Source organism: Dasypus novemcinctus, chromosome 24, assembly GCF_030445035.2.
Source record: "Dasypus novemcinctus isolate mDasNov1 chromosome 24, mDasNov1.1.hap2, whole genome shotgun sequence".
NCBI classification, from domain to species: domain Eukaryota; kingdom Metazoa; phylum Chordata; class Mammalia; order Cingulata; family Dasypodidae; genus Dasypus; species Dasypus novemcinctus.
Window position 1 is genome coordinate 29,629,657 of NC_080696.1, and position 71,771 is coordinate 29,701,427.

The window sequence follows — 71,771 nt, forward strand, 5'->3', positions numbered from 1 at the left end:
TAAGCTAAATAAGTAAGAAAATATGTAGTATGTTAATTGGCAATAACTGCTAAGGAGAAAAATAAAACAGGGGTGCATGGAAAGGTTGCATTTTTAAACAGGATGGCCAGGGAAGTCCTCACTGACAAAATGTGTTATTTGACCTTAAGGCTTGAAGGAAGTTTGGGCGTGAGCCTGCACATACTTGGGGACGAGCATTCCAGGCAGAGGCAACAGCAAATGCAAAGGCAGGCGACCGTCAAGAAAGTTCACAGAAAAGCAGAGAGTGTGGCTGAAGAAGGAAGAGCCCGGGAGAGTCTCTTATATAGAAAGACTGGGAAGGCAGTTCGTACACGGAATTATACTAGGGACGTGTCATAGGCTCTCCAAGAGGTTCAAATCTTAACAGCTCCCAAACTCCGCCCCAGCACGCAGCTCACAGCGCCCTCCCTTAGCCGGAACTCAACCCTCGGGCACTGGGACCGGAAGTAGCTTTCTACCGACCGTATTTTACTGACGGCTGCATTTCCGGTAGCGACGGCGGGAGTAGGATCGCGGTTCGGCGTCTAGGCCTGTGCAGTCTAATCCAGCGGGAATCGGAGCCATCGGAACCGCCACCATGGTAAGGGGGCGCGGGCCGGCGGCGCGGGAGTCTCCGAGTCTGTTTTGGAGTGGGGACCGTGGCTGCTCCGGGAGAGGAAATAGTGGGTTGTGGCCGCTAATGGCGGTGAAGGCCGGAGCCGCGGCCGCTGGGACAGGGTACGGGAGACCTGGACCTCGCTGTTCGGTGTGGTGGCGAAGGAGAAGCTGAAACCCTGGAATGGAGGTTGGGGGAGAAGGTGCAACCATGTCTCCCGACACCGCTATGGCAACAGTGCCTGGGACTCGGTAGGCACTAAGTAAACTTTGCCGAATAAATGTGTGCCCGGAGTTTCGATACAGGCGCTAGGAGCCGGAGGAAAGCCAGGGAGAACCTCGAAAAAGGCTCAGGCTTGTTGAAGAGGGCGAAGGGCTGAGGTGGAGATGCAGAGGGGCACCTGGAGGAGGTTTGTGGCTCCAAACTGGAGTCTTCCCGCGAGTAGTGGATGAGAAGGAGGGAATGGGAGGGTGAATGAGATTGTTGGAGGAAGAATTCCAGTCTCATTTGTTCAGTATATATGTATTGAGTATGTCCGACTTTTCGGGTCCTGGGGTTACAGATTGAAATATTTCTTCACGTTTACTTAGGGGTACGGATAATAATCATAACGAAATGTAACTCAGCTTTAGGTAAAGTAACAGTCTAGGATAAGGGGAGGAGGGGCGGGATTAAGAATCTTTTTAGAGTGGATGATTCCTGTGCAGAGTCCTAAAAGATTTGTCAGGAATTTTTCCAACAGAAGGTGGGAGGGAATAGTATAGATTCAGAACTGCAAGAGCAAAGGCACGATGGAAAGTTACTGGAGGAACAACGGGAGGAAGACATAGACATGAGACTGGAGAAATTGGCAGCAGCCTGGTTACTAAATGCCTTCCATGATTTTCTTGTTGGTGGTAAACCATTGGAAGAATTTATGAGCAAAAGACCTGACCTTGCATTTAGAAAGATCACTCTAGCAGTTATGTACTGAGTGGGACAGGAAGCAGGGAAACTTGATGGGATCCTTTTTGGCGAATTGGTTAAATGAATAGTACTGAATTCAGGCTGACTGGGTTCCAACACAACTTCCCAGTTGTGAGCCAAGGCAAGTGACTTAATCTTTTCCAGCCTTGGTGGCTTTACCTGTAAAATAGAAATAATAGTGGGGACAGTTTTGAGGATTAAATGAGACATCAGAGGTACAGTCCTTAATCTCAGTATCTGTTTAACAGTGAACACCCAATAAGAAATAGCCATTACAAGACAAATGAATGTTGCTGTAAAAATTCAAATCCTTGTGGTTAGAACCAGATGAAAGGGAGACTGTAAACCGCATAAACAGGGGTCTGCAAGGTGGTAGACAATACCTTGTGGGGTCAAGTTTCTGAACCACACATTAGTAGTTTCAGGACTTTGTCCTTCTCTGAGCTCAAAGGGATGAACAGCAGCCACAATGTCCAGTACTTGGGACTTGCCCAGACCATTCAAGCTGATGGAAGGCTGAAACACTGATCAAATGCAGGTCATTTGTTTCTAGAGAGAAATGTAACTGCCAGGGGCACCTGACAGTTTGCACTGGGGTGTCAAGATAGTGTCTCTATTTTAACAAAGCTACATTAGAAGCCATATTAAAAGCAGAAATTTGTTGAGTTAATTTAGAAATAAATGTAGGAAGTTATATTCTTAAAAGGCCATTGTATACTCAAATAGTGCCTTGGCCACCAGAAAATTACCCTCTCCCAAAGGCAGTCTTGGGGGCACTAACAAATTCTTGATTTGGGGATTCCATGCCCCTTACCTCCCAGCTGATCAGTTTACTGGTAACATGCTTTTCTTTGATTGGATTTCGGCTGTGGTGCCAGTTCCAGCCCAGCTCTTCCTCTACTCTGCTTTAATGGGATATGGGTGCTTCAGGGCTGAAAACAAAGGATGATATGGAGAATTCAGGGGAGGGGCTGTGGGTGGCAGGCAGATCTGAGAATCTATTGAGAAAGATAGGTACATGGAGAAGAATGCCTGGCCCAAGTTTAGGAAGGACCAGGCATGAGCCTCTCCCCTCCTGATTTCTTCTTGTAGACTGTTGGCAAGAGCAGCAAGATGCTGCAGCACATTGACTACAGGATGAGGTGCATCCTGCAAGATGGCCGTATCTTCATTGGCACCTTCAAGGCTTTTGACAAGCATATGAACTTGATCCTCTGTGACTGCGATGAGTTCAGGAAGATCAAGTAAGGAGGGGGCTGTAAGGGGGGGTGGTTGAGGAAGAGGGGATTGGGTGGGTGGGCCAAGTGCCAGGTAGGGATATATTTGCTGGTTCCTCTCTGCCTACTCTGCTGTTTTTAGAGGGCAGATTTAAATGGGACATTGGACACTAAGATATCTCCTTCCTTAGCACCCAGCAAGCCTTGAGTTCTAGTTCCAGCAAAGTACAAGTTGTGAGGAGGGCTGCTAGGCTTTTTGTTTCTCTGACCTTGTGTACCCCTGTGTACTGGGGTAAAGGGCTCTCATGTTCTCCTTACAGGTGTGTAAGGGGGGAGAGCTTGATTTTCTGGCCTCATTGCCTATTTGTAAAGCTGTAGCCTAAAGGGCTCTCCCAATGCAGACTGGTCTGAAACTGCTTTAAGAAGCCTCTGACCCTCTTCAGGGTAAGTGCTCAGCTCCCCATGTGGGTTTGGGGCCAGTGATTTTTGTTGACGTTTTAGAAACAGTTGGAGATGTTTTCTCTACAGTTCCATCAGTTACTGGACTTAAGACTCAGTCACCTTAAGCTTCAGACTTATTAAAGGATTCATCCTATTTTACATGCAAGGCATCTAGAGGCCGAAAGAGATGATGTGACTCCTCTGGTCATTCAGCTTTCCTGTTGCATGCAGTGTCCAGATTATGTTGTCACTTGCCTGTGAATTCCCTTTGGAGCTGCTGTTTACTTTTGTGGCATGAGGCTAAGAAGTGCAGGACAAAAATTGATAGGGACTTTTGAAGTTTCAGGCACATGTTAGGGGGGAGCAGCAGATCTGTCTACAGCTACCCAAATAGTCTCCTGTTTTTTTCAAGTAAAATTAACTTTATTCTAATAATAGATATTTGCTAGAAAACATTTTTTAAAAATACAAGAAAGTATATGAGGAAAAACATAAATGTCCAGAAGGGCTTTTTTCCTATTAAGAAATGGCAAATACATGTTCATTAAAAATCAGGAAATATGGATAAGCCAAAGGAAAAAAATTGCACATCCAGAGAAAACAAAGGTAAATTTAATTTCTAATCATTTTTTATAATCATGGTGTTTTGTCTTGTATTATTTTTTCCTTAGTGCAGTTTTTAATCTCAGTTTACATTTATGTTCCGTGCATCCTTCTCTTTTTGTTTGGAATTTGCTGTTTTTGCTTGTGCGCTCGAGGAATAGATGTGTAATTTTTAGATAGTAAACTCTTCCTTTATGGGTTCTATTTTGATGTGAGACAGAATTATAGCCCCATGGGGTTAAATTAAATTGGTACTAAAAGTGTACCACATGGAAGTGGGTGGGGGGTGGGATTCACTTCACTTGGAATTCTTTAGGCTCCCTCCTGACATTGGTGAAGCGTTAAGCCAAAGGGAAGAAATAGGATAATAACAAAAAGGACTTCACTGAGGAAAGGTCTTCCCAGTTGCTATAGCATTTGAGCCAGGGTTGGGCTTTTTGACTCTTGTCACAAATCTTGGTGTGTGCATCCTTTCGCATGGTAGGAAACAAATAGCCACTTAGGGACTGTCTCATGGGAAAGCTTATGTGCCATTTGTTCAGAGGTGCAGTGTAGAGCAAATTTTGGAGAGCCCTAAGCACGTGAACCAGAACTTAACCCTCTCTATAATGCTTTTTTGTTTGTTTCTTCAAAACCTGTCTTTAGGCCAAAGAACTCAAAACAAGCAGAAAGGGAAGAGAAGCGTGTCCTTGGACTGGTGCTGCTGCGAGGGGAAAACCTGGTCTCAATGACAGTAGAGGGACCTCCTCCCAAAGATGTAAGTCAGTGTGGGCTGCCAGGGAAAGGCCAGGAAGCCCTGCGGGAGGAACTACCATGAACCATTCTCTGCTGGGCTCAGCATATCTTCACAGTCCCCATAGGCGCCCTCTGGTATAAAGGTTTTGCCCCCTTTTTGCAGATAAGAAATTACCTTGCAAGTAAGAATAGATACAGGAAATTAGAAATTAGGTATTGCTAACTTTAAAGCCTTCTTTATACCTGGCTTCTTCATAAGTTGATGTGCATAGTAAGTCAGAGAAGGTGCCTCACACCACCTGGGTCAGTTTTTAGCTGATGACAAAGTCTAGCTAGACCTTAAAAAAGTCAAATTCCAAACACAATGGAATTCATTTATATCTTGTTTTATACACTTATAGAATAATAGTTCATATTTATTGAGCATCAATGCAGAGCATTGCCAAGCACTTCCATTTTCTTCAATCTTTCTAACAGTTTTTTGAGATAAATTATTCCCACTATTTATAATTAAAACAAACAAGGATCTAGTAACTTGTCCAAGGTTTCACAGCTAGTAAGTGGTGAAGCTGGAATTTGATCCCAGGTACTCTTGGTTCCTAAACACCATGCTACACTGAGAAGTAGATCAGGACCTAGAGAATCTAGCCAAATTGCTCTCTTACTCACTTTAAAATATTGTTCATCTAAAAAATATTTCTTGGGAAACGGATGTGGCTCAAGTGATAGGGCCTTCACCTACCGTATGGGAGGACCCGGGTTCAATCCCTGGGGCCTCCTGGTGAAAAAGAAGAAGAGAAAACATGCCTGTCCAGCAAGCTGAGTGCCCATGCTGCAAGCCAGTGCCTGTGCAAGTGAGACACGCAGCAAGATGATGATGCAACAAAAGAGAGATGAAGGAGAGAGTCAAGGTGAAACGCAGTAGATACCAAGAACTGAGGTGGTACAGTTGACAGAACCTCTCTCCACATCAGAGGTCCCCAGGATCAAATCCCAGTGAATCCTAAAAGAAAAAGATGAGAAGACAAAAAGAGAACTAAATAAAGATGATCACACAGTGAATGGACACAGACAGCAAAAACAGCAGGGTGCAGGTTGGGGAGGGGAAGAAAAAGTAATTCTCACTAATTTTTTATTTTATTCACATATCTGCTTAATATATTCAGTGCATGTAATATATGTAATGTTTTGTTCTGCCTTTATTTAAATATTTTAAATATTTTCTAGTTGCTCTGTTACTTTTAAAAGTCATATTAATAACTTAAGGATACCTATAAAGTGACTACAGAGATGTTTATTGTAGCTATTTTATTTTCTATTACTCCTACATTGCAGCATTTTCCAGTTAACAGTGTCTGCAAGGGATGTTACCATGTTTTGGTTCCACGCACCTGTACATATTTATTTCCAGTAGTGTTGACTTCTTTCTTATAGCCCATTGAAAACCTTCATGAGCATGACCAGTTTTACCATAATAACCATCTTATTTGTGGATAAAGAAAGTAAGTCCCAGAGTCTTGAGATTACTTGCCCATGGTCACCCAGCAAGTGAGAAGCAGAGATGGGACTGGATCTTATGTCTGGTATCAGATGAAGTACCCTTACCTACTGCACCATTCTGAATGGAGCCCTGACCTTTTGCTGTAGGTTTCATTTTCATAGGAGTGCATAGAGGTGGCTGACTTGTGGCTTGTTTCTCTAGACTAAATCTTAGATTCTTCTACCCTATACATGAATGCACAACATTTTGGGTAGAAGAAGAATGGTGTTAGCTTATAAACATTACTTACCACTGTGTGCTCTTTTGAAACCTACAAATCTTAGGGCTCTCTTAGCAATGGAATTTCCAAAGGGTACTTAGATTCTTTAGGCCACTGAGCATCTTAGCATGCTTCTTTATTTTTCAGACTGGCATTGCCCGAGTGCCACTTGCTGGAGCTGCTGGAGGCCCAGGGATTGGTAGAGCAGCTGGCAGAGGTATTCCAGCTGGTGTTCCCATGCCCCAGGCTCCTGCAGGACTTGCAGGGCCAGTCCGTGGGGTTGGTGGGCCATCCCAACAGGTAAGGAGTTGAGGAAGGGCACTAGCTTCTAGTCGCTGAAATAGAGAATGACCAACTTATGATTGTTAGGCTGTCGTTGTCTTTCTCTGCTTTGTTTATGGCCCCATGATCAAGCAAAAATGGGAAAACTTGCTTTGTGAATTCTATTGATTATACAAAAGTAAAGAGATGCATAAAAAGTGCTTTAGCCATTGGTATTCGAGCAAAATGTTTCTGTAACAACCTTTGAAATACATTTTCAAAATGCCTGGTCAATCATATTTGAAAATGCAAGTGCCTTCTCTAAGTTGGATTGGGCATCCTTAACTCAGACCTAGAAGATGAAAATTGGGCATATAATCTTGGCTCTTCTCTGCCAGTGGTTTTGGATAGGAAGTTAGAAGCTGTGAAGTATAGCTTGCGAAGTTTGGTGTCTGCTCCTTTTATCAAATTGGGGAATTGGGGGAGTGGGGCGGGTCACTTTGCCGTTCTGCCTAACTCTCTGCCCTCCTGTGTCCTCTTAGGTAATGACCCCACAGGGAAGAGGCACTGTTGCAGCCGCCGCTGCTGCTGCCACAGCCAGTATTGCAGGAGCCCCAACCCAGTATCCACCTGGTCGTGGGGGTCCTCCCCCACCTATGGGCCGAGGAGCACCCCCTCCAGGTGAGCCCATAGGGAGACCAGTACTAGTTGATACAAGATGCCTAAGCTGGATTCATGATGAGATGTAACCTTGACTGAAACTGCTGATGAGTTTGTATAATTAAGCAGGATTACTCTGAGATTCAGCTGGGCTGGCTGACCATGGAACTAGCTGGACAGGAGCCAGTGGGAACCTCAGCTCTTTGGCTGTAGTCCCAGTTTGCTGGGAGGGTGGGATGGTCCATCTCTCTCCCAATTTGGTGGACAGCTTTTGTATGTTTCCTGCTTCCTTGAAAAAACGGAAGCTGAGCTACTTTTTTGGGACTTTTCTCTTGTAGGCATGATGGGCCCACCTCCTGGAATGAGGCCTCCCATGGGTCCCCCAATGGGGATTCCCCCTGGACGAGGAACTCCAATGGGCATGCCCCCTCCAGGGATGCGGCCCCCTCCCCCAGGCATGCGGGGTAAGTGACGTTTGCTTTCTTCCCTAGAGTCTTGTTGGTATGGGATTTGGGAGGTGAGATTGGATTTCAGCCGTATCTTCTGGGCTTTCCAGTCTTAAACCTAGGGAGATGACCTCTTGGAGTACAGTTCTGTCAAGAAAGGAAAGAGGGAGCAGGCATGTCTTAAATTGGTCTTAACCTGCCCTTTTACAACAGTTACAGTGACCCTGTACCCAGAGTACTTTCCAGTATATCCCATTTAGTGTCCTCAGGGCATCAGGATAGTACATTCTGAGGGTCCCCAAGAAAGGTCATAAAATTGTCTCATGGCCTTAGGTTTGATAGTGATTAAGAGTGGGCTCTGAGTATAAGTGTGTATATCTGCTTTTCTGTTTATTATATCATGTTTGAGAAATGCTGACATAGACCAACCCCTTCATTTTGTGGATGAGGAAACAGGCCCAGAGGGAGCCCATTGTCCTGACTCCCAGGCCAGTGTTCTTTCCACCAGGTCATAGTTCCTCCAAGATAACCCATGACCAAACTTGATGACCCCTGTGTGTCTAGTTTGGGGTTTATAAGCATAGGAACCCATCAGCCCCAGAGACTTCTCCATTTAGCATATACTTAATGTACATCCCTCTGATCACTTGATAACTGCAGGGTGTGGGAGGCTGGGGCAGGGCTGGGGATTCAAGTTCCAGATCAGGCACTGACTATACTTCTTACTCTTACTTCAGGCCTTCTTTGACCCTTGGCCACAGAGTTATGGAAGTAGCTCCACAGAGGCGTGGGCCCGATTCCCCAGGGCCAAGTTACCACAGACCTGTTTGTTTGTTATGCTGTTGTTCGTGGAGTCTCACCGGATTGTCTGGTTTCCCTTACAGGGCCCCCTCCCCCGGGAATGCGCCCACCAAGGCCCTAGACTCATCTTGGCCCTCCTCAGCTCCCTGCCTGTTTCCTGTAAGGCTGTACATAGTCCTTTTGTTTCCTTGTGGCCTGTGAAACTAGTTTATAATAAACTCAATATTATAAGTGCACCTAGGTGTGTCTGGTGACTTATTTTTAGAAAAATCATGGTTATGTTGAGTGCTTAGTATGATAGAAAGGATTGCCTTACAGGGGAGGAACACTGGTGTGGGGTGTTATTGATAAGGAGCACATGGTTGGAAGGGAGTTCTCCAGGGCATGTATATAGGGTACATAAAAATGTTTGGATCTTTTCAGTGTGGTTAAAAACGACAACTGAGGAAGTGCTGAGTTCCTAGCCAGGGGAGCTTTACACATTCCCCAGCAACAATCCCTCAAGTGCAATGGCAAAGACCGATAAAGACGGATGGTCCAACAATGAACCCTTGATACCGATGGCTATGATTATGAGCCTGTGTGCCTGAAATATGAACTAGGCCTAGAGCTGCAGGGTGCCTAAGAGTTACCTCCTGGGAGCCTCCATGTTGATAAAATGTGGCCACTCTCTTAAGCCAAACTCAGCATGTAAATGCATTAAGTTCCCCCCAGCATGGGACATGATTCCTAGGGATGAGCCTCCCTGGCACCAAGGGATTACTACCAAGCACCAGCTGATGATGTAACTAGAAAAAGACCTTGAATAAAAGGGTCTTTTATTCAAAAGACCAGCAAAATCTCTCAGCCTACATATAATATCAGGTGTTAAAAACTGCCTTTTGACTTTGGATAAAAGGGGGAAAATGGAAAGGACAGATGAGTTTATATGGCTATGAGTCTCCAAAAAGTCAGGAGGTCATCAGAGGGGTAACGCTTACACACACCTACCTCAGCAGGGTACCAGAGACAGCCAAAGTAGATACAAGCACAGGTACTGGTTCTGAGGGCAATAGAGACCCACAGGTTCTATGGTTATGGCAGATGACTCGAGTTCAGTCCCATGTCAGTTGGCCCTAACTTTGGGATTCATATTTCTGACTGTGATGGAGTTGGACTCAGATACGACCATTCTACACGTGCCTCTTCTGTTACTTTTACTGGACCTGTGGTTGGCATTGGGGTTGGTGTATATTCAGAGACCTGAATCTCGGGACTGTCCATGTGACAGCCAGGCCCTGAGCCTCAGCAGACTTACAACTCCTACCCTCTGGTTTATTGGACTTACCCTGGCCAGCTAACAGGAAGGTAAAGAAGATCAACCACCACATCAGGGAGCCAAGAGTGCCTCCAACTGCAAACAGGAAAATTGTGTCCATCATCCATGTGAAATCTAAGCCCCCTCTTGATACCATCCCAGGGTCCACAGGATGGAGGAATAGAGTATGGATTAGAGTGGACTTACTGTTGTTCTACTATGGAAATATTGCGATTAGTAATGGAAGAAATTGTAGCATTGATGTGGAGAAAGTGGCCATGGTAGCTGCTGAGGGTAGGGAAAGAAGAGATATGATGTGGGGGCATTTTCAGGACTTGGAGTTGTCCTGGGTGGTACTGCAGGGACAGATGCTGGACATTATATGTCCTGCCGTGGCCCACTGGGTGGACTGGGGGAGAGTGTAAACTACAATGAAAACCACTATTAATGTGGTGCAGCCGTGCTCCAAAATGTATTCACCAAATGCAATGGATGTGCCACGATGATGAAAGAGGTTGTTGATGTGGGAGGAGTGGGGTGAGAGGGTCGGGGGATACTTGGGGACCTCATATTTTTTTAATGTAACATTCTTTAAAAAATGAAAAAAAAAAAAATTACCTCCAAAAAAAAAGAGGAATGCCTTGGAACAATTAGCCCTAATCCTTTTAGCTGCTTCCTTTACAAAATATATTACCACATTTGTAGAGGTGCAATGCTGAAGTACACTGAGTTTCACCTATCAAACTGGCAAAGATGAAACAGCATGATGATACTTTGAATCAGTTGAAATAAACATACACTGTTAAGGGATGTGAAAAGAGATATCCCCTTTGGAAGGCAAGGTAATAATACCCATTAAAGTTAGCATACACATTTTGACCCAGCATTTTTACTTCAAGGAATTTATCTTAATCGTGGTCACAAAAGTAGAGGAATACTCAATGAATATGGCACATCCATACAATAACATTAGGCAGAATATTCCTTTTTTAAAAATATATTTTTAAGAAGCTTTAGATTACATAAATGTTACATCAAAAATATAGGGGGTTCCCATATACCCTATCCCCTTCCCCTCCCACACTTTCCCACATTAACATTTCTATTAGTGTGATATATTTGTTAAAATTGATGAACACATTGTACTAGCCAAGGACTATAGTTTATGTCTTGCCCTGCAAAATTATATAGGTTTTGACAATGAATAATGGCCGGTATCTGTTATTGGAATGTCATGCAGGACATGTTGCACCTATTCTTACCTCTCCCCTCTGCTAGCCACTGCCTTTATATCAATGATAAAAGTTCTTCCATTGCTAGAATAGTAAGTCTACTTTAGTCCATAGTTGCTTTCCACTCTTATGTTTGTTAATTCCCTCAATCTTGAGGATTTGGAGATGGTGATGCCCACCCTGCCTCCAATTGAGAGAAGGCTTAGATCCCATAGAGCAGATGGCTGGAACTGTACTGCTTGCAGTTGCAAATACTCTCTGCTTCCTGGGATGGACATTGTCCGTCATCCTTTTGTTTAGTTGTCCTGGGTGAGTCCAGTAAATTGGTGAGTAGGTGTTACAACTCTGCTGAGATTCAGGGCTCAACCAGCATATGAACAGACCAAAGATTTAAGTTCTGGGACATACACACACACACACATATATATATACACACACACACATATATATATATATATATATGTATATATATATATTTTGAATAGCACATTTATTTTTTAGCAATTTTTAAAAATTTTCTTTAAAAGATACATAGATCACAAAAAATGTTACAGTAAAAAATTTAAGAGGTTCCCATATATCCTCCTCCCTCCCACATCAACAGCTTCTTTCATCATTGTGCGCATTCATTGCATTTGGTGAATACATTTTGGAGCACTGCTACGTCGCATGCATTATAATTTACATTGTAGTTTACACTCTTCCCACAGTCCACTAAGTGAGTTATGGCAGGATATATAATGTCCAGCATCTGTCCCTGCAATATTCAGGACAACTCCAAGTCCCGAAAATGCCCCCATATCACACCTTCTCTCTCCCTGTCCCCAGCAACTCCTGTAGCCACTGTCTCCACATCAATGATAAATTTCTTCCATTGCTAGAGTCACAATAGTTCTATGGTAGAATACCAGTAAGTCCACTCTAATCCATATTTTATTCCTCCATTCTGCAGAGCCTGGGATGGTGATGTACACACCACTTCTAAATCGAGAGGGGGCTTAGATCTCACATGATTGATTGATGTGATTCTCCTGCTTGCATCTGTAGACACTCGGTTCCCTCGTGTGGTGGTTGACCATCCTCACCTCCCTGTTAGCTGGCCTGGGTGAGTCCAATGAACCAGAGAGTAGGTGTTGCTCTGGGACACATATTTAATAAGTATAGTGCTAATTATGGGTTCAAGTTAAAGGGGCAGAAGAGCCATGAATAGGGAAATTATATAAATGAGTCTAACTCTTACTTTGGGATGCATATATTCCAGTCAGACCCATTGACAGGGTGCTGAATTCCTGGGATTGTTTGCTCTGCCTATAGTTTCTAAATGTCTTTCGAGCCCTCAGGAGCCCCCTATTTGAGGCACTGTTTACTGTGGCAGTCAATGAAATCCTGCTGTACAGAATATTCTGCACGATTAGTGTGTGGTTTGCTGCCATTTATGTTTTTTTCCCCCATGGTTACTATACATAAATGTAGATTATGGGGTTTTTGTATGTATAAAATGTCAGCTTGAAAATAGCAATCTACAAGAGGAAAGTCACTTGTCAATTAAAATTGCTGGTTCTTTATAGAAAAACAAAAATCTCATCTAGATAGCTCCTTGAGCAGTACTGTAGATTATCACATTCATTTTTGTAGCTGATAAAGTAGGAACTGGATATTAAATTGTAATATTAATTGGTAGTGAAACCATTTTGTTAGCTCCCAGAGTCATGCATGTTCATAGAACCTAAACAAATGGGACTTCATGACTTCTTCCACCTAAAAGACTGTTCAGTTGATGAGATGGTCCATAGAGCCATGCTCTAGTGCTTAGCATTTCAGACTTCAAGGGTATAGGAGTAGGCAGAGTCACTTTAGTCTAATGAGAAGACAATCTAATTGTCTTAATGAAGGTTTAGATTAAAAGTTAGCAGTATATCACTGGAGTGTTAGGGAAGAATTTCTTAATGGAAATAGTTTACCAAGGCTAAAAAGCCTTGTGGGAAGGAAGTCCCAGCAAGGAAAAAGACTGAGGAAAGATGAAGTAGATGCCAGGCTTATTGGAGTAAGACTATCAGTGAGATGAACTTAGTGGCAGCTTTTGGCAAAAGCATCAGTGGTTGGCTCAAATAGTTTAACTACTCAGAGTAACAGAAACTGCAGAGTAAGTCTAAGCCAATCCTCTGGCTAGCCTCCCAATTACCTGACAAGTGTAACTGAAAATGGGTTTTGTACGTTAGTCTAAACTGGAAGGCAGGTACTCATTTTTATCACACAAATAAGCATTTCACAGAAAACACTAGCGCTATATTACCTAGTGTTTAGCAAAGTAAAAGCTTTGCATCATCAAAATTGTTCTTGAATATCCCTTAAAACCCTCTTGAAGGATGGTATTTATGGTTCCTTGTACAACCCACACAAAAAATTCTTAGGCACACTTATTTTTGAGAATCGCAGACTAAGAAAAAGAACAAAAGGAAGGTTGCTAACAGACATCTGGGCATTCCAGTCTTGAAGGTAGTTCTAAATCCCTCTTGAAGGGAGTTTGGGTGGAGAATCCTAATCTGCCTGTTGACTTTGTCCCATTCCAGTTTTCACATTAAGCCTTTATAACCTTAGTTCTGGTTAGTAAATTGGTTTTTGACTATGAAGACTCCATGAGATAACAGGGTAAAAGAATTGACTCACTGCAGGTTTGCTGCTGGATTTAAATCTAAATCCTGCTTTGGTCAGACCCACTTGCATGCTATTATATATTCTACTTGTTTCTCTTGAAAACATGTGATTATATGAACATGCTCATTAAAGAACTATAGAAAGAAATCTATCAGAGTCCCAAACACCCCAAACATTCAATACTAGTCTTTTGTCTATTTGTTGGATTTTGTAATCTTACTGTGATCTTACTTAATTTTCTATTTATTTTAATAGTAAAAACATACCCCTAATTTTGCAAACATCATAATGACTTACGTATGTCATTAAGTGAACATACCACCATTTATTTAACCAATCTCCAGTTGATGGACATTTAAATTAGTTATAGTTTGATTTGATGTGTTTGTGTTAGAGTGATGACCACATTTGTGTATAAAAATTATTCCATTTTAGTTAATTATAAATGGAATTTCTGAGTCAGAGGACATAAACAATTAACTTTATTACTGGAGTCAATTTATCCTGTAACAAATCAGACACAACTACACCTTTCACTCATCAAGAAGTAAAGTTTTCTAGTCTGACAGCTGAAAAATGATATATCATTGATACATCATTGTGTTCTTTGTATTTTGAAAGAGGGAAACTTTTTTAATGCTGTCTAGTTCCTCTTTGTGTATTGTCTTTTTTTTTTTTAACTTTTGTGATAAATATTTTTCAATGTTACCTAAGTCTTCATGACTACTGGATGTACAACTAGGGGGTATAATATAATGTGGACATTTCCCCTATTTTATGAATTGACAAGAATTTTCATTATTAAAAATCAGGCAGTGATGAATATTTTGTGAAGAAATATATTTTTCTTAGGATTTCTAAGTTTTCAGGAGCAACATTCATGAATCAAAGGTGGTAGGTGCTAGAAAGTACTGAGCCCAGGTGTATGCGAAATACAAGGAGGTGGGCACAATTTGATTGTGGAAAGGAATTTGATTTGAGGGACGGAAGGAAATATTTTCACTATGCCAAAAGAACCTTTTAAAAAATTGAATCATGTGAGTGTCTTTATGACTTTTAGCTGGCTTTCTACTAGTTTAAAAAATTAAGTACATTTTAAGAAATAATATGTAGTGTATGCACTTTTTAAAAAATCCACCAAGAGGCAGCATTGCTCCGTCAAGAGCTCAGGCTCACATGCATGGGTGCTGGGACTGTGAACTGCTTTTTGCTTCCTCATTTCCTATATTGTCTCAATTTTCTACAAAAATCTATGCTGAAATAAGATATACTTTAAGTAAAGAAGGAAGTGGCAAGCCCACCCCTCTTTAGCTGTGTGGCCATATCTCTGTATATGTGTATAAATCCTAAAAGTAAAGTACTGAGGAAGAGGGGACCTGCATCTAAAAATGCTGGTAGAGAGGAACAGATGTAGCTCAAGTGGTTGAGTACCTGTTTTCCATATACGAGGTCCCAGGTTCAATCCCTGGTACCTTCTTTTTTTTAAAAAAATGCTGGTTGTTTTAGTGGGTTTTGTTTTCTGTTTGTTTAATTTTTTATTCCTTTGGTTTTTTTTGGTATCTTTTGTATTAGCATTTTAATGTACCTCATTAATTGCATAACCAACACAGTGTGTGTTGTTAGATCTTGTTCAATCTTGTAGTTTTAAAAAATGCCTTGTTTTAATTTGTACATATTTAGTTATGAGGTTAATTATGTTTCATATATTTAAAAGCCACTTATATTTATCTATGAATTTGTTCCCTGCCTCTCATAAGGGCAGAGAATTTATCCATCTTGTTTCCCATGGTTCTGAGCTTTCAACACATATTGCTGAATGAACAAATGATAAAATAACTTCTGAGTCTATCTAGAAAATGTTCCCTCATCTACATAATATGGGATGTGTCTTATTGTGTCTTATAGTTACCTTATTGGGGAGTGGGAAGGGGACAGATTGACGTTTTCCCTCCTCACAAATTTATTTCAGCACTGCAGACTCCACACACAAGAGACTATGAAAAATTTATTACTGATTTAACCAGGTTTTGTTTTACTCTTCTTCTAGGTTCTTGAGGTGGGAGATTTGATAATTGATTTTTTTCTAATGTAAACATTTGATGCTATAAATTTCCCTTTCAGAACTGCTATAGCTGTGCTCACAAATTTTGCTTTTCATTTAATCCAGTTCAATGTATTGTTTGATTTCTCTTGAGAATCTTCTTTAACCCATGGATTATTTGGAAGTGTGTCATTTAATTTCCAGCTCTTGGAGATTTCCCTGTTATCTTTCTGTTATTGATTTCTGGTTTGAGTCCCATGTGGCTAGAGAGCACTTCATGTATGATTTCAGTTCCTTTAAATTTTTAAAATATTTTCTATTATTCTATTGCCAAGTTCACTAAAATTTTTCCCCTCTGTCCTTTCTATTCTGCTGTTAATCCCATTCATTGAGTTATAAAAATATCAGTCATTGTTTTTGGTATTCTAAAATTTCAATTTTTCTATATTTTCATTTGATTCAAGCATGTCTGTAATTGCTCACTGAGGTATTTTTGTGATAGTTGCTTTAAAAATCTTTGTTAAATAATTCTAACATCTTTGTCATCTCAGTGTTGGCATCTACTGATGGTCTTTTTCATTCCATTTGAAACTTTCCTTGTTCTTGGTAGGTATCATGATTTTTGACTGAAAAATTGATTTTTTAACTGTTATATCATGAGACTCTGGATCTTACTTAAAATTGTTTTAGTTGGCTTTCCAACTGTTGATGAACATGTGTGTTGTTTCTAATTTGACCTATTACAAATGGTATTGCTGTGAACAATCTTAGACATGTCTTTTGAAACCTTTCTTTAGTTTACAAATGGTTTAACATTGCTCAGTTATAGAGTTTGAGAATTTTTCATTTTGGTAAAGACAAACATTTTTCCCAAATATTTATTTGTTTGTTTGTTTGTTTACAAGGAGGTACCAGGGATTGAACCTAGGACCTTGTACACGGGAAGCAGGCACTCGACCACTGAGCTACATCTGCTCCCCTAAAGTAGTTTTATTTAGACTTCACCAGAAGTCTTTGAGCGTTCTTATTGCTCCAAATATTTGGTATTGTTTGGTCCTTTATACTTAGCTATTCTGGTGGGTTTCTTATTGTACTTTAATTTTGCATTTCATCCTTTTAAAGTACAATTCAGTGTTTTTTAGTTTATTCACAAACTTGTACAACTATCACCACTATTGAATTCCCAAACATTTTCATCATCCCCAAAAAACTGTGCCCTTTAGCAGTCACTCCCCATTTCCCCTCTCACTCTACACCTGGCAACTACTAATCTACTTTCTGTCCCTATATTTACTTATTCTGGACAGTTCCTACAAATGGAATCATACAAAATATGCTTTTTTGTGTCTGACTTCCTTCACTTGGCTTAATGTTTTTCAGGTTCTTCCTTATTGTAGCATATGAGTATTTCATCCTTTTTATGGCTGAAAATAATCCATTGTGTGGACATATAACATTTTTTTTATCTGTTCATGAACTGATGAACATGCATGTTGTTTCCACTTTTGGCTATTGTGAGTAGTACTTTTATGAACATTAATGTACAAGTTTTTCATGGCTATATGTTTTCATTCTTGAGTATATACCTAAGAGTGGAATTGCTAGGTCATACAGCAACTCTATATTTAATTTTGAGAAATTAAATTTCAAGATTATTTTCCAAAGTGAAATTACATTTCCATCAGCAATTTATGAAGGTTCCAATTTCTCCCCACCTCATTAACTTGGTATTGTTTGTTGCCATCTTGGCAGATGCGAATGGTATCTAGTTGTGGTTTTGTTTGCATTTCTCTAAGAACTAAAGATATTGACCACATTTTCATGTGCTTATTGACCATTCATATATCTTCTTTGGAGAAATGTCTTTTCAAGTCTGTTCTCCATTTTTAAATGGGGTTGTCTTCTTTTGTTGTTGAATTATAGGAGTCCTTTATATAATATAGATACTAAACTCTTATCAGATATGTGGTTTGCAACTATTTTCTACCATTCTCTCTTTTCACTTTCTTGATAATGTCCTTTGAACAAAGTTTTTGACTTTGATTAAGTCCAATTTATTTATTTTTTCTTTTATTGCTCATGCTTTTGGTGTCATATCTAGGAATTGTTTGAAGGTCCTTACTCTGTCATTTTTGGTGATGTCTTGGGAATGATGATTCCCAATCATTCCTCCTCCTTCCTGTCTCTAGGTCCCCAAGAAAGGATGCTGAAATGAGAATGCAAGTATATCACCACACCACCCCTTCATGTATCCAGATATCTCTGAGGCCATGGAAGTGCCTGGAGCTCAGTCCTTGTCTAGAACTAAAAGGCCCAAATCTCCCTGGGTCTGTACAGCTCATAAGCTTGAGTCATTTTCTGTGACACCTTGGCTGACAACTTCTCCAGAGGGAGGAGGTGTGAGGAAGGGCTGGTTTCTGGGCTAAGAGGCATCACATGATCTGGCCCTAGTATTGGCAAGGGCAGGCCAGGTCCTAGGACTTCGTCCAGTTCCTGGGACATTCAAGAATTGGAGGAGTTGTTGGGAGGATTTGTGTCCCCAATAGGTTTCACAGCTGATACCTTAAATTCCTCCATGATAGACACTTCTCTCATATGGATTAAGTATTGCCATCTCCAGGTTCATAATCTTCAAAGTCTGTTTAGCCCGGGCATGCACATACACACATAGATATGAGCTTGTTTTTGGTCATTCTAAATGCTTAGGATGTTATGCCCACCCAGCCTTAGTGACCAGGGGAACCACTCCCTTTCTCATTCCAGAGATACACTGGGGAAATGTTCCAGGCAAAGATAAAGAAAGGTACCCTTTGGTGGTTTTGCACATTGGCTCTAGAGCTATATTGCCTGAATTTACTACCTGCTCTACCATTACTAATTTATTAACCTCTGAGAAGATAGTCAAACATCTCAGAGACTTAGTTTCCTAATCCATAAATTAGGATAACAACACTATCTATCTACATGGCACATAATAAGCACTCATTGGGTACTATTATTGCTTTATCTTTACTGTTATTAGAGAATATTAACTCTCTGCCTCCCATGCCAAATTTTTATGCAAACCAACTTTACACATATCAGTAGCCAATGCTGACTTTCACTGCTTTCTAAGGTCCACTCAGTAGCTGACTTCAGTATCATGATTACCACTACCATCCCTCTGCCTTGTTTGCTTTCAATTTTCAATTTAAAAACGAGTCTTAGAAGGTCCTCTGTCTGATCAACAGTTAGGAAGTCGAGGACATTTCTGAGGTGCAGTCTTTTAGGCCTGCAGAAATTCCAAAGATGGCTTTAACTAGAAACTATTGGAATAGGTCAGGGTCAAAGGACTGGCCTCTGCATACCCCTTGCTGGCTGCTGCCTTGGGTTTGGAGGTCTGGTTCACAGAGCAATGTCAAGAGGAGGGTGGTGGGCTGAAGGACACTTCAGATACACTGGCCTTCACTCTGCTCCTGGGACACGCTAAATCCATTTCTATCTCAGAAACTTTATGAGTAAAGTTCTTGGTTGCACGCAAAAGAAACTGGTAGTCTTACCTGGCTAAAACCAAAGGAGATGGAGTGGAAATTAAGTGCAAATTATGACACCTGAGGCATAGGAAAATATAAGATCCCACCAATCTCCAGAGGGTCAAAAAGCAGATGGCAGTAAATACAGGGAGAAGTCACACTGGGTGGCTTCTAACACAGGTCATAAGGCAATATAGCTTCCATTTCTCTCTCTCCCTCTCCCCTCTCCCTTCTCCCTTGATGCTTGCCTTTGCAACCCAGCTACCCTGTTATGAAGAAGCCCAGGACATGTGAGCATAGGTTTTCCAGCTGACAGTCCTGGCTTAGGGTTTAGCCAACAGCTAGCATCAACCACCAGAAATGTGAGTGAATAAGCCTTCAGATGATTCCAGCTCCCAACCTTTGAGCTCCCCCAGCTGCCACTTAGTGAAGCAAAGATGGCCTATCCCCACCAAGCCCCGCCTAAATTAGTTTCATGAACAAAATAATTGTTGTCATTATTTTAAGCCTTAAGTTATGGGTTAGTTTGTTCTGCAAGCAGTTTTTAACCAGATCATGCAGCAACTGCATCATAGCATAAAGCACCTGGTTAGGATGCTGTCCAGGGCTCTACCACTATCATCTTTGATGTCCTCGAACATTCCTTCCATCCTAAGCCCTTGCTTAAGAGTCCAAGAAGGTTGCAGGAGAAAGCAATGTCAGAGCCAACATGCCCATCTGGGGCTGTGCCAGGGGGCAGGCAGGTTGAAGGAGGATTGGGCCTCCTTGGCTTTCATCAGAGGAGAGGGCAGTGAGAGACAGGGACAAGAATGACCCTTCCAGTAATACTACATGTGAAAAGTGATCCCCTATAAAGAAACCAAAGTGTTCTTGGAAGAGTCCCAGACACACGCTGTTTCCTCTGCCAGGAACACAGTTCCTCAGATCTTAGCTGAGTTGGCTCCTCAAGTGAAGTAAAGCACAGGGGCTAAGAGTAGAGTGTCCAAAGCTGGCTGGCCTGAGTTCAAATACCAGATCAGCCACTTACGGGTTGTGCAATTGTGAACTAGTAACCTACCCTCTCTGTGCCTAGTTACCTCATTTGGAAAAAGGAGATAATAGTGCCTATTTCATTGAGTTGCCATGAAGATAAATTAATAAATCAATTTACATAAAACAGTTGAAATAGTTGCTGGCATTTAGTAAGCACACTCATTAAATTTGTTTTTATCATTATTATTTTATTGTTGTTATTCAAAGTTCAGCTAAAATTTCACCTCCTCAAAGAGACTTTCTCTGATCTCCCCATCTAAAGTGGTGCTATTCTGTCCCCCACCAGTTGGGGAGGGACGGTAACTATTAATTTATTTTCTTTTTGGCACATCACTCAATTGAATTAGCTTATTTATTTGTGAATTTGTTTACTTGTTTAATTTTATTTCTCATTTTGCTTTTTATGCCTTTTTAAATGTTTTAATTGCACACCTTCTTTCCCAGCTGGAAGATAATCTTCATGGGGGTAGCGTATTTCTCTGTCATGTCATCGCTCTGTCTTTGGGGTTGGATGGAATACAGGGTGGTGGGCATGGAGTCACACTGCCCGACCCCCTTTCAGTGAAGGGCTTGTTGCCCCACATGCCAGGAGTGCTGCCAGCACTCTCCCTCTGCCCACTCCTGCATCCTTCCCTTCTTTTCCTCAGGTGTGGATCCTAAGGTCACTCCTTACTAAACCTCCTGCACCCTAAACTCTATCTCAGAATCAGCTTCCTGGGAAACTCAACCTGTGACGGCTGGGCTTGAGGAAGACAGGCAATTAGCATTTTCTGGAAGAACAAGGTATCTGGAGCCCCCACAAGGGAATATCCCCCTCAGTGGACAGGTAGAGCCTCCCTTCTGCAGGGAGCATTGTTTTTACTACAAGAAATAGATTGCCTCCTGTTCCAGAAACAGGTGCTTAACAGAATTTTGGCAAATGCATAAGAGGAAAGAAGTGAACCACATGATGGGGGAGAGAGGGCCCTGGTCAAACACTAGGCTTTTAGATTTCCTACTAGGGAATTGGGCCATGAATATAGATTCTCACAGCATGGCAGAGCTAGAAGGATACAGAAATTCACCATACTTCTCAAATGTTTCAGCCAAAGTACCTCAAAGGAAAAGGAAGATGAGCTCAGACCCCTGGTCCAGGAAAATGGCCCATGTTTACCCAGGGACACCAAGTACTCCAGAGGGGTGGATTAAATTTGAGAATCTCATATCTGGATAAGAATCCAAAGCCAAGACTTAGAGCCAGATCTGGCTGGTTCTGACTGAGGTCTCAGTCTAAGGCTGGCCAGGGCTTAGCCTAGGGCAGAGCTTAGTCTGGGACTAGGGTTCAGTCAGTGGTCAGATTTGGAGCTTAGTCTCGGGTCAGGATTTAGTTTGGTGTAATGCTGAGATCAAGAGTCAATTTGGGTTAAGGTCTCAGTCTGCTGTTGGGATCAGGGTTCATTGTAGCATCAGAGCTCAGTCTAGGGTTGGGGTCAAGTCAGGATTCAGCTGTGAAAGGAGCCAGGACTTGGTCTGAGACCAAGGATTAGAACTTAGTCTAGCATCAGGGTCATGACCCCATCTGGACAGCTATGGCTCTGAGTCATGGATCTGCTTGTTGTCAAGGGCTCAAGCTAGAAACTTGTTCCAGTTTCAGTCTTGGGCCTGCTTAGGGTTTGGCCTGAGCTCAGGTTCAGGCTTAATCCCAAGCGGAGGTGCAATTTGGTGTCAGAGCTCAGTCCTGAAGCAAGCAGCTGAGTCAACATGTTGTTCTACAGCAGTCAGAAAACTACAACCATTTGGCCCACTACTTGTTTTTGTAAAGAAAATTTTACTGCAACGTAGCTATGCTCATTCATTTATGTATAGCCCACAGCTGTCTTCATGCTGCAATAGCAGAGCCAAGTGGTTATGGCAGAGACTGTGGTCCACAAAGTCTACAAAATTTACTATCTGGTCCTTTACAGGAAAAAAGCTGTTCTAAAGGCTAGGAAGCCCCTCTGGTACAGGAAAGCCCAGATCCCTGACCTAGCCCAGGACTGAGAGCCTCCATTAAGGTCCAGATGGAGTTTAAGAAACCAAGGAGACTTGGAATGGAAGCAGTAGGAGGTCTGAGCCTCAAGCAAAGGGATCCTTCTGGGTTCCCCATGGCCACCTTCTCAGTCTTGGACTCCCTGGTTCTGCCCTCCCTATGTTAAGGGCACTATCATGGTGTTACCCTACCAAATGAAAAGAATCATTCCCTGCAGATTTTTTTTGGCAGTTTCTAAAATCTTACCCCCATCCCCACTCTTCTTTGGGCCTCTGAGCTGTCCTCTCTCAATTTCCCCACCTTTCCCATCCCCAACCAATGTTGTCCCTCATTGGCAATGGGGTAGCTTCTGCTTTCACCTGGTGTTGGAATAACCCATGGGGCCAGTTTTGTACCATTAAAGTGCTACGTCTGCTCAGCTGAGAAGACCTGAGGGCCAAGGAGCTGTGCTGGAAACACAGGTACCCAGCAGCTGGCCCTCATCACCTTCAGCTACATTCCTTTCCCCAAACACACATACAGAGAAGGGGTTTCTCCTGAGATTCTGCTCCCCTTACATGGAATCAGCATCAAAAAACTTAGGTTTGTAAAGGAGGTCCTGGGGCTAAGAAAGTCTAAGTTAGACCTGACCCATCAAATGCACTCCCTCATCTATCTGGACTTCCAGTTCCAACCCCATACTGTGTGGCATCATCAGAGAAACACCTTCACCAAGGCGCTGTTAAATGGAGGTCCCTCAGCCTTGGCCATGAAGGGTCATCCACTGAACACAGTCCATGTGTTTATCTTTTGCAAAGACCACTACAAAAATTATGTCCTCTTGAGTTCCTTTCCAGGAGTATCTCTGCAGATGAGCCTGCTTTGTTATTGTCGTTGAGATTGTTTAAATTAGATGGTTAAGTATAGGTCCTTTGGCTACCTAGAAAATTTCAAAGCTGAATTCCAAGTTCAGTGCAGTTACTTTAGGGTCCAATGGTTTCAGCTCTGGGCCTTGTCCCAGGGTCTCTGTCCTATTTCGACATGAAGTGTATAATTGTTCATAGTGTAAACTGCTGGAAATGTTTTGCCAAGTCCATACTGTACTTGTTTTAAACAAATACGAAGAAACAACAACTGGTGTTTCAGGGTGTAGCTGGGCTAGTCATGTGAAATCCTTGATGGCAGTACTAGATCAGATTTGGGGCTGCAGATTTAGGGAAGACAATCCAGGTTTGTCTTCTTAAGCTTCTTCCAGGCAGCAACAGTCCTTCAGACCCTGGGTCTGAGTCTTCATTGAGGGACTATCTCCCACTGCTTCAAATCTAATGATTTGTAGGATCATAACTTTGGGATAAAAGTTATGTGGTGTAAATGATATCAAACCTATCTCTAGCTTGATGTGGGAACTTGGACAAAGGTCTTCCTCTCTGTAAAATGGGAAGGATGTTTAGATTTCAGCTCCAACAATTTAGTGTAGTGTTCTCTGCCAGGGCCAGGGGGAGGTTTTTTGGATCTGGATATGCTCAGGGCATTTGAAGAGCTGAGAGAAAAGTCAGGAGACCCCAGGCATTTAGCCAGGGTGAGTGAATTGGCTGTGCAGGAGATGTCAGAGCCTGGGATGCTCTAATGCTCTGGTGTCAGTCTGCCAGCCACATGGGTGATGAGATGAGGATGGTAGGGGTACACCAGGTTGTTATATCATCCATATTTATCAGGAAGTTTTAGGGATTCCTGAGTCCAAATCCTCAGAGGGGAAGGGACTCACCGAGGTTCACAGTGAGACAGAGACTGGAGCAGAATTGGAACCCAGGCCTGCTGGCTCCCACCTGAGAGGAACAAAGAGGCAGGTAGTGGGAGGATGGGGCCATCTCTTTGCTGCTTGGTCCTTCATGGCCCATTACTTGGCCATGGCCACTGGGATGATCACAAAACCCTTGATGTGTGGGAATTGGGAGCTGATGAGGTCCACCAGCAGCTGCCGAGGACCGCTTTTGGTGGGGGTAATGTTGAACTGGACTGAGGCCCTCTCCTGGGGCTCCAGGCTGCGCATCCTGGAGGAAGGACAGGGAGAAAGGCATACCATCAGCTCTCTCTCCTTTCTGAGTGTGAAGGGCCTACTTATGGTTCCCCAGAGCCCGGGATCAAGTTCATACCTTTAGGCTTGACATTCACACCTCATCAATCTGCTTCCTGCTTAACTCCCCTTCCCCCATATCGTGATCTTCCCATCCAACCAGGCAAGTCTCCTCCTGTGCCTTAAATACACCTTAAACTTTGCCTCCTCTGAGCTTTGACTGTACCATTCCTCCCATCTATTTCAATCACACCCAAGGCCCAGGTCAAGTTTCTCTTCTTCCAGGAAATCTTTCCTGACTATCCAGCCATAAAGACCTCTGACTGGGAGTTCCTCTATCCTTCTTGATAACTGAAAACCTCCTTTAGTCAGCATTTAAGGCTCAGTTCAAATATCAGCTCCACTGAGGCTTCTCCCTGACCGCCCCCCCAATCCAAGAGCTGAATCTATTCCCCTGGACCTCAGGCATTCATTCTTCTGTTTGCACAAATCACATGGTACTTATTTGAAGGGCTGTCTGCCTCTGTGAATCCTTTTCCAGGAAGAGTCACATGTGGCATTCCCAACAATTCACAAGTGGCCCAGAGAACAGGTCAGTATGATCAAGAACCATATTAGAGGGAAGTGGATGTGGCTCAACTGATAGAGCATCCACCTGCCATATAGAGGGTCCAGGGTTTGGTACCCAGGGCTTTCTGACCCATGTGGTAAGCTGACCCACACACAGTGCTGCCTCACGCAAGGAGTGCCGTGCCACACAGGGGTGCCCCCATGTAGGGGTGCCCCACGTGCAAGGAGTGCACCCCGCAAGGAGAGCTGCCCGGCGTGAAAAAAGTGCAGCCTGCCCAGGAGTGGTGCTGCACACATGGAGAGCTGACACAGAAAGATGACACACAAAAAAGGAGACGTAGTTTCCCAGTGCCACCTGACAATGCAAGCAGATGCAGAAGAACACACAGCGAATGGATACAGAGAGCACACAACAGGGAGGGGGGGGTGCGGGAAAAGAGAGAGAAACAAATTTTTAAAATCTTAAAAAAAAAGAACCATATTAGTGAGTGTGTGAATGAATGAATGAGTGTATGAATGAAAGGACAGATATTTGAGTGAGTGAATGAATGGATACATGACTGAGCAAACAAGTGAGTGAAGGAATGGGTGAATGAACAAGTCAAAACTGACTTGAGTAGATAGATGAATTAAGTAAATGAGTAAATAAATAAATAAAAGAACGAATGAAAGAGTGTAAGAGTGAACAAGAGAATGACTGAATGAATAAATAAATGGATAAATGAGTGAAAATGTGAATGAGCTATATGTTCCTGGGGTCCAGAGTCTCTCTTGCACCACCCCCCTCCACGCCGGCAGCTTCTTTCTGGCCCGTCCCATAAGGAAGGCAGCTCTGGCCCAGGCTGGCACTTACTCAATGCTGAGCTGTCCCTGGAGAAGGCCGCTGCCCTCCACCATCAGCACACAGTTCTCCATTCTCTCCGAGAGAGGATTGACCACCATCACTTCCACCACAACTGCCACCCCCACCATGGCCTGGCCCAGCACCTGGAGGGACAACACCCATGAGCCATCTCCCCTCCTCCCTGCCCCACCCCCCAGGGAACCCCTGGTCCTGGCCCAGAGGATTAGACATTACTCACTTCTACTCCCAGTTTCCACATACCCCCTTTACTGAGCACCATCATCATAGCCATCCCCTGCCTCCACACAACTCCTCTCCACCCTCAAGAGCCAGAACTGGAGTTCAAAGTACAAAGCCTCTCCCAGTTCTAAAGGGGCTTGCCAGGAGGAAGGTGGTGGGCTGGGACAGGACTCACCTTGATGGTGATGTAGTCCTCCAGAGTAATATCCTTCTCTACCAGAAGTTTCCCTCCTTTGGTGATGAGGCACATGGCAGCCAGCAAGATCTTCTTGTCCTCTGTTAGGTCTTCCTTATACTGAGAGTAAGATATGGAGATTGGGATTTTCTTCTCTGGAAAGGAAAGCAGAGGTGGGAGTCGGGGGTTCCAATGTTCTTCAACAGTACCGGAAGGAGGAAGGGAACACCAATATGGTCTCATCTTTTCAGGTCCTTAAAACCATCATGAGACAGGCATTATTATCCTCAGGTCATAGAGGAAGAGACTTGAGGCTCAGAGAGGGTAATTTCTAGTCCAAAGTCATATAACAATTAAATCAAGGAGTCAAGATGAGGTGGAATTCAAATTCAGACCAGTCAGCAACCACAACACTGGATTGTCTCTCCAATACATCCTGGAAATTACGTTGAAATTTCCCCTAGTTATTCAAGGTGGAAACCTCTCAGTCCATCAATCGTTTATCCCGTCAGGAATTCGCTAAGTGTTTATTGAGTACCTACAATGTGCCAGGTGCAGGGAGGAGGGAGGCCAGGAGTCTGACTCAAACTTCCAATCTAGGAAGGAGGCTAACTTCCTCTCAGCTTCTCCAAATCCCTCCTCCCATTAAGACCCTCAGTCATACCACCAACTTTGGAAGGCCTTTGCTGATACCCCCGTCCAGTGATATCATGCCTTCTATCCTCTGAGCTCCCACAAACCTGACCATTTCCCTTCCACCAGCCACAAACACCCTACCTATGCATTCTCTTCTTGTGAGCCTGGGTCACCATAGGCTTTACCTGGCCCACAGTCTGAGTTAAGTTTTTTGACCACTACATTAAAAAAAAAAAAACTTGTAGGTGAAATGCATCCTTTCTGGTTTGCCCCAGGCCCCACCATTCCCTACCGTGCTACGACAACTGCTTCCTTTATTTCTGTTTTCTTCTTGCTTCTCAAGGCATTTGAGTTTGCAACCTGTGGAAAGGGTCCTTAAAAGACAAGGACTTGGCTCATACTCTCAGTTCCCCCAGCCAGCAGGCTAAGCCACATATTCGGGTTCTAATTTGTTTCATGGGTTCCTTTAGTCTGACAGGTCATTGCTAGGAGAATCCTTACTACAACAATAACAATAATTACTAATTTTAAAGTTAAGTTTCACTGAGGGCTTAAAGTGTACCAGGCATTGGAAGCACTTTCATGGATTAATTTATTTAATCCTCATGATGCCATGAGCATGTATTATTAATACTCCCCACTTATAATAATATTATAAATATATGCATTTATATTATAAATATGTATATTCTTTATAAGAATAGAAAAAATTTTGGAAGGACATACAACAACCTAATAATCATGATTGCTTGGGAGAGAGGAACTGGGTGGCAGGATGACTCCGGGGAAAATAATTACTTTTAATTAAACAAATTTTTTTACTTTAAAAATTTTGTGCCATGGGCAAAGTCTTGATTATTGGGTGGATTGTTAAAAAATAAATTATATATTTTAATCATCATAGTATTTGGCCCAGTAGTCCCACTTCTGTGACTGTATCTTAGAAAATATTCTAAAATCCAGAAGGAAAAAATGGGGAATTTTTTGCACCAAGATATTTACTTTAATGTTATTTTTAACAATAATAAACTCATTACTATCCCCAAAATATTTAAATTACAATGCATGTGAAAAGAGCAGGGCACTAATGAGTAACCACATTTTAATTAAAACCCTGTTTTAAAAGGCTTGAAAAAATATTGGAAGAAAAACATGTTAATAGTTTGTAAGTGGGTGGTACACTCATAGGTGATTTTTCTTTTTTTCCCTTGTGCTTTCTACATCTATAATGTATGTATATTTCCTTTAAAATGAAAAAAATTGCTAAGAACCAGAAGAAACTTTATGTTAATGAATATTCATAAAAAGTGTTATGTTGTGATTTAGATTTTATGAAAAATAAATGGCAAAAAAGCTAAAAATGTGTGTAACACCTCCTTCACACATTTAATGCCTTGTCAAAATACTCAGGCATCACTGATTAACCAGAAACTGGTCCAGAGGAACAACTTCTCTGTTCAATTAAATCCTAAACTTTCAGAAAGGCAGATAAGGGAGTGGATGTAGCCCAAGTTGTTGAGTGCCTGCTTCCCATGTACGACATCCCAGGTTCCATCCCCAATATCTCCTAAAAACAAGCAAGCAAACAAACCAACAAAAAAAAGCCAGCTCTCATTGGGGAGCAGATGTAGCTCAGTGGTTGAGTGCTTGCTTCCCATGTACGAGGTGCTGGGTTCACTCCTGGTACCTCCTTAAAAAAAGGGCATATGAAAGGAGAAAGAGAGAGAGAATGGGAGGTGGGGAAGAGACAGAGGGAGGGAGAGATGGAGAGAAAGAAGAGAAAGAAAAACTGAGAAGAAAGAAAGAATATCCAAATGGGTTAAATTTAGTCAGCCATATATGAAGTGTTACATGTTCAAGGTACATAAGAAAAATCTTGAAATATTAAAAGGAAAAAAAAATAATTGGAATAAGGTTGCTTAAAATGATACAAACGCTTCAAAAGGACTGAAGCCATCCCATTTAACAATAAATTTTAGGCAAGTATACCATTCCTAATGTTATGCCTAACTGGCATATACTGACCTGACCACTCAAGCCAGGGCCTGTGGTCAGGTGGCTGATTAGCTGAGTAAAGGGTCTACCATTCCTGGCTTTGAAGCCTCATCTTGGCGCCTCCCTGACATTTGCCCAAGGTTAGGGACTGTGTGCTGGAAGGCCAGTTAGCCTGGATTTGGATCCTGCCACAACTCACTGACTGTGTGACTTTGGACACACAGAAAGGTGTGAGTTTCCTCACAGAAGGCAGTTGTGGGAATTGCCACCACTGGGTAGGATTCTCAGAACAGAACCTGTCTGGCATACAGAAGCACAGAAACACACACACACACACAAAGCCACACACACACACACACATATAAGCAAGCAAACTAACAAAACAGTTCTTACAGGTTCCTCTCTTGTATGGATCACCTGAAGCCAGACGGGTTTCAGAATGTTTTGGAATTTAGAAAGGTAACACAAGGCATATTCCATATATATTATAAAATGCTCTCAGCAGGTGTTTCTTTGGTGTGTAAATACTCTTACTAATTGGAAGAGAGTATAAATTGTCTCTCCATCAAGTCAGTTTGCCACCAGTTGATTCTGGACTTTAATAGCTGTTATCCTCTTAGTCCCTCCGTGCCTCAGTTTTTGCATCTATAAAGGAGGGAAAAGAGGCTCAAAAGGGAGGCACTGACACAATGCTCAAGAATGCACCACCCCCACCCCCCACTCCCACCCCCTTTCCGGGAAGGCAGGCCCCTGCCCCCTCTTCCCCCCGGAAAAGGTTGGTTCTGCCAAGTGACACTAGGTGGCGGTGTTCTCACCTTCTTCGGGTCCCAGCCTCACTGCGTGGGATTCGTGCAGGATCTCTGCCACTGGCCTGCGGGTGTAGAGGATGATGGCGCCGCTCAGGTTGACTCGGACACGCTGAGTGCGGGAGGTGAGGTTGGCCAGGCACAGGGCCAGCCTCAGGTCGTGGCCCAGCACTGGCGGCTCCAGCACCTTGAATTTGCCGGTGACGGTAGGCTTCGTGGCCGGCTTCAGAAGTTCATGCCGACACAAACCGCGCCCGCCAGCCTTGCGGACCCGAGCCCTCCTCCCGCGGGCTTCCACGCTGAGCAGCTTCCGCACGGCCTTCCTGTACACCTGCCTCTCCTTGCGGGACCCTGCAGGGCATCCGCACACGGTCAAGGAAGGCGCCTTTTTCCTCCGCCTGTCCCAGCCCCATCGCTTCTCTGTTCCCCATCTCTTCTCTGTTCTCTGGGCACCCGGCTCACCCGCTTCAGTTTACAACTGGGGTCGAATTGGCAGCCCAAGAACCACATGCAGATTTGCTAGAGCACTTTGTCTGGCGTTCAGACTATTTAAATAATTTTAAAAATCAGTTGCCAACAACCACAAACCGGAAACCAGGAAGTTTCACATAAAAATACACATGTCCAGCTTTTCTGGCGAGAAGACCTGAGTCCCATAAAACAAAATTAGTTATCACTTTAATAGACTTTGCTATTTTCCAGGCACCATAGCTTCTAAGCACTACATTTGAGGTTGGTACTATTATCATTCCCATTTATAGATGCAGAACCTGAGGCATACAGAAGGTAAATAACTTGTCAATCACAAGCTAGGAAATGAGGGAGCCAGGGCAGTCTGGTTCCAAGTCCCATGTTCTTATTCATGCTCACAAACCTTCTCCTCTACTTGGGCTACATGAGCTAGAGTTGAGGAACAGCTGTCCCCTCTGGACAGAAATGCCTTCTCTGTTTCTCCACAGTCCCCACCCAGCTCTGTAATGCCTGCCAGCCTACTAGACTCACAGGGTGCTATCTGCAAATTTCCTGTAGACATGTAAGTGTAGGACCTCTGTGAGTTTAAGATGTCCTTCTAGCTCAGACCTCTCTTTACAGATCCAGACCAGGATATACAACTGGACAGCTACCCAGGTACCCATCCCATAGGTACTTCCAATTCAACTAAACCTGCAACTTACTGTCCTTTACCATTCCCCATCTCAGCAAATATCTCCACTACTCACCCAATTGTGCAAGCAAAAATCTGACAGAGTATTTCTTACTCTCCCATCTGAAACTCCTTTATTTCTTTTTCTTGCTTAATTGCCCTGAAGTGGCATGTATGGACATCCCTGTCTTTTTTTCTGATCTTTGTGGGAAAGCATTCAATGTTTCACCGTGGTGTTTGTTATAGGTTTTTAATAGCCACCCTTTATCATGTTGAGGAATTGTCTTCTATTTCTAATTTGTTGATCATTTTTATCCTGAAAGGGTGTTGGATTTTGTCAAATGCTTTATTCTTTGTCTATTTAGCCGATCATATTTTTTTTTTGTCTTTTAGTACATCAATATGGCATATCACATTAATTAATTTTGAGATATTAAACTTGTATTCGTGGATAAATCCCACTTGGTTGTGATGTGCAATCCTGTTTTTTAAACATAGCTGGAATTGATTTTCGGGTATTACATTGAGGATTTTTTCACCTACATTTATAAGGGATATCGATCTGTGGTTTTATTTTCTTGTGATGTTATCATCCAGTTTTAGTGTCAGGGTGATACTGGCCTCAAAACATGAGTTAGGAAGTGTTCCCAACTCTTCTATTTTTTTAGAAAAGTTTTTGAGAGATTGATATTAATTCTTCTTTTAATCTTTGGTCGAATTCACCAGTGATGCCATCTGGGCCTTTGCTTTTCTTTGTGGGGAAGGTTTTCATTAATATCAATCTCTTGCTGTTGACCTTTCTCTTTTTTCTTGAGCCAATTTCAGTAGTTTATGTCTTTCAAGGAGTTTGTCAACATCATCTAAGTTATCCAATTTTTTTTTTTTTTGGCATGCAGTTATTCATTGTTTTCCTTTATAATCCTTTTTAATTTCTATCAGGTCAATAGTGATACACCCTCTTTCATTCCTGATTTTAATAATTTGAGTCTTTTCTCTTTTCTTCTTAATCTAAAGGTTTGTCAATTTTGCTGCTCTTTTCAAAGTACCAACTTTTGTTTTCATTGGTTTTATATGTATTTATTCTATTCTCTGTTTCACTCACTTCTGCTCAGTTTTTCTTACTTCCTAACTCTGCTTGCTTTGGAGTTTGTTTGCTCTTACTGTTTCAGTATATCTTAAGGTAGAACATTAAGTTATTAATTTTGATCTTCTTTTTAAAGACAGGTGTAGCTATACATTTTCCTCTAAGCATGACTTTAGCTGCATCCCATAAGTTTTGGGATATTATGCTTTCATTTTCATTCAGCATAAATTATCTCTTAATTTCCCTTGTGATACCTTCTTTTGCCCATTGGTTATTTAGGAGTAGGTTGTTTAATTCCCTTTTTTAATTTTTATTTTCTGGATTTCCTTTCATTGTTGATTTCTGATTTTATTTCATTGAAGCCAAAGAATGTACCTTGTATGATTTAAGTCCTTGTAAATTTACTGAGGCTTGTTTTATGACCTAGCACATGGTCTTTCTTGGAGAATGTTCCATATTTACTTGCAAAGAATGTGTATTCTGCTTCTGTTGGGTGGAATGTTCTATAGGGTTCATCTGATTTTTAAATCACAAATCCTCATATCCTCCCAATCAGTGCTTAAACTTATTCCATATTTTCCCCCAGGATACTTATCACCGTTTGATATATTATTTATTTTGCATATTTGCTTACTTTTAGCTGCCCACTAGAATGTCAACTTTAAGACAAAGATTTTTGTTTTCTCACTGGGTGCCTAGTACACAGTAGATGCTCAGCAATCACAGGCCAATAGAAAGAAATATGAAAATGTGCCCATATGTACTGTAGCTTCACATAAGCCAGTCCTGCAAGTAATAAATTAGGGTCCTTGTTAATAGAGCCCGAATTCTTTATGGCATTCAGGGTCCTTTGTATACCCTCTGCCTCTAGTCATTCATCCCACAAACATGTATTGAGCAGCTGTTAGGTTGTAAACACTGCCTTACAACCTGGGGATACAGCAGTGAACAAAATAGTCATAGTCCTTGACATTCTAGAACTTGCAATGTGGAGAGACAATTACTAAAGATTCAAGCCAATATCCAATTGTTATATGGGCTAAGAAGGAGACCACCCAATAGGGTTCTGAGACCCCCTGTTTAGGCAGAGTTTTAGGGTTGAATCAGCACCACAGTCCCAGGCAGCAGAAAGATTAAAGAGCCTTACCAACCCTGTCACTTTGCTGTTACCTGAATAAGCACTGCCTTCCCCATGCTGTCCCCCTTGCCGTTCTGCACCTCGGCAGCCTGACATTGTCACAGTGCACTGAGATTGTCTGCTTTCTGTTGACTCTGTCCACTCTCCACTAGCCCAGGGACTAGCAGAGTGCCTGGGACTTGGGGGTATCACTGAACACAGGAAGGGAGGGAGGGAGAAGAGCATAGCAGAGAGGTGGAGAGGGAGGCAGAGAACAGAATCCCAGAGAGGGGGGCAGAGACCATGGAAGGAGTGTTTCTTGGGGCTCAGCTACAGCATCTCTGTATCTGCCTTTCAGCCCCAGCCCCACAACCACTGTGTTCACTGTCCATTTGGGAGACCAGGCCCTGATTAGCAGGGCCTCAGGCTTCCCACACAGGTCCAGAGGCCTATGGCTAGACATGTCTGCCAACCTTGCTCCCCTGGCAGGAGTCTCATTGACTAACATCCTGGCTGTGTTTAGTCCCTCAGCTGAAGATCAGCAGGGGAAGTTGCCTTCCTCTATTCTACCCCTGCAGCCTCTGGTAGAATGCCACATGAAGCTAAAGACAGCCAGCTGTTTTTACACACAGTTCCCTTACTTAGAATGTCCTTTCCTCCTCCTTTGGCATCTGGACTGTCTCAGAGCAAAGCCAATTGTACTCAGCAGCTCTGAATCTTTGTACTCAGTTTTGTGTCTTCGTTCAGTAGACAGAGCAAGGACATTCAAACCAGCCTGAGCCCCCATTATCTCCCTGACAGAATGGGATCCTATGGCTTTGGATAAACAGCAGGATGCATAGGACCTGTCTTCCTGGAATGCCTTCCCAACCCTTTCTCTCTTGGCTGAAACTTATTCCCTCCAAGGTTCCTTTTGTCCTGTGTCCTCTGATCCTTCAGCCATCTGGTCTCCCTCAACTTAGTGCTGATCACCCTGTACCCTCTGTATACTGCTGGCCTAGAAGATTGTGAGTCCTTTGTGGGCATCTGTTTGTCCCCCTGGCCTCTGGATCATGCCTGGGCACTCAAGAGGCATTTCAGAGCTGGTGAAAAGAGCCTAGTATAGTGTAGAGCACACTGTGGCTACTCAGAAAAGAGAAGGGCAGTTTAGCGTGGTGGGAGGGCCAAGGCTCTGAGAGTAGGCTGCTCAGCTAGAATCCTAGCTCCTTGAAGCTTTGGAACCTTGGGGAACTTACTCAACCTCTCTGTGCCTCAGTTTGTTTATTATAAAATGTTTTTTTTAATGAGAATTAAATGAAATAATGCAGGGACAGTGCTTGCCACCATGCTTAACACTTTAGATACTGCTATCATCATCATTATTGCTATTATTATGCTAGATGTGAAATCACTTGGTTCATAATAGGTAGTCAATAAATAGTAGATATTATTATAATAAAATACTGGTGACAAACTGTAGGGTGAAAAGTATGGATTCTGGAGCCAGACTCCCCACTTACTAACAGGTCAACTTCTCCCGCTGCACCTCTGTCTTCTCCTCTGTAAAATGAGTGTTACTCCTTATAGGTACATGATATATGATTTACTAGCACTTGTTAAATAAAATAACTAAATAACACATGAAAACAGCCATCCCACAGTAGGCACTCTGTAATGGTGATTGCTACTATAGTCATCATGTAATAAGATGTTGATCTTTCCTGTGGCCATGTCCAAAACTTAAGGGAAATTTAAGTCAAAAAGCCCAAAGACCATGCATTCTAAGTTCTACAAGCTTCCAGCAGATGGGACTCAGCCACCAACCAGTGAGATTTCTGAGAGAATGGGCCTTACCACCCACCACCCCCATCTGAAACTCCTGTAAAGACAATATAAGAGGACTAAACAAAAGGAGATCATCAATAATCAAAGATGCACCATGTTGCTAGAGAAAAGATCTTAAGATATGATAGTGAGGCCTTCAGAAGTATAGTGTTAAAGTTTGGGGATGTCTGCAACATTTATAGTTTGGGGGTTTGATGATAAAGTTTGTGGGTGCCTCTGAGAAGGAGAGGTTAGCATTTCATTCCCTGTGGGACGACTGTGGATCCTGCCCTGCTTACCAAAGCCATGTATTACCTGAGCAGCAGGGCAAGAACCAAAGGTAGATGGCAGGTGGGAGAAAGGCAGTCAGACCTCTTTCCCCCACTCCCAAAGGATAGGAATCAGTTCCCAACATTGGAGGTGGACATGGAGTGCAGATAAGTATAAGGGCCACAGCCTTGGAAAAACCAATGCAGAATTTGGGGGTAAAAATCATCATGCATCAGAAGGGAGCTGTGTGACTGCTACCTGGGGTGGGGGTGGAGCTCAGCTGAAAGAGGGGGCTGGATAGCCCAAGAAATCAGCAAAGCCCAGGATGGTTGGGGGCAGACAGCACAGTAGTGAATCCTGATGGCAGCAGGTTGTAATGGAGCTGGCACCAGGCCTCATCAAGCACAATAGTTAACTAGGGCAGCAGGATGGCTCCAAAGATGGGTCCAAGGCCTTTGCTCTCTATTCTTGTCCTCCTCCTGACCTAGCACACCGGAAGTCTTAGACCAGTGCATCTTGACCTTAGTTGAACATTGGAATCTCCTGGAGAGCTTTTCAAAGTCCTGCTGCCTGGGTCCACCATCCTGTGACCTAATTGGTCAGGGGAGCAGTCTGGGCTGCTATGGTAGATTAAACATAGCACCATATTTTGCAACTTCTCCAATGAAGACATGGAGTCTCTTTCCCATAGATTTCACCTAGGCTGGTCTTGTTGACTTTAACAGAAGTGATATTGGCCAAGTTCTGAGCTAAGCCTGGAGAGCCCTTGCAGCTTCAATTCTCACTGCCTGGGAGTTCTGCTACATGTGAACAAGCCTGGGCCAGCCCACTGGGGGACAGTTGGCCACGCAGAGCAGAGATGAGCCATCCCCACTGATCACAGCCCACACTGCTGACCCACGGAGTCCAGAGCATACTCATGATTATTGTTTAATATATCTAATGAAAACAGCTCTCTGGGTGATTCTAGTGTGCACTCAGGACTGCAAAGCCCAGTGCTGGAGAGTAGAAATGGCTGAAAATGTTGGGAATCACATCATAACATCATTAAGGGAAACTTTAAAGGGCATTTGGGGACAACCACTGCAAAGAAAAGAAACTGTTTTGTGTTTATACCCCAATAAGCACAGGCTTATAAGCACATTGCCCTAACTTAGTGACCTTGGCATAGGGCCTGGCAAACAAATATAAGAGCTGCTAGGAGTACTAGAATTTTGAATTATACACTAGCTCAGGGTATCCTAGGTGTTCAGTAAATAATACCTGCTACTATCATCACTATTTTTATAGGTAGTAACTATTATTATCATGTGTAAATATACCCAATACCATGCCTGGCATGTGGAAATGTAGCTGTTATTCTTATATATGGGAAAATTTTTAACACAAGGAGGTGCTTAGCAAACCAAGGATCCTGTTAATATAACCTAAATAAAGGCACTGGGCTCACAGCCCAAAGACAATACTAAATGCTGCTTTTGCATCACAACTGGTGAAAAAGGCTGGGCAGACCAGCGCACAGATGGACCTCTGTGGAAGATGTGCTGCCTGGGGAGGCCTCAGGCTGCACTGTCGCCCTTACCTTCTGGGTGCTTGTAAAGGTCTGTGATGTCCACTCGGGAGTCGCTGCCCACCGCCTTGGTGCTGATGCACCTCCCGATCTTCTTCGTATCTGAGTACACACGCTCGCAGTGCTTGTCCTCACGCCAGAGCCAGGTGATGTAGTCGGCATTGACCTCCGCAAACACGAAGGGGCTCTCATGGGCCAGGTGTACATCGCCCTCTCGGATGGCGATGACTGAGGCAGGGCCGCACCGGAACACACCTGGGTGGAAGGGTTGGTTCGGGCAGTGAGGGCCAGGAGGACTTGGGGTCTGGGGACCCACCAGGCTGAGCCCCCTACCTTTGCTCTCCTCTTGGGGAGTGGCGTCCAGAACCTGCCAGCCATTGTAAGAGGGGCCCAGGTCCTGCCGGGCAAACCAGCTCTCGTTCCAGACATGGAAATTCCTGCCACAGAGAGTGCACAGGACAAGGTGGCTTAGGGTAAGCATGGAGGCCAAGGCATGGTGTGTGTGTGTGGGGCAGTCCTGTCATGAGTCAGGCCCTGGGCATGAGTGAGTGCTGTGGTTGAGCCTTGGGAATCACTCATTTAGCCGGTTTTATGAGCACCTACCATTCACAAATATGTATCTCTGGCTATGTCAATATCATCTGTACCTATTGATATCTGCCTATATGTTGAACCTGTTCAACACACCAGAAACACAACTGTGAAATAGAGACGATTTTTGCCCTCTGGCTGCTTACATTGTAGCAAAGGAGATAGATGGGGAGACAGCCTAAATTAAGTGAGCACATAAATGAAACAATGCAACGAAAAACAAAAATAAACAAAAAAATAATAAAAATAAAACAAAGCAAGTAACAATTAGTACTGCGAAGAGAAAGGAGAGACTTGAAGTAGACGATAGCTGTTGGGGACCTTCTCTAGATAAAGGCATCTAAGGTGAGACCTAAATGAGAATAGTGAAGGGAACAGTGTTTCAGTGATGAGAACAGTATGTACAAAGGCCCTGAGACCAGAAAAGGCTTAGTGGATCTCTGGGATATGCAGTTAAGTAAGGTTCAGATTATGTAGGCCCTGGTAAGGAGCTCAGGCTTTATTTTAAATTTTCTGTGGTAAAGATGAAAATTCAAGACTAGGAAAAGTGACATTACTTGCCCAGGTTCACACAGGAAGGAAAGAGCACTGAGAAACATACACCTGGTTTGCCTGACATGGCATCTTTACAACTCATCCAAGAACCCTCTAAGGGAGGGAGCTATGCTTGGGAGAATCCTTGATAAGTGTTTGGGGGTAAAAGAGAGGGCACTGGTAACCTGGACAGGAGCCCCAACAAAAAAAGGAACCACTGTACTGTATGAGGAAAGGAAAGGAATATGATTTTTTTTTGTCCGTGTTCCTCCAGGGAGAGGGAGTGAAGAGAACAAAGAAGAGGACAAGAAAGGGGAGAAGAGAGAAGCAGGGGGATGGTTTAAGGCCAGATGGGGAGGGACTCTGGACATGCTCCTGTGGGAGAGGCTGACGGACAGACATTCTAAGTACAGGATGCAGGACTGTCTGTATTTCTGTGCTGTATACTTTCTCCCCTAATCTTTAGAAAGTTGACCCTGTTGAAAAATTGCTTTGTTTGACAGATTCACATGTTTGAACAGGGTTATTCACTGAAGCCCTGTTGGTAAAGCAAACCTTTGGAAACAACCTAAATAAATGTCTATCCATATGGGAATGAAGGGAATTCCATATAATTGAGAGGCAGACCAGGTTCATACTCTGCTTTTCTGCTCACTAGCTGTGTGGCCTTAGACAAGTTACTTAACCTCTCTGAGTCGTAGTTCCCTCATTTGTAAAAATGGCAATACTAATACTAACTCGCTCACAAGGTTGTTTGCATAAGTGAATATATGTTTAGCACTTAGAACTGGATCTGGTGCAAACTGGGGCCCAGTGAGTGTGGTGTTATTTATTAATACTTTAAATGCTACAAAACATAAGAAGACTCTTCACATGCTGATATGCATTGAGCTCCTAGGCCACACAGTTAAATGTACACACAAGAAAACATGTTACGTTATGTTGCTAGTACCGCTGAAGCAGGTAAACATGGGGTGGGGGAGGGCTATATACAGGCATGTGCTAGTGTTTACAGAGCCTCTCTCTGAAAGGCTGTGTAAGAAACTGGACATTCTGTTGCCTCCAAGGAGAAAGATGGAGACTGGGAAGCCGCTGGGAGGGAGAATTTTCACCGTACCTTGTTTTGTGTACCTTTTGGATATTAAACCACAAGACTGTATTTCCTATTTTTAAAAAATTAAAATAAAATTAATGTTTAAAGCTTTGCAGGAGGAGTTGTGTTTTGTTATAACTGAGGAAGGAGGTAGTGTCCCACCTGGGAAAGACAGCAGGGAGCATCGGCAGCAGACAGAAGCCGGAGCAAAGGGAGACACCTCAGGGAGTCACAAGACTCTTTGGGAGAACTTAGATTCTCACAGAAGGCAGAATAGGGGGTTCACAGCAATCAGATCTTAAGACCCGCCCCCAGCCTCTGATTCCAGTGTCCCAAGACTCCCACCAGACTGGCCCCCTTGAGGGCGCCTCTCGCTCCTAGAACTGGCTCAGGAGAACTGGGTTCTAGATCTGGGCTTGCCATGCCCTGGACATGTATTGGAGGATGAAGTCTTGCTATCTCTGCTGGACCTCCAGGAGCCCCTTGGTATGGGCTGGGGACCGAGGACCCACCACATGCTGTCTTCTGTCAGGTCCTCCAGGGTCCGCCCAAAGGAGTCCACGTATTTGTCCACACTCAGGCTCCTGTCCGTGTCATGCGCCGAATTGAAGTTGGATATGACCCGTGTGGCGATCCCCAAGCACCTGAGGACTGAAGAGCAGGAACTGAGTGGCTTTAGGAGCAGGCTGGGACCCCAGGCTCAGACAGAGGGGTCCAATCTCCCTTGGCAGGTGGCCCACGTCCCTTTCAGCCACAGCTCCCTCCCTGTCTTTACTTGTCTGTGGACTTTGGCAGGGTTGAGACTCCAGTCTCTGCTCTCAGAAATGCCACTTCCTCCTTGTTCCCTCACAGGGGTCTTCTGGGGACACTACCACCACCTTCATTATAATAGACTTTGAGATTGACAGGGCTTTGAAGGTCATGTATAATACAACCCTTCACCCTCCAGAGGGGAACCTAGTCCGGGGGGTCCATAGGACTTGCCCAAAGGCACATAATGAGGGAAAGGCAGAGGAGGCGGGACTCATTCTGCAAAGCAAACTCATGTAAGTGAACTTCCTGGTTTCTCTCATCATAAACCAGATTTCTATTTCTCTATCACAGATAAAAACAGACTTAGGAGTCTACGCAAATACATGTAAATACATGTAAATGAGAGAGCAAGTTCTAGGGGTGTGTCCCACCTTCTTTCCCAGGTACCTGTGCACATGACTCCAGCGAAGACCCAGCACTGGCCATATTTGACTGGTTTGTACCTGCCCTTGAACCACTTCTGCAGAATGGCCACGCTGCCACGCCAATGCAGCGGGCTGGTACCACCGCTGTACTTGCCCTGCCACTGGCCTTGCACCACGCCACGGTCATTGTTGCTGTTCACCTGGGCAGAGGGGGGCATGGTCCACCACCAAGCAGGGTTTTTCTTGGGCCACCGGCTCCCACTTCTGAAACTTCACCATCATTCAATCATCTCCTACTTTGGACCACAGAGTTGTTTTAGGCCTCCTTATTTTTTAATTGTCTAAATTGGTGGGAGGGAGATCTACTATATGTATACCATACCTACTTTTGTGTACCATTTCTCATTTTTTGCAGTTACCTTCCATTTGGATACTCTGTTGTTTAATACCATCTATAATTTTAGAGCACTTCCTATTTTAAATGACCTACCTTCTGGGACTAATTACAGAGACAGCTAACATTTAAATTAGATGCTTGCTCTGTGTCAGTTACTGGCCTGAGGCTTTGGGCATGCTATATTACCCCATTTCAGGCTACGATGCAGGTTCTAGTTGCCTTTTATTTTTTCAGATGAGAAAATGAGGCTCAGAAGGGTTAAGAGACCTGCTCAAAATCACCCAGGAAGTTAGTAGAAGGGGTGACCATGAACTCAGGACTTTGAGTTGATGGTCTATGCTGTAATGCTCTTCCTTTATGGACTGGTCCTGCTTTTGATGATCTGTGCTCCAACATATCTCTGAGGTTTTGAGGCATTGAGTATCAAATATGAGAAATATACTTTGGCCCACTTTTGGAATCTCAGATACCCACCCACTGACCTTACCACCTGCCTGTGGTGGTGCTAGCAGGCACTCCAGCTGCCTTTCAAGGAGGAAGCACTATGACCTGGGGAATGTAATAGATTAATGATGACAACACCCCTCCCAGAACAGGTGGGCTTATGTCCCCTGCCCTTGCATCTGGGCTGACCTGTGACTGCTTTGATCCATAATTATGGTAGAGGTGATACTGTGCCCAGACCTTAAGAGACTTGGAAGTCCACTTCTTGTCTCTTAGAACAATTGCTTTGGGCAGAGAGTCTGCCATTTAAGAAGGCTGATTACCCAGAGACAATCATGCTGTGAGGAAGCCCAAGCTAGCCACATGGAGAGGATGCATAGGTAGAAAGAGTGGTGACTGGCTAACCCAAGTGTTCCAGCCAGCCCAGCCCTGGGACCAGGCACTAGAGTGTAGAGGCCATCTTGGACAGTCAGTCCAGCAGCAGCAGACCTGACATGGAAGAGAACCTAGGAATGGTTGTCAGCCAAACCAAGGCCCCATCAAATCATCCCACATACCTGCAGCCATTCAGACCACCAAGTCGTCCTCACAGCACCCTGCCCAAGCTCCTGATGGACTTACGGCTGTTTTACATCACTAAGTTTTAGGGTAGTTGGCTATGCAGCAATAGAGAATCAAACAAGTGACGACTTGGGAAAAACCATAGTGTGTGGCCCTCGATTGGCTAGTGGTCCACCAGGGAGTGTACATGCAGGGGTGGCAGGGGTTCCTCACCATGGCACTGATGACTCTGGTGACATAGATGGGGTCCTGGCGGCAGGACACATCAGTGGCTGGGTTGTCTTGGTAACTGGGACTTCGATCCAGGATGGAGAGGCAGATGTTCAGGATGTCTTCCTCAAACTGCTCCCAGAGAGGCTATGCTTAGAGTCCAGGGCTTCACCCATATTCCAGACCCTCCCAGGACAATCACCCCATCAGTCACTTTATTCTGTGTGGAGGGATTCACCCTAACCTATCCCCAGGGATATCACCAAGTCTGAGAAACACTTTTCCAAAAAGTCGCCTGGAAACCAGAAGCTCAACATTTACCATGCCTCTCCCCTGTTCAATAACCACGCATAGCTCCCCATTACCCACAGTAAAGCCACAAAAACAGTGGCTCTCAAGTCACATTAGCCCCCCTTATATGCTCACTTGGTCTACATGATGTTTTCAAATAAGTTTGAGTTAATTGACAACAGTTTTTAGACACTCCAGTATGTCATCCCTGCCCAGCCCCTGTACTCCAAATGCTTTCAACCCCTGGCCTTCAAGCAATGCTTGGACTCCTCAGCCTGATGTTCAAAGTCCTGCAGGGTTGGTCTTAACTTGCCCATCCAGTCTCCCTCCCTGTTGGGTCCCTGGAGCTCAGGCAAGCAGAGTAGCCCTAGCAAAACCTCAGATGGCTCCTGTACTGCTCAACTTCCTGCTGCTGTCTGCCCCACCTTCTGCCTGGCCTGATCCTGCCCCTTGAAGACTCAACTCCAAGACCATGCAGCCTTTATTCCACAGTTTCCACGGTGGAGTTTTCTTTCACCCTGTTCTGAACTCCCTTTGCTCTCATCTCTACACTTTGACTTCCCTATTCCTATTATACCTTGCTTTTCTCACTATTTATCGAGATCTGTGGCTCTCAAAGTGTGGTCTTTGCAGCATCAGCATCTGCCTGGGAACTTGTTAGAACTGCAAATACTTAGGCGCCACCAGACCTGCTGAACCAGAAACTCTGGGAGTGAGCCATGGCAGTGCATGTGTTAACAAGCCCTCCAAGTGATTTTGATGTGCACTGTTCTGTGCTTTTCCTCTTTCCACAACAGAACTGACCTCTTCTGTTTGCAGACTATCTCCAAGGCACCTCCCCTCCCCAAGGACCCAGGACAGGCCCTGGGACAATTAATAGATGAATGAAGGGTTAGATTTGCTCCAAGAATGAGCTGGCTTGTCCTGCCTGGGGAAAAGTGAGCAGACCAAAGGGCTCCTGGGTTGACTTCCCACATGCCCCGATCCCACACCCATCTGGCCAGTGCCCCTGGAGACCTGCCCGTAGTTCCAGCCCTGGGCTCGGATGTGCTTCTCCACGCCCCGGAAGATGACTCCACTGTCGTTAAGCACGTACTCTTGTCTCTCCTCCTCCGAAGCCAGAAATACATTGTCCTCTGAAAAGCAGTCATTAAGCCCCCACGGATTGGGACTCTGGCCATGCCGGCCCGGGGGTGGTGGGGGAAGGGAGGTAGCATTGGGGATCAGCAGCAGGCCTGTGCCTGGAGGATAACTTGGGAGGTGTGGAGTAAAAGGGGTTCACCCCACTTCCTGGCTGCATCCCAGTCTGTAACCTGACTTCTAACCCCATCCCACATGGCCAGTCTTTCCAGAGGCAGGGACCAATCCCAACCCAGCCCAAGACTGAAGGATTTCAGGGGTCCTGATACCTTTAGGTGACACTTCATGATTCCCACAGCAGCCTTATATTTCTTAAGCATTAAAGAATAACAGTCCTGGCTCCCCTTTCCTGAAGCCTTAGAATATGCCTCATAGTTCACAAGCATTATTAGCTCTATGAATTCTCCATGACCCTAAGAGAGAGGCACTGTTATTATTCCCATATCACAGATGACGAAACAGACTCAGAAGTGACTGAGCAGAGCTGGGATTAAACCAAGGCCTGCCCGATCCCCAAACCCAGGCTCTCACTCACTTCTGGGCACTCCTGCCTGTCAGGCACCCCTTGTGCACACTCACCTCTGTCCGCCAGAAACCACCTGATTCCTGCCCCTCGGGCCTGAGTTCTTTGCAGCACCTGCTGCCTGCTCCTCTGCCCCGTGCTCACCCCTGCCTAGGCCAGACCTGCGCCAGCTCTTGGCATCCACCTACCTGCCCCTTAACCTGCCTCCCAGCCAACTCTCAGGACAGGTCTGCTTCTAGGAACAGCTTTAGGGAGGGCCTATGCCTTGGACACAGCAGCTCCTACCTGGGCACCATGGGTTGAAGAGGAGAACAAACTCGCCCAGCTTTCTGCTAGTATGTTTGTGGCGGGAGGAAACCCTGGCGCTCAGCTGGTAGCGGCCAATGACTGCGTCGGGAGGGCTGGCAAGGCTGACAGACACTGTGGTCTCGGTCTGTGCCTCCTCCACTGCTGTCCAGCTGTCGCCCTTCTCCAGCTCTGATGTCTGGAACACGGCTTTAGTGTGAAGAGCCTTGGAAGCCTGGGGTCCTAGCAGAGAGGAGAGGACATCGGGAGACGAAGCTGCCCCAAGGAAACCCAGCTCTAGAGAAGAGGAAAAGCTACAGGCCTGCAAGTCCAACCTTGTCCTCTGAACTGGTGGGCTACTGGGGGAAAGGACCCAACTAAGGCACAGAGAGCCAGTAGCAGAACAGGAACAGCCCAGCCATCCTCTGGCTGAGACACCTCTCGTGCCTATGTCTAGCCAGAAGAGGAGAGAAAAGCTTGAGCCCCAAAAGTGCCCATTTATTTCCCATGCCCTTCCAGAGCTCTAGATTCCCTGGGGTTCCTGGGATTCCAGAGAGGTCATTTCATCCATCCCACTGCCTGCAAGCAGCACCTTCCAACTATCCCTGGAAGACTGTCATCAAAAGCCTCCAGCATTATATATAGATATAGATATAGATTTTTTTTTTTTTAAGAGAAAAAAAGCCTCCAGGGTTCAAGGCCCAGCCTATCTGAGGACCCAATTTCCAGCAAAGCTGGGGCCAGACTAATGACCATAAGGTAGGGTCACAAGATAAGGCTCTCTGACTGCCAACTAGCAGAGGCATTGGCAAGGTGCAGTTACCTGTTTCCACCGTGAAAATGAGTGTCTCCTCATTCTCCCGTGCTCTGCTCAGCTCCAGCGTGAGGCTGAACCTCTGGCCCCTGCGGACCACCAGCTCAGGGCAGGGGTACTCCTGCGTGTGGTGGGCAGCACCATTCCTTGGCCGCTGCCAGTCCACCTCCATGACTTTGATCCCTGGGTGGGGAGAGGAGAGAGGAGAAACATCCTGGGCACATTTCTCCTCCAGCACCTGGCCTGTCCTCCCATTGGCTGAAGCCAGGCACTTGTTCATTCAGTATCTGTTGATCACAGACAGTCCCCGTGCTGGACTGGCATCTGGCACTGGGGCTGTATTGTTTTGTTTTCTGTTTTTGTTTGTTTTTTTAATTAAATTTTTTATTTTTATTTTTAAAGAAGCTTTAGATTACATAAATGCTACATAAAAAATATAGGGGATTCCCATATACCCCACTCCCTCCCCCTCCCACACTTTCCCACATTAACAACATTGTTCATTAGTGGGTTGTACATTTGTGAGGTACCTTTGTTACAACTGATGAATATATACTGGAGCATTGCCATCAACCATGGATTATAGTTTACATCCTAGATTATACCCTGTCCCATACAATTTTATAGGTTATGACAAAATGGATTGTATTCATCATTGCAATGTCATGAAGGACAATTCCAATGTCCCGAAAATGTGGGGCTGTATTGTAGAACAGAATAGATATGGGTCTGCCCTTGAGAGACGGCACAGTGAGGCTGAGTGGAAAGATGGTTATGAGCACAGCCTCTGGGGTCAGCGGATATGGGTTCAAATCCTGACTCAGTCATAAGGGTTGAACTACCCTGTATTTGACCTGTCTGAACCTCAGCTTTCTCCTCTGTAGAATGGGAATAATGACACCTGATGGGGTGATTGTGAGGATAACTGCATCCCCAGAACACAGAACTTAATAAATGTTAGTTATGTTCCATATGTCTACAAATTGCTAATTACCATTTTGATACATGCTGTCAAGGAAAAGTACATGAAGCTGGAAGAATATATAACAGAGGGGCTTGACCAGGTCTGAAGGGTGACGAGGCCTTCCTGGAGGAGGTAGCCTTGAGGCTGAGTCTTGAATTGGGTGGGGGGTCTCACCAGGGAAAGTGTGGGTGGCATATCTAGCCTCAACCCAAGCATCATCTTCCTCCATCTATTCAGAGTTCATTCATTCAATAAATATTTATGGAGCCGACTATATGTAATTGTCTGTGAAATAGACATGGGCCTGTCATCAGGTAGGTGACAGTCCAGTGGAGATCAGCTCTAACCAGATATATCACCCATGCCTGAGCACAGGTTTTGCAAAGTTCCACAGGGGAGAGGCCTAGGGAGCCAGGAGCATGGGGCCCAGGTGTTGTCCACTCTGCCTTCTAGGCAGGCGCCTTGGTGCGTACAGAGGCAGGAGAGAGCGTGGGGCTTCCACAGTCTGAGATAAAGCCAGTGTGTGGAGAAGATGGAGGGATTGGAGGGCCCCGCAGAGGCCAGACCACCAGTACTTGGAAGGGGATTAGGAGTTGGGCAACAGAAGTATTTTAAGCAGGTGATTGATGTGATCAGATTTGTACCTGGCGAAGATCACCATGGGGGATCAATGTGGAATATCAATAGTGGTATACAACAAAGTGATTTAGGAAGCAAAGGGGCACTCTGTGCCCACACGTGCTCCCAGACTCTGCTGGTTTCCCTGTGCCCTGATTTGCCAAACTTCTGTGTCTTAGAAAAAGGACCCTGCAGGTTCCAACTGCTTTCCAGTGCTCCAGTTTACCTCCCTCCCCTCACAGCTCATCTCTCCTTTGCTCTGGCTGTGTCAGACCCTGTCTTTCCAAACTCCTGCCCCACACCCAACACATACACTTTCCTGTCCCCTGCCTTTTCTAAAGCTATGTCTGGTCAGGGTGCCTTCATTCCCCTTTGGAGAAAATATCTCTGTCCCTGGGTATTACTACCAGAGACCAGCATCCCTTTGTCTGATCAACTCCTAGGTTTGGAATAATATAACAATAAGAAAGGCTTTGCACTAAGGAGCCACTCCCACTTTATAGATGCAATGGCAGACTCACAGAGCAGCCTTGTCTGATGTTGGGGTTCTGGGAAATTATGTTCAACAGAAGAACTCCATAGCCAGCTTCTAACAACATCTTGGCCTGGCTGATAATTTCAGGTTAGGTATTACTAGAATAAATGATAATTCTATTTATTATTCTATTCTTTTCAGAATAAGTGAATTCTATTTATTTTTCCCAATAATTTTTCCCATCGGTTTTCCCTTTGACATCACTATTTACTAATGGGTGGCTTCTGCTGTTTGACAAATACTTATTATGCTCTGCCATAATCAACTTCATGATCTAGCTTTGAGAGAGAGATCACTAGCTCTCAAAGTTGCAAGTACATTGGAATCACCTGGGAAGTTGTGAAAAATTCTGATGCCCTGAGAGATCCTGATTTAATTAGTCCAGGGAGTTCCCTGAACATCGAGATTTGTACAAGGTCCCCAAATTATTTCTAATATGCAGCCTCAGTTGAGAACCACTGGGTCTAGAGTCCAGAACTTTCTAGGCTGTGTGGACTCCTTGGGGGAAGAGCGTGCATTTTTTTTAACCTGCAGCACAGGTTCTGACACAGAGCAGGCTGGTTCAGGAAGCATTTGCTGAAGAAATGTGGACCTTGCTTTTGAGGCCATCCCAAGGAGCTTTTGGGAAACTTCTAAAAAAGTTGTTTGAATGGTCAGCCCTTCCCAAATTCTTGATGCACAGAAACCATAAGAGGTTGTTGCTTTTCTAAGCCACTAAGCTCTGGAGGGATTTACTAAGCAGCAATAGATACACCAGTGATATGGTGAAGGGGGCCTGGCAGTAAATGGAGAGAGGCTAGAGTCATCAGACATCCTGCAATTCAGAGGCTAGTCATCCCTGGTCCCACACAACATCCCCAGTGGGCATTCACAATGGGAAAAACCTACTATTTATTATCTGCATCCAAAATCTACCTGGACTTTACATGTATATATTGAATAAGTTTTGCAAGTAACTTTAAGTTTACTGAATTCATGGGAATGAAATCACTATGTAAATTGAAGATTGCACTTTATGTAGCTTGGAACTTCTCATGTTTCCAGTTCAGATTTTGGAAAGTCTAGTCACAAATGGCCACATTTCTATGGACAGCTGAGTCCGTGACACAGTGCATAGGAGAAAGCCCACTGTTGTGGTCTCAATGCTTCTACATACAGGACCAGCATGTGACCACTTCATGTTTTCTGGAAAAATTGTGCCTGAGCCTTTAGATATGTAACTCTATGTGATTTTATTAGAAATTAATTTCCTTTGATTTACTTTTTTATATTGCCATTAGAATATGATAGTAGTAGTTTTTTTTTAAGGTGCTGAATGGATATAGGTATTATTATCATATATTTAGTTTCAGGGTGGTGGAGGGGCATTATAAAACAGTCTTTATAAGAAGAGGGTATTAGAGTCAAGAGTGCTGATACTTTAGTTATCTATTGCTGCTTAATAAATCTCTCCAGAGCTTTGCAGTTTAGAAAAACAATAATCAAGCTTTCTTTTTTGTTGTTTCTGTGGGTCAAAAATATAGGAAGGGCTCAGCTGTGGCTTGGAGTTTCTCATGCATTTGTATTCATATGTTAGTTTGGGCTGCTCCCATCTGAAGGCTTGGCTGGCACTGCAGAGCCTCTTCCAAGTCAGCTAACTTACATGGTTGGCAAATTAGGACAGGCTGTATCTCCTCTTCACAGCATAGTGTTTGTTTTCTTCCAGAATGAGTGATCCAAGAGGCCAACGTGGAAGCTGTGATGTTTTTATCACCTCACCTCTGAAGTCACACAGGTACTTCCACAGTATTATATTGGTCAGGGCATTTGTAAAGGGAACATATCTCACATCTTGTTGAAGGTGTATCAATGTCACATTGTACGAAGAGCACAGGAGATGGGAGATCTATGGATATGGCCATTCTGGCAAATACAATCTGCCACAGCTTAGAACCATTGAAGTCATGTCACCAAGTATTTCCTGCCCAAGGGTACCTGCCATGGCTCCTGGCCCTATTTTATTTGGTACCCAGCATACAGTAAATGTCCAGTGACTGTCAGCTGGACTATTGGGTACATTTTCATTTATAAACACATGTAAAGTTTTTCCTATGAACCAAGTACTTTCCTAAATATTTTATAAATATTAGCTCATTTAAAATTCATAAACCATGTGAGGGAGATACTATCGTTATCCCAACTACATAAATGAAGAAACTGAGGCACAGAGTTACACAGAATGTAAGTGATGGAGGTGGGATTTTAGCTTCTGAATCTGTGCTTGTAAACCCTAGAGCCAGGGTTCTTAACAAGGGGTCCATGACCTTGAATTGAAACTCAAAAAAATATTATTCTTGTGAGGACGTGTTGGTGTGGGTGTGATATATTTACTAAAAAATACACAGCACGGTATGGACTTAGTAAAGGGTCTGTGATTTTTACCTGACTGGCAAAGGGGTCCGTGGCACAAAAAAGGTTAAGAACCCCTGCCCTAGAGTATGCTGCCTTGATATTTGAGCCCACAGGAGTCACAACCTAGCAAATCCAGACTCAAAAAATTAGCATAGGCTGGCACATGGCATCAGAGCAGTAATTTGTCTGGGCCATGGCCCCAGAGACTGACCAAACTATTGGGCTTTCTAAAGGCCCCAGCACCTTCATACAACCTTTTGGTAGGGGCAGGGTGGCAGACTGTATTTTCCAAAGATAGTTGCAATAATATCTCCTACCCCACACCCTCAGCTTACAATATGATTTTGACCTTCCTCTCACTGAGAAGTGGGGTACATCTTCTCTCTCCTGGAATCTAAGAGGGCTTCTAAAGCAGAGTGACACTTTTTCACTTCCAAGGCTAGATCATAAAAGTTGGTACAACTTTGGCCTGGTTCACTCTTGTTCTTGGAACCCAGACACCATGCCACAAGGAAGCCCAAATGGCTGGAGCGAAAGCCCATAAAGAGTGGAGCCAAAGCCAGAACTCCCAGCCAATAGCCAGCACCAACTTGGCAGCCAGGGGAGAGAGCCAGCTTGCAAGTAGATCTTCCAGACCCCAGTCAAGGTGCCAGTACTGATACCACATGGAGCAGACAAGCTGTCCATGCTGAGCTTTGCCCAATGTGGGTTTGTGAACAAAAGAATGATTGTTGTTTTAAGCCACTATGTGCTGGGGTGGTTTGTTACACAGCAGTAGGTAACCGCAACATAGGAGCCCCATGTAGTAGAATTATCTGAAAAGCCTAGTGGGATCATGACTCAAGTTAGATTTAATTTGATTTAAGTAGTATCAGAAAAAGTGACATCTTTTGCATGAAAATTTGTGATTATCAATTCATACCTGCTGAACTTCTTATTATGAAACTCTGGTGTCTGATAAGCCTTTGGGATGCATCTCCAAAAGTAACATTCAGTTCTTTTTTCCAACCTACAAACCTTAACTCAGAGGCTGGGTAAGTCTGCCCCAGATGACATGAAAGCCACTCCCCAGTGTGTCCTGGCAAAGGCGGTTTCTCAAGGTTTTGGCTGATCTACATAACTGGGGAGGTATGCAAATTTAGGTAAAGAAAAGATTATATAGGGAGGAAAATAATGGCACTCTTGCCTTTTGAGGCTCAATATTACCAAATGTTTTTGATAAAATGAGGTAATCATTGGATATTGGATATCTGCTCCCAATATCACCCAAGTTTACATCTCCACTCTGACATCTCTTTTGAACTCCAAAAAATGTATTCAACCATCAACTTAAAAGCTCCATTTGGTAGTCTCCAAGGCAATCCAACTCAACATGCAAAACAGCTTTCTCTTTTTTTTTCATTAGTGTGGTTACTTTGTTGCATTTAAGAAAGCAATATTATAATTATGCTATTAACTGTAGTCCATAGTTTATATTATGGTTCATTGTTGGTATTGTACAGCTCTATTGTTTTTATTAAATTTTTTATTCTAATATCAAATTAACGTAAAATTTTCCCTTTTAGCCATATTCAAATACATAGTTCATTTTTTTAGTGTGGTGTGTTTGTTACAGTTTATGAAAGACATTTTAATAATTGAAATATTGACCAAAGGGCTTACTCTCCTGTACAGGCCTATGCTTGTTCTATTTTCTTTAATTTTTATTCTTGTAACATAATAAATATCCCCTTTTAAACATATTTGGATTTTAAATTCAGTGCTATTAATTATATTCAGAATGTTTGCTATCATCACCACCATCCATTACTAAAACTTTCCCATCATCCGAAAAAAGAAACTACCAATTATGCATTAACTCCTCATTCTCTACCCCCATCTCAAGCCCTGGCAAACTATTCTAGTTTCTGACTCTAGGAATTTGCTTATTTTAATTATTTCATATCAGTGAGATCATAAAATATTTGTCCTTTTGTGTTCAGCTTATTTCACTCAACATGATGTCTTCAAGGTTCATCCTCATAATAACATGTATCATCAGAATTTAGTTCCTTTTTATGGCTGAATAACATTTCGTTGTGTGTATGTACCACATTTTGTTTATCCATTCATTGGTTGATAGACACTTTGGTTGCTGACATCTTTCGGCGGTTGTGAATAATGCTGCTGTGAAGCTTTTACACCAAGTTAGCCCCTGTGGACAGGAACAGGCCACTCAAGCCACTGGACTTTGAATTCAGATGGCCTCTGTTTGGCCTTAAAACACAGGCAGGAATGCCCATTTACCTTGTATTTAGAATAGTCAAGTATAGTAACAGAAGTGCTGGAAGGGCCCTTAGAAAACCAGGTCTCCATTTTACTAACCTAGAAACTGAGACCCAGAAATGAGAAGAAAGTGATTTCTGTTCTGAGCCAGTAGCCCACAAATTCATATTGCTCTTTCCAAAGTCATAACCCATGCAGGGACAGACCAGGACAGAGTATAGTTATTTTTTTAGGGAGTGCATCAGGAGCAGGGGTTAAGGTTATTGGGATAATTATCTCAGCCCCAGGCATGCTCCAGGACAGTATGCATTTGGTGAGGGTTCTTGGACCCTGGGTCATGGGTTCAAGCCCCAAAGATTCTTTTGTGGTTTTCTCTTTGCTTGTCACAATTCCAACCCAACTCCCACCACCTTCTGAGACATCTTCATCCACATCACAGAGGAGCTAGAGGGAGGAGGATAAGTCAGAAGCACCATTATCACCATTATCCCCAAATCTCAGAGACCATTTCTCTCACAACTCCCTGCCCAGGGTCAAATTCCCTAGGCAAATTCCTGGGGATGCTTTATCATAGTCCCAACTTGCATACCACTGAGAGGTGGTTCATCCACTGACCACATGTTAGAAAGTTCTTCCTTCTGCTGAACCAAGGTCTTTAGTCTTGGAATTTGTCCCCATTCTTCCTCTTTCTACCCCTCCACTACCCTGATTGAATGCATCTCTTCCTTTTGCTCCAAGATGGTTTTGCAGACAGAGAGAGTACTGAGGAATTACTCTACACCCAACTAACTCTACATCGACCCCATAAGCCAGAAGGTTGCTCCAGTCCCTATGTGATCTGTCCCTGGAGCTGCTTATTTGGTGATCTAAGTCATCTGCACTTGTCAGCATCACACCTTCATGACTTAGCATTTGCAGAAGGCAAATGTTCCAGAGATTACAGCTCAATTCTGCCCTAACCAGTATCCCTGACAGCCCCACTAGGGATGGGGAGCCTGATTTGCAAAGATGAGGGCATCCTAGGTGTAGGGCAGCCCAAGACTGGGAGATGGATGTGCATGTGGATGGTTTCTGTCAAAATAAACCAGACCTCACCTCTTCCAACATCAAATTCTTCTATCTGATATTAAGGCCTCTGACCCTAAGCAGCCATCCAGGATGCTGTGTTGTAGTTGTTCATTTGCATGTCTCTCTTCTCCAATGAACTGTGAGCTCCTTGATAGGTCTCATTCTCTCTGGGTTGCTCGAGCCTGGCTCAGGGCATAGGAGACACTCAGTAAATGTTTGTTAAATGAATCCCTTGGTGTGAGGGTGTATGAAGGAAAATGATGCTCACCAGCTTCCTGGGCCTGCCCTCAAGGATCAGTGCCTACACCCATCAGCTATCCATGCCCCAATCTTCTCCTGGGCACTAAACCATGTTCATCCTCCCCATCCACCCTACAACCCCTCTGCGCAAGCCGTCACATTCCCAAACCTGCCCTTCCTTCCTTCCTTCCACAAAGCCATGGGCAGGAGGAGGAAGGAGTGTATGAGCCTCTGCACAGGGCACTGACCTGCCACTCACTCATGGGTGACCCTTGGTAAGTCACTTCGTCTTGCTTGGCCTCAGTTTTCTATAAAATAGTCTGGAAGGACTCTTACAGTTTGGATAGTCTGGTTTGCCAAATCAAGTGCCTCTCATGGCTCCAAGACTCTTTTTAGAACCACCGTCCTCTTCAGGAACTCCCTCCACCAAGAAGGGGTTGATGTAAAGATTGCTACACCACCCCTTGGTGGGCACCAGTGTCTGATTCTGGGACCTCCTGGTGGACAGTGTACTGGAGGCACTGAGGACAGAAAGGAGTATGTGTGGTCAGCTCCTGACCCTCTACTTCAGGGATGTGTAGGGTGACCTCTTTGTCCTGACCCCACAACCCAGGCACCCCAGGCCTGAGGCTATGCCCACCAGGCACAGGGAAGAAGGGATGTGGTGAGAGTGGGGTCTCTCTCAATGCTTCCTTCACTTACCCAGTCACTGCAAAGTTTCACAGCCCCTTCAGCCTTCACTGCCCTCCTTCCCTTCCCCACCCACCTCCTTCTCTTTGTCTTCCTTCACTCTGCACAAGGATTAGGAGCCCTGGTTTCATAGGTGCACACCTGAGTTCAGACCTAGGCTTTGTCCCTTGATGGCTCTGTAAACTTAGGAGGGTGACTGGCCTCTTTGAACCTCAATCTTCTGGTAGAAATGGGATGATGAGAGGAACTACCTCCTCAGGTTGTGAGGATTAAATGAAATAATCCACCTAGAGTATTGAGAACAATACCTGGCACTCAATAAATGTTAGTGTTTTTAATAATATTATTAGCATTAGTATTTCTACAGAACCTCCAGGCTGCCATTCCAGTGTCCTTACAATTAATGTCATCCTGAATCTTCTATTCATTGGCTATTGGGTCCTGGACAAGTTATCAAACCTCTCAGAGACTCAGATTTCCTTCCATGGAAAGTGACCATAATAATGCCTTCCTTATGAGATTTTGGGGAGAACTAAGTGTGGGAATGATTTTAAATAGTGTAATGATCAAATGTGTCACCTAAACCAGTAATGTACTTAGCCCACTGCTGGGCTACGTTACGAGTTCAATGGATGGGCACTTTATACTTCACTTCCCCCTCTCCCCAAATCTCCCCCACCATTTCAGTCTTCCCCTCTCCAATTCTCATACACATCATTTTTCTTTCTACTCTCCCCTCTTCACCTCTTGTTTGAATGACTGCATGGTCTCAGCAGCATGAACATTTTCAGCTCATCCTGTTCAATCCATTATGTTACTATGGAGAAACTGCAGTTCATAGAGTGGAAGGGATTTTTCCTATTGCATGAGTATCAGCATGTTATTTCCTTAATCAAGAACCCTCAAATCCACAGCCATTACCCTGGTCTTCAAGGTCCCACACAGTCTGGCTAGCCCATTGCTCCTATCCCTGCCAACTGTTCTCTCCAGCTCACTTGTTTACCAGCTGGCTCCAGGGCTTAGTCTAAGAAACAGTCCTCTTTGGGGGGAAGGGTTTATGTGCAGAAGATTACTTCCCACACACCCATCACAATCCCCTGCTCTCTGCCCCAGCCTATCTCAACTGTTCATCATCTGCCCTTGGGTGACACCAAAGAGCTGAAAAGATACTCCATTTCCACTTTCTGCCCCAGCCCAGGGATGGCACCCAGTGGGGCTGATCCCATGAAGCTCTGCCAAAGCCAGTAACACCACCCTGACTCTCAGCATAATTGGTTTTTAATGGGACCCATTATGACCCTCTCCTTAGTACACATCATGGACACCTGACTTCCTTAGTGAAATGATTAACTGGGGAGTCGCTTAGGGCCTTCCTGGGGCCACTGCCCAATCTTGCTTGCCTTCCTGTCATGTTGGAAGCTGCTGGTCTGTCTCACTAGTAGCCCATCATCTCCAACCTGAGTTCCCATCCAGTACCAGCCCTAAAGAGTGTTTTGCTCAATTTTTAGAAATTCTGAAAAACAACAGGGACAAATTGGTATCACCTCATTTGCTGACATGCATGAATTCACAATGGCTACTTGAAGAACTATGTTGAGGAAAATTCTGGGGCCACGTCCAGGCTCTGTAGGAAAGAGGTCTGGGGTCAGTCAACTAGTGGTGTCTACCGTAGGCAGCATGAAAGGAAGGGTAGTGCATGGTCCATGCCTCCACACAGGACTGGGGGTTTCTCTGGTTAGTGCACATGCAATGCTGTAGGCCTGGCCTAGTGCTCTGGGGAGCAAGTTCTCCAAGAAATCAGGAGGTCCCATGAGACCTGGGCATGGAATTCAATCTGACAAATAATCAAGTTGTATGCTAGGCATGATGGGTCCAGCCCTGACACTTTATAGGTGGAGAAAGCGAGGCTTAGGGAGAGGAAGAGCCACCCAGCAAGTTAGTAACAGACCCAAGATTGGGACCCCCATCACTAGCTTCATTCCTAGACAGACTCTTCCCTGGCAATTAAACTTGGTCCTGTCATTAAAGACTAGTAGTGTATCAAATGCTTAGGGAAGCAGGACACTCTAGGTGAGCTCCAAAAAGCAAATCCTAAAAGAACCAGGCTGAGGGAAGAAGAGGTTCTGGCTCTCAAAATAGGCAGTCTGGGTTGTGGGCTGGAACTGGCCTGGTCCTCGGGGGAGCAGACCCATCCCAGGAGCTGGAGGGGCCCAGGATGTCCTTTAATGTTATCAACAAGAAGGGGAAGTTAAAATATGACAAGGAAGTTAAAGCACCAGCATTTGAAAACCATAAAGTCAACAAGATTTGACTCATGTAATTGTCACATGACACAATGATTGAAAATAATAGGACATGAAATTAGAGACACCCTTTAAAGACTTAGGAATTCAGGGCCCCTGCTCCTGCTGATTTGGTCACACTTGATCCCAGAATCTAGCATATGGGAGGTATGAAATACATGAATGTAAACTAATAGTCAAGTTCCTGGAGTGTGTGTGCATGGGGGGCAGTTTGCTACTTCCTATAATGGGATGGGAGAGGGCACATTTTCTGAGTCTACAATTTACAAGGCCCTACATTATATGCTGTGTGGGGTACAACATACTTAGTCTCATCTAATCCTTACTCTGAGCTGTGAATTAATTTGTCCCATAACTCCCATTTTACAGAAGAAAAAACAGGCAGCTGGGGTAAATTCTCTACTCAAAGTCCTGTAGCTCTTTTCACTCCCTCAGACTGAGCTGTGCTTACCTCCAAGCACCATCCTTGGGTTGGGAGTTAGAAGACAATGCCACCATTAGCCCTCTCTCCCTCCCACCCAGTTGTAATCCCCAGCCCTGCCCAGAAACATTTGTGGATCCATGCCATGCATGTGAGAAGAGTTCCTTTGTTCTGTGCTTCCCTTTCTTCTCCCACCAATTTCAGTCTAGCCAGGCATGTTGGAAAGGCCTGGCCCCAAGCCCAGGAGGGAGCACTCAAGTGTGGCCTCTGCCATGGACTTGCTGGGTAGTCTGAGGCCCTCTCTTTCCATCTTTGGGCCTCCATTTTCTCATGAATGTGAGAGACCAGCTCATGGACCTTCCAGCTCAAAAATCCTAAGAATCAATAATCCAAGTTGTAGTCTACAGAAAATGATACCCCCTCTCTCAAAGTGAAGCATGGAGGCCCAAACCCCTGTTCACTCACCTGTCATGCCAAGGCTGAACTCCTTGCTTCCACAGTACAGCAATGGGCAGGTAGTCAGGACGGTGTGTTGGAGCAGACAGGCAGACCCACATTAACAAGGAAAATCTTGGGCCACTCATAGGCAGGAAAGTAAGAATTCAAATTAGGAGGTGTGGCCCTCCTCACCCCAGCAATGACACCTAGGAAACACATAATCATCCAGTAATTGCCCAGGTTTGCACCTAGAAGGTGCACAGTGTGGGAGGGGCTCCAACAAAGAGGTTGTTGGAACTCAGAGTTGGGAGATGGACTGTGGGAGAAACTAAGGCCCAGAAATGTCACAAGGCTGGCCAGAAGCAGAGGGAGAAGGAGGAAAGACAGTGGGAAGGAACCAGGATTTAGGGTCAGCTGTTCTTAGGTCTTACAACAACCTCAGGTGAGGGGAACAGAGGCTCAGAGAGGTGAGCCTTGGGTATGTGGTGATAAGTTGCAGAGCTGGGACTATGCCTTGTGCCATCTGGTCTAGGACTTTCTTTTCCTTTCCAGGGTGAAATGAGAAGATGTCCTGGAACCCACAGTTCCTAACTCTCAGGCATGGGTTCCAGAGATGCATCTCCGGGGCAAAGGCTCCTGATCCTCCTCCAGGAGCATGCCTTCCCCAGACTCCACATCCTCCTGCACACCCCCACACTCACCAACAGGTTCAGCCTTGATCAAGGAACCCAAAGTTTCAGAGAAAGAGACATAAGCCCACCCAGGCCTGCTCTGAGGACCAACTCCTCCCCTTGCTCACTCTGTGACCCCAGCTAGGTTATCGGTCCTCCCTGAGTCTCAGTAAAATCCAGAGTGACTTCCCTTCACAGGAGTGGGGGATTAAGATCACTCAGGGAGAGAGCCTGCATCCCACAGTTACTCCCTGAGCCTGACTTGCCTTCCCCCCACCCCCTGCCCCAGGTGGACCTTGCACACTCTTGCAGTCATTCATCATTTGGGGGTGCACTCTTTCTTATCGCTTGTCCACTCTCTCAGTGTACACAAACTTTCCAGCTCAGGACTCCTGAGCTTTGAGGAGGGATGATGGGATGGCATGTTCTCTTGTCTCTGCCCTGAATATCAGGGAGAAACCCTCAGCATGGCTCCTTATGGGGTCTTCTGTCTGTTGGACATCTTGCAAGGGCTCCCTGTGACAACCCAACTGCCAGAAGTGACATTGACCTAGCCTTTGTGAGAGGAGGAAAAAAGAAAACTAGGACCCAGCTCTTAGATTCAAAGGCAAGACTAATCAAGGCCCCTAGACTCTACCAGCCAGTCTAGCCTGGAGCTTAGAGACCTGCAGCCCTGGGTGCTCCCTGACCTTGGGCAAGATCCACCTGGGAAGCTCAGCTTCTCCTCCTGGAAACTAAAGGGATCAGAATAATTTATTCTTAAGGGCCATTCTAGCTCAGAGTCTAGGACTCAGAGCCTCTTGATTTAAGGGTTCTAAAGTCCTACATGTAATGAAACAGAGAGAGTTGCATTCTCATGGAAGCTGGTAGGAAAGTTCCTCTTTGATGGGAAATGCTGCTAAGGACTGTCTTGGGGCCATCAGAGCTGGGTGGGGACTGAGCCAGAGAAAGATGAGGAAGTGGGAGGGGTGGAATCTGTGAGACTGAGAGACAGAGAGGGAGAGGCATGCAGGCAACTGTGAGCTGCTTACTGTGTGATGTGACCACTCCCTGTGGTCACCCCAACAGGCAAGAGAGTGTATAAAAACCTAAAGTGCTTGATGTGGTTGGAATTTTTTATAGAAAGTGGCAAAGGGGTGGAGTTCTGCTTGCCAGTTTGAACTATTTTCAGACCCATGTTGCCTTATAATTACTGACATCGGGCACCTGCCCAGGGAAACCCCCTGCCCCCATCCCCCACCCTACCCAGTGCCCTGAAGCCTGCTGCTCCAATGGCCAGGCAGACCCTGGGCCCTACCGAAGCTGCTTTTCTGCCTGTGCAGGGTCAGGCTCCTCCCCACTAATAATAGACTTATCCAGGCCCTTTTATTGCTCATCTTGGTTTTCCTGGATAAGAGTACTCAGAAGAGGACATTCAAAAGCCCCTTCCCCTCCAACTCCAAACAATAATCCATACTCAGATTTAGGGGAGAGCAATAAAGCCCTGGGCTGAGAGCCAGGAGACTGGAGCTGTCATCTCTGGGCCACACTGACTATGGGAAGTTCAGGGAGTCACTTACCTTCTCTGGGCCTCAGTGACCTCATCTGTGAAATGAGGGTGTAGGATTAGATTTACCAGTTCCATCATTGTCTGATTGTAAATATGCAGGCTGGAGATGACAGCAGGAACCAAAGCCTGGGGCGACTCAGAACACCCCAATGTTAGCACCTAGACTAGACACTTAGGGCGCTCCATAAATTAAAATCACATATGTGGAATAAACACATGCTATAAAACTATTTCTGACTGTAAGGATAACACATTGTCCGTACAAAATTCAAGCAAGTCGGAGAAAAGAGAAAGTATGCGTACTTACCGTTGCAAAAGTAAATCATTTCCAATCGATTACATTGAATATTGAAGCTGTTTGTAACCTGTTCCTTTTGCTTAACCACATAACATGCCAACTTCATATCACATATCACAGGGCTTGGATATGCATTCTCATTATTAGTGGCTTCTCATGTGAATTGATCATACTTTAGTTAGCCCTTCCCAAACTGAAGGGAATTTAGATTGTTTCCAGTTTTGTTTTGTTTTCCCTTTATGAAGAAATGTGCTGATCTGTTGCAGATATTTTTGTGTACCTCTCTGACAGGATAATTTCTGAGAAGTGAAACTGTTGAAACCTATAAAATGTTGATACTTGAATGTATCTTTCAAAGTAGCAATTCCCCATCTAGGAATTTGCCTGATAGATGGACCCACAGATGTGTTCAAAAACATGTGTACAAGGATATTAATTGTGGCATTAATTATAACAGAAAAATAGTAAAAATAACTACATCTACATCAATGGATTAAATAAATTATGATACATCCATGCAATGAAAGTCAATGCAGCCATTCAAAAGGAATAGGAAAACGAATACATATTGATATGAAAAAAAAATCTCCTAGATACTGTAAATTAAAAACAAAAATTAAGTTGTACAAAAAGGAGGGTGATTGAGGACAGAAGTTGGGGAGAAATTTGAGTTTTGAACTCAGAAATTTTTTTACTGTGAGTATATATGACTTTTTCAAAAACATCATTAAAAAAATAAAATTATGGCATATTTTGCCAAAATTTCCTCTAGATACACACAAATTTTCAAAGCACCATTTTTATTCTTTCATACCCCTGATTCTGAAGACTCCATGGCTTCTCACTGCTTGCAGGGTCAAGTTCAAACTCTATGGTGGCTTTCAATGCCCTTTGTAATTTCCTCAAAGTCTTTTTGTTTCTCTAGAGGAATAATCTGTCTCAGACAGGCTCAGCAGCAGTTCTCACCCCAGCCCCTACCCCACCAAGGCATGAAGCTGCCGAACAAGCTGTTTCTAGAAATCACATTCTCTGATCCCCTGTGCTGAGGTGGGAGACCACAGCCAACAGTCAGATTCAAGAGTCTAGAGTTTAGATCTGGACACAGTAGATGCTCAATGTATAAATAATATTTAGAGAGTTTATCTGCATTACAAGTTTGGTTAAGAACTTCACTCTGCAGTTAAACTGCCTGGGTCAACTTCCAGCTCCTCCATTTAGTTCACTATTAACAAATAATTTAACCTTTCTGTGCCTCAGTTTCTTCAGGTGAAAATGGAGATAAAAGCAATGCCTACCTCATAGGGATGTTGTGAAAATTGAATGTCAGTACATGTAAAGCATTTAGAATAGTGCCTAGCACATACAAGCATTAGTTGTTATTACTTTTTATTTTCTGTATTTCTTGCTTTTTCCCTGTGAATCTGCAATATCTTTAAAGTCAGGAGAAAAACAACAATGAAGCATTTTGCTCATCCATCTTGCCCATGGCTCCATCAGTCCTAAGGCTGATCCCTGCCTGGTAGGCCCCTTTGCTACAGTCTGAATCCCCAGCTCCTCTCTCCCAGGAAACCTTGCCTGGTTACCACAGCCTCCCAGGGTCTTTCCTGTTGAACCTCACCCAGCATGTCCATCTGTCTGTCTGTTCATGCATCTCAGACTACAGTAGGTTGTTTGTTTCCTTCCCATTTCATTCTCCTTACCTGAAAATTTATTTAGTGCCAATACTCAGACGCCTCTGTCTTCCCACCTGCTCCACAGCCCCAATCCATATAAAACAATACCACTCTGACATATATTTTTGTTTTGGAAAACATAGCTGTTATTCTAAAAAATATGTTATTTGTGTTAAGATGCAATGGGTTTTTTTTTTAAGGATTTATTTATTTACTTTATATTTCTTTTTTTTTTAATTTTTTTTCCTTTTTATTAAATTGATTTTGTAAAAATATTACATTAAAAAAAAATATGAGGCCCCATTCAACCCCACCACCCCCACCCCACCACTCCCCCCCAGCAACCCTCACTCCCATAATCATGACACATCCATTGCATTTGGTAAGCTCATCTCTGGACATCTCTGCACCTCATGGTCAATGGTCCACATCATAGCTCATACTCTCCCCCATTCCATCCAGTGGGCCCTGGGAGGATTTACAATGTCTGGTGATTGCCCCTGAAGCACCATCCAAGGCAACTCCAAGTCCCAAAGGCGCCTCCACCTCTCATCTCTTCCTGCCATTCCCCATACCCATCAGCCACCATGTCCACTTTTCCCACTCCAATGCCACCTTTTCTCTGTGGACCTTGGATTGGTTGTGTCCGTTGCACCTCTATGTCAAGAGGAGGCTCAGATTCCACATGGATACTGGATGCAATCCTCCTGCTTTCAGTTGTAGGCACTCTAGGCTCCCTGGTGTGCCTTCAACTCCATCTTAGCTGAGTGAGGTGAGTCCAATAAATCAGATTGTAGGAGCTGGAGTCTGTTGAGGCTCAGGGCCTGGCTATCATATTGCCAGTCCAGAGATTCAAATCCCCTAAATATATCTTAAACCCCAACACCAACTACAATTCCAGTAAAGTAGCATGAAACATGAAAGTCTTATGTTTCTTTAGTTATGCCCCCCTCCCCTAGATGGTTCTCTCATCTGTTTGCTCACCTTCTCCAGGAGGCACTGGAAACCAAACCTGGGACCTCCCACATGAGAGTCAAGCACCCAACAGCCTGAGCCACGTTCGCAGTGTCTGCTGGCTCAGGCCTCTGCTTGCTGTGGCAGGGGCAGCGTCTAGCTCATTGCAGTGGGAGCAGCATCTGCTCGTCTTCTTTTAGGAGGAACTAGAACCCACACCCAGGACCTCCCATGTGGTATGTGGGTGCCCAACTTGTTGAGCCACATCTGCTTCCCAGGGTTTATTATTTTTTTAATTAATTTGATGAATAAATATTTTCTAAACTTCTCAGATTTAAAATCTAATTTGGTAAATACCCATAGACATAATCAACATAAACAAGAGCTCTTTGGGGTCCTCAATAGGACCTTTTAAAGGGAACTTGAGGCTCAAGTGTTTGAGAAAGGCAAGAGAAAAGCATGTTTTTTCCTCTAGGACTCCAGTTCTGTCCTTCAAGACAAAACCACAGGCCCATCAAAATCACAGAGCAGGGAGACTGAGGCTGCAGTCTTCCACAAAGATGAACCCATGGTGCTGCCTATAGGCAAATCCAAGGTCTCAGGAGCCAGCTGGACATGTGATTGCAAGTATGCCCATGGACCAGAGTCGCCTGCACTTTCTTGGGAATTCATCCTCACAGGATGAGTCAGAAAGCCTGGTTGGGTTGCAGGTTTTCCCTTCCCCTTTAGGAGCCTTTGTTTCTCTGGGCTCTAAAATGGAAGATGATACTGCTCCCCTCAGGCAACTAATAAAGCTCTAACTCATCTCTACAGCACCTGTGTTTGCTGGCAATGGGTGGTGCCAGACACCAACTTCCATGGTAGTCCTGGTTTCCACTAGTTTCAGGGATGAGTTCCTGACTCAGAAGTGGCATTGGCCAGGGAAGTCAGGGTCATCAGTAGCATCTGATTTTTATTCGTCAAGCCAGTTCTGAGGTTCTGGACATTATTTTTGGAAGTTAGGTGGTCTCAATGATTCTGACTGCCCTCTATCTTTTTAAGAAACTTCTTTTCTGCTGGAAGTAGCAGTTGTTAGTGAGGAAATCCAAGATATAGGCCTGGACCAGCTTCTGGTTTGTGGCAGTCAGGGCTCCAGGTGTTCCTATGTGCCCCAGAGAGGGGAAGTGGAGATTCTGAAAGGGACCACTGGCCAGCAGTAAACTGGGACTGGTGCCAAAGCCTGGGAGAGCAAGAACTTCTCAACTGGAGACATATGGCTGGGACCAGAGCCTCCAGTCATAGACGCCAGCCCTGTGGCCCAAAGGCCAGATGGGAACAAGCACATGTCACTCATCACCAGTCAAGGGCCAGAGCAGAGAGAACACATGGGTTCCAAACTCCCTCATATGAGCCCCCATGCTAGACCCACTTATATGCAATCTTGGGGAGGAAAAGGAAGAGAAGGAGATCTGAGAGTCTGCACATTTACCCAGTAGGGACTGCATCATCACTAAAAAGACCACTTGGACTAGAAGAGTTCAAGGTGCAATTGACCCAAGTTTGAAATCTGTTTTCCTGGGACCCAGCAGGTCCAGGGGTCATAAAGTTTATATCAGTGATAGGCAAATTTTTTTTACCCTTCTGAGAAATTATAACAGCTATCATTACTGAGTACTTCCTATATGCCCAGTTCTGTTTCAACTTGCTGCTTATTTATTATTAGTTGCCAGGGTTGTCCCCATTTTCCAAAAGAGGAAGCTAAGGCTCAGAAAGGGTACATACACTTCTCAAGGTTTCAAATTTGATAATCAATGGAGTCAACATTTGAATCTGGGCAGTTTGAGTCTAGAGTCAATATTCTTAACCATGGTTTCATGCAGTGAATTAACTTTCTCCACTACTATTCTTTTGTTTCTTCATTTCCTCAGGAAAAAAAAAAAAAAGCTAGTGGGCCAGGTTAGGCACAGTGGAAACACAAGGAGGGGAGTGCTTGCCATGTTTCTGTTTCTCTGGTCTAGAAATCACTTTGTTCAAGCTCCTGAAGTTCATCCTGCCAGTCACCAAAAATATATTAGTGCCTACTTTGGGCAAGGCTCTGTGCAAGATTAAGGAGTTAGACACCCTTCTGCTACGAGGTGTCACCTTGTACCGAATACCCCAAATCATTCATTCATTTATAAAATGTTCATTAGTATCTGCCTCTGATAAGTTGATTGTGGAGAGTATGGAATGAAAATGATTAAGACGCAGTTCCTTGCCTTAAAGGAACTCAATGTCTATATGGGAGATAAAAAAGACATCAAATAATTATGATAACAAATGGTAGAAATTGACAGTTCCTCAGAAGTGCATCAACTAGAGTTGTGTTAACTTGGAGCTGACAGACTCACTTCCAATAAAGTTTTCCGGGAGAACAGAACAAAAGTAAATTAATTCTACAGAGAAAATTATTATTTCCCCATAAATCACAAGTGTTTTTAAAGTTAAATCTCAAATGATTCCTCTTGAAAAAATACTCTTCTAACCTAAGTCCCAATATTTTCTGCTCCCAAAGAAATGCTTCAGGCCTTCAAAGGAGATGAAAAAGGAATAAAAAGATGAAACAATAAGGAGAGTCTTACAGCCCTGATTGCTCAGGTCAGCACAACCTGGACCATCCTTAGATCAGTCACTTCCAAAAGCCAGACATGATATGAGTATTGACCCTTACTTTTCCATAGTGAGAAGCTTCTGGTCAAGAAGCAATCAAGAAGTAGCAATTGTATTATTCAGATCATGTTTTCTAGAGAATTGGATATAAATTAAAAATAACCAGGAAAAAAAAATATTTGCTTTGTAATGCTGTGTAACAAATTACCACCAACCTAGCAGCGTAAAGCAACACCGATTTATTCTGGCATAGTTTCTGTAGGTCAGAAGTCTAGATGCAGCTTAGGTGGATACTCTGATGAGGGCCTCACATAGCTGACATCAAGATGTCAGCTGGGGCTGTTATCATATCCGAAGCTTGGAGTCTTCTTCCAGTCTCCTGCAGGTTGTTAGCAGAACCTCGTGGTTGGAGGTCCTCATTTCCCTGCTGGCTATTGGCTAGGGATTGATCTTAGCATCTAGAATTCATCCACAGTTTCTTGCCACATGGTACCTAGGCAGATGGCAACATGGGTGTTTGTTTTCTTCTAGCCCAACTGGAACAGGTCTCTCTGATTTTTTTCTCAATGGGGAGGGGATTATAAAAAGGCAATAGTCATTGGGGTCATTTTAGAATTCTGCCTGCAATAGAAAGGGAAAGAAGTTGCCACTGGAGCGGGGACAGTTGGGGGAAAGGCAGTAAATGATGGATGTTTTTCATGTGAACCTTGTAGATACATTTGACTTGTCCTTAGACTTGGGCCTTGCACAATGTCCCTCCCCATAGAGTGAGAATTCTGAGGGATCAAAAGGTGCCTATGACTCCAGTCTATCTGGATCATACCCTGGATACTTGGGGCCACAGAATTCTCTGATCTAAGAGGTCAGATCTGACCTCTAAATCCTGAGCAAATATCTTCTCTAGGCCATTTCTCTTCTTGGTGGACTGGACACTTGCATGCACTGTTAGGCCCAAGGAATGGACCAGGGATGCCTGTCTGTGATGGATGCAGATGGCACTTGAGCATGCTCACAGAAGTGTCTTTTTTATTATTAAACTTTTAATTTTTAAATAGAGGATTCACATACAGTTGTAAGAAAGAATACAGAGACACCTGTGTACCCTTTACCTGCTTTTTCCCAATGGTAACATCTTGCAAAACTATAGTACAATATCATAACAAGGATATTGACAAAGATAAAATCTACCAACTTTATTCAGATGACACCAGTTTTATTTGTACTGATGTGTGTATATTTAGTTCTATGCAATTTTATCACATGTGTATGTTTTGTGTATCCACCATGACAGCCAAGAAAAACAGAACAAGTCTAGCACTGGAAGGGTCCCTTGTGCTGCTCTTTAATAATCACCAACATGCCTCTCACATCCTCTCTTTTCCAAACCACTGGCAACCACTAATCTGTTCTCCATTTCTAACAATTTTGTCATTATAAGAATTTCAAATCAATAGAATCATAAAGTATGCAATCATTTGGGATTTTCTTTTTACCCCACATTGCATAATTCCTATGAAGTTCATCCAAATTATTATGTGCATTAGTAGTTCATTGCAAATGTTGGTGATGATACAGACAATCTGGATCCCTTATGTATTTCCAGTGAGAATATAAAACAATACAGCCACTCTAGAAACAGTTGGGCAGTTTCTTATAAAAACCAAACTTGCAATTTCCATATGACTCAAAAATTGCACACTTTGCCATTTATACCAGAGAAATGAAAACATAATAACACAAAATTAGGTATGAAAATATTCATAGCAGCCTTATTCATAATACCCCCAAACTGAAAACAACCAGTCCTTCAATGAGTAAACTGTTAAACAAATTGTGGTACATCTATATTATGGAACTCTATTCAGCAATGAGAAAAATCAACTACAGTATTAGTCTGCCAAAGGAGTGCTGATGTAACATACAAGAAATCTGTTGGCTCTTACAAAGGATGAATTTGGGGTGAAAGCTTATAGTTACAAGGCCCTAAAGAGTCCATCTTAAGGTTGCTTTCTCACCAAAGTCAGTTGCCATGTGTTGAAGAAAGATGATTGCTGATCTCTGTCTGGTCTCTCCTTCCTGGGCTCCCTCTTCCTCTTGAGGCTCCGTGGGCCCAGCTTCTTCCCAATCTCAGCTGCAGACTGGCATAGGGCTTGTCTCTTAGGGCTTCCTATATCAGTTTCTGGCATAGGGCTTGTTTCTTTCTGGGCATTCTCAGCTGCTCAGCTGCTCTGGCCTCTCCACAAGGTCAGTTGGAAACTATCAGGTGAATGGCTCATCTCTTCCTGGGGCCCCAGAATCAAACATGACAGAGTGTCTTCTCATGCATCTTCTTGAGTTAATGTCCTTTATATAGGCCCACCAAGGAGGTGGGAACTAAACCTGAGTCACGCCTTACTGACATAGTCAAATTAAAATCCTAATTTTTACAGGTAATTTAATCAAGGGCCCCTCAACTGAATCCAATATAATCAAAGGGTATCACACCAGAAGAATAGATTAGTTTACAACATAATCTTCTCTTTTTGGGTTCATAAAATAATCTCAAACGGTCACAACTACTTATACACACAACAACTTAGAGGCTAGTATAACTCTGATACCCAAACTAGATAAAGATAGTCCCAAAGAACCAAAAGGTTGGGAAGTGGTTTTTTTTTTTCTACAAGAGATTTTGTCAAATTGGTGTAAATTCTTCTTTAAATGTTTGCTAGAATTTGCCAATGAAACCATCTGGGCTTGGAGATTTCTAGGTTGAGTTTTGATATTGTAAATTGTGTCTTCTCCCTTTTAATTTATATCAGTCTTACTAGAGATTTCTCAATGTTATTGATTATTTTTTAGATCACATTTTTTTTCATTGATTTTCTCTATTGATTTCCTGTTTTCAGTGTCATTGTTTTCTTCTCTAATCCTTGTTACTTCTTTCTTTCCGTTTGCTTTGGGTTTATTGCCTCTTCTTTTGCTAGCTTTATTTTGAGGTAGGAATTCACTTATGATTTGAAATTCTTTCCTCATTTCTAACATAAGCATATAGTGCTATATACAGTTCCTCTCAGCACAGTTTTAGTGACACATATATTTTGGTATTTTATTTTCATTTTCATTCAGTTCTATGTATTTTTTTAAAATTTCCTTTGGATTTTTCTTTAGCCCAAGGATTATGTAGTGTTTAATTTACCAATGCTTGGGTCTTCTCTTGTTGTCTTTCTCTTATGATTTTTAATTTGATTCTATTATCATCAGAACACAAATTCTTTTTTTATTTCATTTTTTAAAAATGTATTAGGGTTTGTTTTATGTCTCAGGATCTATTTTATCCTGTTGGCTGATTGTGATATTCTGATTTTCTATTATTATCTTTCTAATAGTTCTACAAGCTGCTACAAGGGGGATGTTGAAGATCCCAACTATATTTGTGGATTTGTCTATATGTCCTTTCAGCTCTATCAGCTTTTGCTTCATATATTGAAGATTTGTTGCTTGGCACATACACATTTAGGAACTTAATGAATTCTTGTTGGATCAATTATTTTATCATTATGTAATGACCCTCTTTGTCTCTAGTAATTTCCTTTGCTCTGAAGTACACTGTCTGATAATAATAGAATAATTTCTGCTCTTTTGAATGTTTGCATAATGTATCTTCTTTTCCATCCTTTTACTTTCAACTTAACAATGTCATTGGCTTTGAAGTGAGTTTCTTGTGAAAAGCATATAGATGGGTTGTGTGTTTCTTTCTTTCTTTTTTTTTTTTTTTTCCACTCTGCCAACTCTGCTTTTAGCTAGTGTATTTAGAACATTTACACTTAAGGTAATTATTGATATGTTAGAGCTTATTATTTGTTTTTTTTCCTTCTGGTTCTTGTTCCTCTATTTTCTTTTCTTGCCTTCTTATAGGTTCCTTGATTCTCTCTTGATTTCCTTTTTGTGTTTTTGAGTGTCTCCTTGTACAGAGATTGGTCTGGATATTATAATGTACATAATATCCATAACTGATGTGACTTATCACAATCTACTGGCATCAGCATTGTATCATTTCAAGTGAAATGTGAAAACCTTAATTCCATTTAAGTCTCTTTATTTTTCTCACTTTTTAATATCACTTCCTTAAGTCCTGGCAGGGAAGGAGAGGCTTCTCCTGACTGCTTATTTTTAGCAAAGTTTCAGTTGATCCCCTTTGTCAGGGCTTCTAGGTTTCCCTGCTGTTGCCGGAGGAACTTCCATTCTATCCAGGGAAGAAATGAACATAGCTGGGCCACCTCCTGCTGCTATGTTGGCGTTGTCTTCTGCGATTGGGTGGGGGAACACAACCTACTGTACTGTTCCTTCAGTCTTGGTGTCTCTAATCAATTTGCCTTCCTTTTACCACCTTTCAGAGTTCTCCTATAGTTGCCTCTTGTCATCAAGGTTTATGCTTATACTTAGTGGGGGTGAGCAGGGAGAAACAAGCCTATGCCATGTTTTTGGAAAGGAAGTCTTGAGATGTCTTTTTGTACTCTGTAGGGTGGCACAGAGCCAAGGGTGGGAAGCATGATGGAGAGATCTAGGGTCAGTCTGGGGGTGTGATTTCTCCGCATTATCATTTATTACACAAAATCTGAGGAATCTGAAATGCAAACCTAGTCTTCCAGGTCATTCTGAAAATGGATTTGTCAACTATGAACTATACTTAATAGTAAAATTATAATATTTGTTTCTCAATTGTAACAAAATACCCATAAGGCAAGTTGATAATAATAGGTGAACAATATGGGAACTCTGTATTTTTTGCATGATTTTTCTGTAAACCTATAACTTCTCTAATAAAAAATTATATTAAAATATATAAATAATAAAAAAATATAAAAGATACATTTGTCAATGTTGGAGAAGAAAACATATTTTAACAGTTGATTAACTTGATTTATGACTTTTAAATACTTACACATATATTATGTGGGACTCCATTCCTACTTTGGAAAATTTTGTAGAAAGGCTTGATGGACATGCTTATCATGGATAAAAAATGTAAATGAAATAAAAATGTTTTTTTAAAAGAGGGAAAACCATCTTTTCTTGTCCCACCATTTTAGTGAGCTGAGTAAAAAAAGACTTTATTTTTATTTCATTTCTTCAGTCCATGGCTGGGTTCCTCTGCAACAGGGACTTCCATTAAATTCTTTACTTTACAGATTTTATCACTTAGAATTATGCTAAGAAAAAAGGGGCCATTGGTTTACAGAAAAATATTAAGGAAAAGGTAGAAGCAGTGGTTCTCAGAAAAAGGCAAAAATCATGAAGATGGTTCACAATTGACCCAAGTTTGGGATTCATGAATGGATGGCCTCCAGGACCTCCTCCCTGAGATATCATGATTCCTTGTACTTGGTAACAAGCCATTCCTAGTGATAAAAGTCAGGGTAATTGTAATAAAAAAAACCCTTGTCTGTATGTTCAATGCATTATTTTTTACAAAAAATTTTTTTTAAGTTTTTAAGATATCATTTAATATATTGTTTCATGTGACTTTGTCCAAAGAAGCTGAAATTGGGAAGCGGACATGGCTCAACTGATAGAGCATCTGTCTACCATATGGAGAGTCCAGGGTTCAATCCCCAGGGCCTCCTGACCCACATGGTGAGCTGGCTCACATACAGAGTTGCCGCACCCAAGGAGGGCTGTGCCACATAGGGGTGCCCCTGAGTAGGGGTGCCCCATGTGCAAGGAGTGGACCCCGCAAGAAGAGCTGCCCCACGTGATTAAAGCACAGCCCACCAAGGAGTGGCGCTGCACACATGGAGAGCTGGCATAGCAAGATGTAGCAAGATGACACACACACACAAAAAGACACTGTTTCCCAGTGCCACCAGATATTGCAAGCAGATGCTGAAGAACACACAGTGAATGGACACACAGAGAGCAGACAACAGGGGGAAAGGGGAGAGAAATAAATAAAATAAATCTTTAAAAAAGAGAGAGAGATGCTGAAAATTATGTGTAATTATTTCTTTTTTACAGATGAGAAAGCTGAGGCTCAGAGAAGGGATATTTTGGCCAAGGACCACACATGGGAGTTCCTATACTCCCACTCTAGTCCTTTGTTCTGGCTCCAGGGCCCCACCAGGATCAGGTGAAAGGTCTCTCTTCCCAGACTTTGGGATTTCCTGGTGGACAGAGCCTTTGGTGGAGTTGGCATCTCATCCTGAGTTTTATAGATGATTCTCTTCAGCAGGAGAACAGGCTGCCCCTTATCTTTGGGAACTGCTGATCATCAATCTATTGAAAGACAAAATAACCCAGAGGGGCTTAGTAACTATCTGGTGGTGAATATATAGGGCAAGCAAACCCTTTTTGCTTCCCTTGAGCAAGTCTCATAGCATACCATGCTTGGAGTGCTGGCCAGGCCTGGAATGGTCAAGAGGATGGAACAAGGCATGTCTTGAGAAGTTAACACTTCTGCAGGTGCAGAGAGAATGTCAGGGAGAGAGTCCAGCATGTAGTCCAGCAGGGATGATGTGGTAGTATCCAAGGACTTTAGTTTTCTCCTTTCACTCTCAATGACTACAAGTAAATATTTAAAACAAGTCAAAAGTGTATAAAATTAAAATAAAACGTCCCTTCATTCTACTACCAACAAAACCCTACCCTTTATTTATTTTTTTATTGATTTTATAAAAATATTACATTAAAAAAACAATATGAGGTCCCATTCAACCCCACCACTCCCCCCCAAGCAACACTCACTCCCATCATCATGATACATCCATTGCATTTGGTAAGTACATCTCTGGGCATCTCTGCACCTCATGGTCAATGGTCCACATCATGGCCCATACTCTCCCCCATTCCATCCAGTGGGCCCTGGGAGGATTTACAATGTCTGGTGATTGCCCCTGCAGCACCATCCAGGGCAACTCTAAGTCCCAAAGGCGCCTCCACATCTCATCTCTTCCTGCCATTCCCCATACCCATATCAGCCACCATGTCCACTTTTCCCACTCCACTCCAATGCCACCTTTTCTCTGTGGACCTTGGATTAAACCCTACCCTTTAGAAGTCAATATGGTTAAGTTTGTTTTTTTAAATATATTTCTTATGTTTTAAAAAAGATATTTAGATTACATAAGTGTTACATAAAAATAAAGGGATTCCCATATGACCCGCTCCTTACACCTCCCACATTTTCCCACATTAAGAACATCCTTCATTTGTGTGGTACATTCATTACAATTCATGAAAACATTTTGGAGCATTGCCACTAAGCATGGATTAAAGTTTACATTGTAATTTACAATCTTTCCCACACAATTCTGTAGGTTATGGCAAGATATATAATGGCATGCATCTGTCATTGTAATATCATTCAGGCAATTCCCAAGTCCTGAAAATACCCCTGTAATTACACCTGTTTTTCCTTCTCCCTTCCCTCAGAACC

General features: G+C 43.5%; 2 protein-coding genes across 3 annotated transcripts; one reads left to right on the forward strand and one right to left on the reverse strand.

The window, feature by feature from the left end:
- The first annotated feature begins 486 nt into the window (after positions 1 to 486).
- SNRPB (small nuclear ribonucleoprotein polypeptides B and B1) lies at positions 487 to 8,742 on the forward strand. Of its 2 annotated transcripts, none has more exons than XM_058286814.2 (7): positions 487 to 601; positions 2,675 to 2,826; positions 4,489 to 4,600; positions 6,486 to 6,638; positions 7,142 to 7,280; positions 7,598 to 7,723; positions 8,443 to 8,742. In XM_058286814.2, exons 1-7 carry the CDS (start codon positions 599 to 601, stop codon positions 8,451 to 8,453), a joined length of 696 nt encoding a protein of 231 aa, XP_058142797.1. In that variant the 5' UTR covers positions 487 to 598; the 3' UTR covers positions 8,454 to 8,742. The 2 variants fall into 2 exon arrangements, with proteins under 2 accessions (XP_058142797.1, XP_058142796.1); XM_058286813.2 differs by having other exon boundaries at positions 8,590 to 8,742.
- Positions 8,743 to 20,442: 11,700 nt separating this feature from the next.
- TGM6 (transglutaminase 6) lies at positions 20,443 to 44,931 on the reverse strand. Its single transcript, XM_058287347.2, has 12 exons — positions 44,661 to 44,931; positions 43,838 to 44,080; positions 42,907 to 43,025; positions 41,602 to 41,730; positions 40,009 to 40,186; positions 39,321 to 39,459; positions 36,924 to 37,027; positions 36,603 to 36,845; positions 29,612 to 29,953; positions 26,166 to 26,320; positions 25,760 to 25,893; positions 20,443 to 24,313 (listed from the first exon to the last, which is right to left on the reverse strand). Exons 1-12 carry the CDS (start codon positions 44,929 to 44,931, stop codon positions 24,160 to 24,162), a joined length of 2,211 nt encoding a protein of 736 aa, XP_058143330.2. The 3' UTR covers positions 20,443 to 24,159.
- Positions 44,932 to 71,771: the final 26,840 nt, after the last annotated feature.

Excerpts from the sequence above, each read along its gene's own strand:
- SNRPB (XM_058286813.2), top strand. Across the intron at positions 2,827-4,488 it reads GATGAGTTCAGGAAGATCAA|GCCAAAGAACTCAAAACAAG; the intron begins GTAAGGAGGGGG and ends ACCTGTCTTTAG. Across the intron at positions 4,601-6,485 it reads AGGGACCTCCTCCCAAAGAT|ACTGGCATTGCCCGAGTGCC; the intron begins GTAAGTCAGTGT and ends TTTATTTTTCAG.
- TGM6 (XM_058287347.2), bottom strand. The coding sequence starts at position 44,931 with ATGAACAAGTGCCTGGCTTCAGCCAATGGGAGGACAGGCCAGGTGCTG. Across the intron at positions 40,187-41,601 it reads CCAGAGTCATCAGTGCCATG|GTGAACAGCAACAATGACCG; the intron begins GTGAGGAACCCC and ends CCCTCTGCCCAG. Across the intron at positions 29,954-36,602 it reads CCTTTACAAGCACCCAGAAG|GGTCCCGCAAGGAGAGGCAG; the intron begins GTAAGGGCGACA and ends GATGCCCTGCAG.